Source organism: Grammomys surdaster, unplaced genomic scaffold, assembly GCF_004785775.1.
Source record: "Grammomys surdaster isolate TR1022 unplaced genomic scaffold, NIH_TR_1.0 126198, whole genome shotgun sequence".
Lineage (NCBI taxonomy): Eukaryota > Metazoa > Chordata > Mammalia > Rodentia > Muridae > Grammomys > Grammomys surdaster.
The window spans coordinates 228,902-290,049 of record NW_021621003.1 but is presented as its reverse complement, the minus strand read 5'-3'; the positions used below and the strand labels follow the sequence as shown (position 1 = coordinate 290,049).

Genomic DNA, 61,148 nt, shown 5'->3' with positions numbered 1-61,148 from the left:
GGAAAGGGAGGAACAGAGGAAAGGAGGGAGGGAGGGAGAGAGGGAGAGAGGGAGGGAGGGCGGGAGGGAGGGAAGAAACAGCATTATTAGGAAAACAGGCTGTGTGTTCTGCAAGCACGCAGAGAAACAGGTGGTGAAAATACATGGACAAAACCAGAAGAGTCAGGCTGGAGAGATGGCTCAGAGGTTAAGAGCACTGACTGCTCTTCCATAGGTCCTGAGTTCAATTCCCAGCAACCACATGGTGGCTCACAACCATCTGTAATGGGATCTGATGGATTCTTCTGGTGTGTGTCTGAAGATAGCTACAGTGTACTTGTATAAATAATAAGTAATATTTTTTAAAAACCAGAAGAGTCATGAAGTTGGGAGTAGGACGTGTTAGGAGAGACTCAGAGGAGGGGAATAAGGAGTAGTTGTGGTCACGTTTCATTGTATACACATGAAATTTTCAAGAATTAAAAAAATATATATAATAAAAACCCCAGAAAAGTGGGATTTGGGGTGGTAATTTAAATTTAACTTTATTTGAATTTGAATTTTTGTTGTTGTTGCTGTTGTTGCTTTTGGTTTTTGTTTTTCAAAACAAGGTCTCTGTGTAACAGAGCCCTGGCTGTCCTGGACTCACTTTGTAAAGCAGGCTGGCCTCAAACTCACAGAGATCTGCCTGCCTCTGGAGTACTGGGCTTAAAGGTTTGTATCACCACAGCCAGCACTTTATTTGAATGTAACAAGGGGGAAGGAAACGGACATTAATAGGAATGCTGGATTCACATATTTCCTTTTTAAAAAAGATTTTTTTAAAATTTATGTCTGTGTGAGTTGATATGTCCATTAGTTGTGAGCTGCCTGTTGGTACGGGGTCAAAACCCAGATCCTCTGCAAGCACAGCAAATGCTCTTAAGTACTGAGTCATTTCTCCAGCCCCTTAGTATTTCTTCTATACAAAAGTTTCCCCCAAAACATCCTTTTAAGTTCAAGAAAGCGAGCTCCAGGCATGTCCAGGATGAAGTCATCAGAGCTTTCGTAAAGGAGGCATCCTGGTGTTTGCACACACTGACATCTTGCCATGAGAGACAAGTCAACTGGTTTTGCTGGCCAGCACTGCCCTAAGGGCCTTGCCCTTACACACAGTTCCTCTGCTGCAGAAACAGAAACCCTTGCCAGCTGCCCAAGCTCCCTCCATTTTGCTACTCACCCCATCCCACCCCACCTCTGTCTCTCTACTATGTACAACTATGGAGCAAATAAGGTTCTGATCCCATTTCCAGGTTCCCTTAGACTCCGGCTTCAATCAAAGCCGCTCAGCTCTTATCTGCTTTACATATTGGGTGTTTTTGTAAGGCAAAGAACTCAGCAAGCAAGCAGTAGTTTGACAACCACTGCTGCAGGCTGACCCCCAGGCCCTTCACCTTGAAAAGCCACGACTCCAGGCTAGCCCTCAGGCCTTTGATTCTATGTGAGAACATAGCTTCCCTTTCTGCCTAAGCAGGCTTAGAACATCAGCAGTTGGCTGGGTTCTGGAATTGCAGGGTAATTACCTGCTCTCCTAATTGGCAGCTGAATGCAGGCCTTTGGGCATGGAAAGTTCCTGGTGAGCTGGCTCCAAACTGGATTAGGTAGAAAGTGTCAGATGAGTCCATGCTGAGGGCTGGAAGAGAATGAGCTTCTCTCAGGTTCTACCTGTGCTCTGTCTGGTGCCCAGGGCCTCAGTCCCATGAGGGTCATGGACCTTCTTTCAGAAGAAGAAATTTGGGGAGCCCCATCTCATAGTGAAGGAGTTGTCTAGCATGTTACTGCCTGCACTCCAGTCCCCAGCACTGCCAAAGAAATAATATAAGAGGAACCCAGGACTAGATGTATGTGCTTGCCAGTCATCCCCACAGCACAGACTCACAGGACAACCTGGCTGTGTCTTGTTGCTCTACCCGAGGCTTCTGAATGCTTCCCCATGAGGAGAGACAATAGTCACACTGGAGCTGATACAGTGTGAACTGCCTGTGGAGACACTCCCCAAGAACCAGGCTGTGCCCTCAGAGACAGGTTCTGGAAGTCCTGGAACCCCTTCATTGGTGTGGAAACAGACGGGGTTGGGATCTGAGGGAAGGTTCGGGGTCAGAATGATTTAGGTTCAAATCTCCGTTCTGCTCCTTATTCCCGAGGCCTCGGGCAGATCATTGCCTTTTAGAATCTCGGTCTCTTCCTCTCGAAATATGTTATCAGATTCAGTACTTCCAGTAGGGATCAATGAGGATCCTAACTGGAGCTCAGCCAGTGTGAGAGAAAGAACGGCACAAGCTGGCCTCTTTCCAACTTCTTTGATTTCACAGATCTTGCCTGTGTGCGTACATATGCATATAGGAGTGATGTCAGACTCCACCGGACTCCAACCATGTTTGGGGGGTGGGGGCCGGCATGAGGCTGTCCTTTCCGCTGTGGAGTGTGTCTCTCCTCTTCACACAGGGACAGCAACTATTGGACACAGGACACCAGAATCCAGGGTGGTCTCAGCTTAACTCAGCTGAAAAGTCTCTAGTTCCAAAGAAGGTCATGTTCCAAGGTCACAAGTAGACATGATTTCTCTCTCTCTTCCTTCCTTCCTTCCTTCCTTCCTTCCTTCCTTCCTTCCTTCCTTCCTTCCTTTCTTTCTTTCTTTCTTCCTTTCTTTCTTTCTTTCTTCTTGGTTTTTCGAGACAGGGTTTCTCAGTGTAGTCCTAGCTGTCCTGGTACTCACTCTGTAGACCAGGGTGGCCTTGAACTCAGAAATCTACCTGCCTCTGCCTCCCAAGTGCTGGGATTAAAGGCGTGCGCCACCACTGCCCGGCTTCTTTCTTTCTTTATTGGATATTTTATTTATTTACAATACAGATGTCATCCCCTTTCCCCATTTCCCCTCCCTAGAACCCCCTATCTCATCCTCCCTCCTCCTTTATGCTTTTATACCATTTTGATTACATGCATGGATTCTTATTTTATTTTCAATATTATAATATTATTATATAATTTCTAATTTCTGTTTCTTCCTCCAAACCACTCCATATACCCTTTCTAATTCTCTTTCAAATTCATTGCATATTTTCCAGTTAATTGTTGTTGCATGTATTTATGTATGTATATGTACATGTATATTCCTTATATACTTTCCAAATGTAACCTGCATAGTCTAATTTTTTTAATATATTCTGGGTATCAATCCTGTATTAAATGTATAGCTGCCAAAAATTCTGTCTGATTCTGTGTTATTTCTCTTCACCAAGTTATTTCTTTAGCTCCACAGAATCATTTAAATTCTATGAAACCTCAGTTGTCAATTGACCATAATTCTTGGGGCAAGGGAGGCTTATTCAGAAAGACCTCTCCTATACCTGTATCATGTAGGGTACTTCCTATGATTTCTTCTAAAATTTTAGTATTTAAGATTTCTGATTTAGGTATTTACTCTATTTGGAGTTAGTTTTTATGGAAGGTAATAGATACAAGTGTAATTTCATTCTGCTGTGTATTGGACATCCAATTTCCCCAGAAATATTTGTTGAAGATGTTGTCTTAACTGTTTTAGCACTTTCTTCAGTATCATGGTTGAGATTACATGTACACATTTTTAGAGGTCTTCAATTTTGTTCCACTGGTTTACATGTCTGTTTTTGTGCCGGCATCATACTGTTTTTATTGCTACAAGCTCTAGAATGGTAATCACTTAGCATTATAATTTTTGTTTAGGATCATATTGGTTATCTGCAATCTTTCCTGGCTCTGTATGAATTGTATAACAGATTTTCTCTGTGTGGAGAATGAAATGAGTTTTTTGAGAGATATTGTATTCAACATGTAAATAGATTTTTATTGAGTGTCACTTTCATCATATTATTATATGTACTCACCGATAAACATGGGATACCCTTTCTAGTCTCTTTCTCTCTCTCTCTTTTCTCATATATTTACAGTTTTCATTGTAAAGTTCTTGGTTAGGTTTATTCCTATGTTTATTAAGGTTTAGTAGATTTAATATAATAAAAACTGTTTCTATTATATAATTATTATATATTTCATTATGGTACAGTATTTTATAATATATTAATTATATCATCTATTATACTATATGACATATTTTAATATTTGACTATATTTTATATAACAGTACATTATTTATAAATTGTTATGTAAGTTATCCCTAGATATTTTATTTTCCCTCAAGTTATAATAAATGAGTATCTTTTCTGAAAACCTTCCCTGTAATTTTTGATTGGTGTTAATTTGTGCAAGTTGAGTCTGTTTCCTGCCACACTGCTGAATCTATAGATCGTTTCTACATGATTTCTCACAGAATATTTGGGATCTGTAATATATAGCAACATGGTTTTTAAAAATAGATATAGTTTGACTTCTTCTTTTTTCATTTGTATCCATTTTATTTCATTTTCTTGTCTTATTACTCCATCTACAATTTGGAGCACCATATTGAAAAGAAATGGAGACAGCAGATATCTGTGTTCTTTCTTGACTAAAATGGATATTGGCAAAAGATTTTTTTTCATTTAGGATGATGATAGATGTTGGCTTCTCAGAGTTTTTATTATGTTGAAGTATGCTCCCTCTGCTGCTATATTATTTAGGATTTTAATGAAACAGCACATTGGATTTGGACAAAGGCATTTTCAGCATCTGTTGAGATGATCATATAATTTTTGTGTTTAAGTTTTTATTACATTTACTGACTTGTATATATTTAAACTTCTCTTTATTTCAGGTATAAAGTCAACTTGGTCATGGTGGATAATCTTTTTGATGCATGTCTGCATATCTGCATTCTGTTGGAAAATATTTTATTAACTTTTTATTTTTGTCAATTGGAGATATAGACCTGTAGTTTTCTCTTTTGTTATTCCTTTACATGGTTTGATATTAGAGCAATACTGGTTTCACAGAAGGAGTTTGGGGATCTTCTTTCTGTTTCTGTTTTCATTTGTTGTGGTGGTGGTGGGTTTTTGTTGCTTTTTTGCAAATGGAGTCAATCATTGTATTTACAGAGATTGTAACCCATACTTACAGATGTTTACATTGTGCTATTATGTTGAATGAGGGATATGAGTATTCCAAGTGACATCTATGGAGTTTTATTGACGTTGTAAATTTAGTATTGTTATACTGACAAAGCTCCCATTTAATGGTAGTAAATTTTGCTTTTGAAAGATTGTAACCCTACAGACAATGTCAAATTCATATCATTTGGTTTGAGATGAGCTATTAGTTTTTAATGTGACACACCCAAATGATGCTCTCCCTATATTATGACTTACTTTTCAATATATTACTTTATAATTAAATACAAGTATGCTTATTTTATACATTATTTGTGCATATTCAATGATATATATGTAACATTGGGATGTTATTAATAAACATCTTTCTATCTCTGCAAAGAATTAAGTTGGAATTTTGATGGTGGTTTCATTAAATATGTAGATTGCTCTTGTCAAGATAGCCATTTTTAATATATTAATCCTGCCAATCCATGAGCATGGGAGATCTTTCCATCTTCTAAGATATTCTTTGATTTCTTTCTTCAGGGACTTGAAATTCTTGTCATACAGATGTGTCACTTTCTTGATTAGATTCACACCGAGGTACTTTATATTATTTGTGACTATTGTGAAGGATATTGTTTCACTAATTTCTTTTTCAGCATGCTTATCCTTTAAGTACAGGAAGGCTACTGATTTGTTTGAGTTAATTTTATATCCAGCCACTTTGCTGAAGTTGTTTACCGGGTTTAGGAGTTCTCTAGTGGAAGTTTTAGGATCGCTTAAGTATACTATCATATCATCTGCAAATAGTGATATTTTGACTTCTTCCTTTCCAATTTGTATCCCTTTGATCTTCTTTTGTTGTCTAGTTGCTCTGGCTAAGACTTTGAGTACTGTATTCAATAGGTAGGAAGAGAGTGGGCAGCCTTGTCTAGTCCCTGATTTTAGTGGGATTGCTTCAAGTTTCTTTCCATTTAGTTTGATATTGTCTACTGGTTTGCTATGTATTGATTTTACAATGTTTAGGTATGGGCTTTGGATTCCTGTTCTTTCCAAGGCTTTAACCATGAAGGAATGTTGAATTTTGTCAAATGCTTTCTCAGCATCTAGTGATATGATCATGTGCTTTTTTTTCTTTGCATTTGTTTATATAGTGGATTAAGTTGATGTATTTCTGTATATTGAGCCATCCCTGCATTCCTGGGATAAAGCCTACATGATCGTCATGGATAATTATCTGCCTTCATATGTTAATTGACATTTTTCCCTTACTGCTTTTAATATGCTTTGGTTTTTTGCTTTTGCTGTTTTGATTATTATGTGATGAGAGGAATTTCTTTTCTTGTCTAGTCTATTTGGAGTTCTGTAGGCTTCTTGTATGTTCATAGGTATTTCTTTCTTTAGGTTAGGGAAGTTTTCTTCTATCATTTTGTTGAATTTATTTACTGGGTTTTTAAGATGGGAATCTTTGCTCTCTTCTATACCTTTTACCTTTAGGTTTGTTCTTATTGTGTCCTGGATTTCCTGGATGTTCTGGGTTAGGAGCTATTTGTATTTTGCATTTTCTTTGACAGTTGTGTCAATGTTTTATATGGTATCTTCTGCATCTGAGATTCTCTTTTCTATTTCTTGTATTCTATTGGTGATGTTTGCATCTATGACTCCTGATCTCTTTCCCAGGTTTTCTATCTCCAGGGTAGTCTCCGTTTGTGATTTCTTTATTGTTTCTACTTCCATTTTTATGACCTGGATGGTTTTGTTCAATTCTTTCACCCGTTTGGTTGTCTTTTCTTTTAATTCTTTAAGGAATGTTTGTGTTTCCTCTTTAAGGGCTTATACCTGTTTACCTATGTTCTCCTGTAATTCTTTGAGGGAGTTATTTATGTCCTTCTTAACGTCCTCTATCATCAACATGAGAAGTGATTTTAAATCTGAATCTTGCTTTCTCAATGTCATGGGGTATTCAAGACTTGCTATGGTGGGAGAACTAGGTTCTGATGATGCCAAGTAACCTTGATTTCTGTTGCTTGTCTTCTTGTGCTTGCCTTTTGCCATAGGGTTATCTCTAGTGCTAGCTGCACTCACTGTCTTTGACTAGATCCTCTCTCTCCTGTTATCTTGGTTGTGTCAGAACTCCTCAGATTCCAACTGTCTCTGTGATCCTGTGATCATGAGATCCTGGATGTAAGAGCTCCTGGGATTCAGTTGATTCTGGGATCCTGAAATCCTGGTGTGACCTGAGATCTTGTCATCCTATGATCCTATGTTCCTGGGTGTGTTAGAACTCCTTTGAGTCCAGCCTCTTCTGGGTGTTCTGAGGTTAGTTGCAGTGCTGGTAACCTAGACCTAGTGCCCTAGGTCTGCTTAGGGCACTGTCTCAGACCAGAAGGTGCTTCTGTTTTCTTAAGGAGTTGTATATCTTTTAAGTTAGATAGAATTTTTCTGTAAGTCTGTCTGGCCTTGACCCTTTTGATCTGGAAGTCTTTTTAACTACTAGTTTAATCTCTTCATTTGATATATATCTGCTTAGGTTGGTGTCTTCTTCCTGGTTTAATTTTGACTGAATCTTGAATCTCAGCATTTCATATTCATGAAGTACAAGTTTTTAAACTATCTTCTAATAATATTTTGAATTTCTTTTTTTTGTTGTACTATTTTCTTCAATTATGATTATTTTATTTTAGATGCTTTCTTTATTTTATCTTTTTTTCTTTTTTCTTATTAATTGGGCTGAGGGTTCATAGAAATAGAAAGGAAAAAGAGAAGAAAGAGACCTTAGTGGAGGTAGTTTGCTATACAGATGTGCTGTGAACATTTGGGAAATAATACTGGAGACGGAATGGTATGAGCACACCAGGGAGGGAAGGATGGGAGAAGAGATAACAAAACTAAGGTGTATGGAAAAGCCCTGAGGAAACCTACACTTTTGTGAGTCTACTAAAAAGACTATGTGACTATTTTTGGTGATCAACTATATCTAGAATTAAATAAAATAATTGGGCATACTTATGAGAGGTTTTTCTTAGTTAAATCATTTAAAGGAGAAGAGCTACCTTTAATCCACATCTTTGGAGATGTGAAGATAGAAAATCTACCTTTAAGCTGGGCCACAAGTTGTGGTAACAGACTGTATAAAGGAGATGGAAAAGGAAGTACTTTCTCTTTGCCTGCTTGTGTTTGCTCTAAATAGCAAGTTCATTCCCTCACTGACATTAGAGCCTTTTTTGGGTTTTCAAAGTACACTGAAGATTAGATATTAAGTCTTCTAGGCTGATCTACTGTTTTCTAGACTTTCTGTTGGTAGGCAGCAATTGTTGGACTACTTGGACCACAACCTGTAAGACACTCTACTAAATTCCATATATATGTTCATTCTATCAGTTCTGTTTCTCTAGAGAAGCCTGAGTAATACAGATTTCAGTACCAGGAGGAGTAAGAGCAATGATGTATAAGGATGACTTTTGCAAATATCTAAAATAGGCATTTGAATTTGATGATAACTACAGTTAACAAAGCCTTTCTAGATACTGAACCCTTTCCTGGGAGCTGAGAGGGTACAGAAAAGCCATGGTGTGACATGCTACACAAACTTACTAAAACAAATGCATTTGATAATCCTGATTCAACAATTATGAGAGGCAAGTAATTTGGCTATTCGCTCTACAAAACTTTTGACAACTTTTAGAAAAAAATGAGAAAAATAAAGATGCTGTTTGGTTGTTCCTACATCTCTGGATGAATTGACAAAGGAAAGGAGTGATAAAAAGAACCAACTTCTAGTATCTCAGAATGCAGGAGAGGACCACAATAAAATCATCAATAAAATTGACTGGGATTCAGATACACATAAACAGTCTAAATGTTTCTAAGTGTATTCTGGAAAAGACTCTTTTTCCAATAAACCAAAGATATCAAGTTGTAGACAATCAGACCAAAGCACTCATTAAAAGACTGGCTGAAATACAATGAAAATTCAAGCTCTGCCCTGAAAAATGTGTCAGGAGATAAAGTAAGGACATCTTGGGATGGTGATGCATGGGAATATCCTACTGATGATGAAAACTTTGAACACTTAGACTGACAACAGTTTATTTTGCCCAAGAAAATAGTCTCTCCACACTCAGCAGAAGATGTACTCTTACCCTGACTCCTGAAATATTGCCTTTTCCACCTTTAAGTGAGGAAATTAACTTTTCTTTGTCTGCTAAACTAGCTATGACTTTCTCTAAAGGAGACATCAGGCATAGCAATAGTGATATTGCACAGGGCACATCAATATTTGCCTCTAGACCAGTAACCAGACTTGAGGCAAAACAGGTTCCTAGATGGAAGTGCAGTCACACAGAAGTTCACTACACTACTAAAAACTTAATGAATTTGTTAATGCATTCAAGTAGAAGTCTAGGAAATACTTGTGTGAATGGATTTTAACAGTGTAATATAATGGTGGAAGGAACATAAAACTGGATCAGACTGAGATTATTGAAATGGGTCCTCTGAGTAGAGATACAGATTTAATATGGAAGCTTGCACAGGTAAAGAAAAAGTGTCAAAAGTTTGTTTGAATGGTTGGCTGAAGTATTTGTCAACAGATGGCCTCCTGAATAGGAATTGGAGATGCTTGGTATTCCTTCACTTAGTGTTAATGAAGGAACTATAAAGCTCAAGAAAATTGAAATACTAGACTGTGTACACTGTATAAAATCTAGTCTTCCACAATGGGAAGGCCCAGGGGACATGCCCTTCACTAATTCTATGAAACTAAAAATGGTGGGAAGGACACCAGCACATTTGGCAAGTTTCATTTTGCTGGACCTTAGAGTCAGAGATTCTGCTATTCAGTTAAATTTTAAAAGGGTTTAATTAGGCCCTCAAGTAGCAGGGACAAAGTGGCAACACTGAATCAGCAAAGGAAAAGTGATTGCAGTTATCATAATGGGCAGCAGAGGCTAATTGAGTTTTATCGTGGAATTCCTCAAATGGACCTTTGGTACTGGCTGACCACACATAGAATTTCCAGGCATGGCATAGATAAGAAGCCTACTGCTTTTTTGTTTGATTTTTATAAATAGAAAATTTCTTGGACAAATGAAAGAAAGGCTACATTGGATCATGGCCAAAAGGTAATCTCACTCATGAACCAATTTCTTGACTTGAGCCAGTTTGTAGACCCAGAACCCCTTGGAGTGAAGGCTAGATTCCTCTAAGGAAGTACTTTGGTAAATTACCTAAGATTTTTATCATTACCCATTCTCTAGTCCTTCCCCAGATGGACCTAAGGCCTTTTACAAGGATTGCAGATCACCCCGCGTAAGGATCAGAATTCCTGGGATCTATTAGACACTTGTTCTGAATTGCTGTTGATACCAGAAGACTCCAAGAAACACTAGCTATCCAGTTAAGGTAGGAGCTTATGGGCTCAGTCACCAGAGTTCAGTTTCCTGAACTAAGTAAATTCCTCTGCCCACCCAGAGCAACTGATTCTAAGGCCTGGATCCAGCAAGAGCCTTCTCAAATCTGAGCAAAGTACTTATCAATGACAGCCTGGACTCCTACTGCAGGAAGATCCTGCAAGATGGAGGGCTGCAGGTGGTAGAGAAGCAAAACTTGAGCAAGGAGGAGTTGATAGCCAAGCTGCAGGACGTTGAAGGCCTTATTGAAGGCTGTTGTTATCAATGCAGCAGAGAAGTTCCAGGTGGTGGGCAGGGCTGCTATAGGCATGGACAATGTGGATCTGGAGGCGGCCACGAGGAAGGGCATCCTACCAACGGAAACACCAACCAACGGAAACAGCCATTGCAAAACTCACCTATGGGATGATCATGTGCCTGGCTAGGCAGATTCCCCAGGCAATGGCTTCGATGAAAGATGGTAAATGGGACGGGAAGTTCATGGGGATAGAACTGAACGGGAAGACACTGGGTATTCTAGGCCTAGGCAGAATTGGAGGAGAGGTGGCCACCTGAATGCAGTTCCTTGGAATGAAGACTGTAGGCTATGACCCCATCATTTCTCCTGAAGTCGAGGCCTCCTTGGTGTTCAGCAGCTGCCACTGGAGAAGATCTGGCCTCTCTATGATTTCATACCTGACTCCTGTCCTCCACCACAAGATTGCTGAATGACAGCACCTTTGCCCAGTGCAAGTAAAGCGTGAGAGTGGTGAACTGTGCTCAAGGAGGCATTGTGGATGAAGGTGCCCTGCTCCATGCCCTGCAGTCTGGTCAGTGTGCTGGGGCTGCACTGAATGTGTTTACAGAAGAACCACCATGGGACTGGGCCTTAGTGGACCACAAGAATGTCATCAGCTGTTCCCACCTGGGGTAGGAGGGAGGGCATGGTGAAGGGGAAATCTCTAACAGAGGTGGTAAATGGCCAGGCCTTTACTAGTGTCTTCTCTCCACACATCAAGCCTTGGATTGGTCTAGCAGAAGCATTGGGCACGCTGATGCATGTCAGGGCTGGCTCCTCTAAAGGAACCATCCAAGTGGTTACACAAGGGACATCTCTGAAGAGTGCTGGGACCTGCCTGAGCCCTGCAGTCATTGTCAGACTTCTGAGAGAAGTAGCCAAGCAAGCAGATGTGAACTTGATGAATGCTAAGCTGCTGGTGAAAGAGGCTGGCCTCAATGTCAACATTTCCCACAGTCCTGCGGTCCCAGGGGAGCAGGGCTGTGGGAAATGCCAGGACTATGGCCCTGGAAGGTGCTCCCTACCAAGCTGTGGGCCTGGTCCAGGGCACCATACCAATGTTGCAGGTGCTCAGCAGAGCTGTCTTCAGGCCAGAGGTGCCCCTACACAGCTTCTGCTCATATTCTGGGCTCAGACCTGCAACCCTGTAATGTCCACTATGATTGGCCTCCTGGCAGAGGTGGGTGTAGTGCCTCTTAATAACTTCTAGTAAGGCCTTACCGTCACCCGAAGGCAAACATGCTTTCCTTGAGTAACAAGATTTACCCTCCTATTAAGCATTAGTGGTAATTGACCACTGATGTGCCACCTATTAATTATTTAGCCTGAACTGTACATCACATACTGGGTATTATCTGATCCATAAATCGACCAAGTTGGAATGCAACACCACAGTCCATTATCAAGTAAAAGGCTATTATACATGATTAAACCGAAAAAGATTCAGAAAACACAAGTAAATTACATGAAGACACAGCCCAAATGCCTTCCATGCCTATATATGTTATAACATTTTCTATATGCACGTTTTTTATTATTATTATCTCATGAGATAGCCTCTATGATTAACAGGTAGAAGGACAACTTGACTGAGGCCAGGTGATAATTTTTATACAGTTCTGTATGGTGTGTAGGCAGCACAAACACCATGCAGCTGAAGTATAATAGTTCATCATTTTATCAATCTTGAATGGCAGTGGTGAAAAAAATAATCACAATGGAAAGAATTTCAGACAGTGAACATGATCATACATTTTGCTTCATGAGAACCAAAGTTGCAGATATGAATTTATAATCTGATTCATTTTGCAGTAGCCAATAGTTGGAGTGGATAAATGGGAATATAAATGGAGACATGTTTGAAACATATGTGAAGAAAATGGGTAGAGAAGGGGTATGTGCATATCCTTACTGGAATAGATAAGTATTCTGAGAGTGGATTTGCCTTTTCTCCGCATAATGCTTCTGCCAAAACACATCTGTGGACTTATAGAATGTCTCATCCATCATTACTGTAACAATTTAATTCAAAGCCAAAAAAGGGTGACAATGGCTTCATATAATTTACTGGCCTTAAGTCTAACTACTATTTTTAAACAGCTGACCTGATAGAATGGAATCACAACTATCATTCTCTATGATCCATATGTTTTCTGCACAGACAAGATACAGGATTCTGGTAGTTGGAATAACAATGGCTCCCATAGACTCATGTATTTGAATACCCAGTCACCAGAAATTAGAATGCTTTGAAAAAGTACAAGGTTTAAGAAACATGGCCTTGTTAGATTAGGTATGGCCTTTTTGGAGGAAGTGTGTCAGGGGGGACAGTTTTGAAATGTCACAAACCCATTCCAGGATGAATCCCCCATCCTCCCCTGTGAAACAGGATTTAGCTCTCATCTACTACCCTAGTGTGGTATTCCCCACCATTATGTTGATAGATTTAGCTTATGAAACTGTAAGCAAGCCCACATTAAATGCCTTCTTTTGTAAGGGTTTCTTTGGTCATTATATCTCTTCCCTTCAATAGAACACTGTCTAAGACAAGGAGTTAAAGAAAGATGTAAGTAGAACACCTACCTCTGCATCCTGTAAGTCCTTAATAGTGGCATTAATTTCTACAGTTACTTCAAGAATGTGATACTGACTTTGGTTCATCAGTCTGCCCAGCTACTTGGGTTTAAATATTTCCATATGTAGTCAAGTTGAAAATCAAGATTAGGCTTTTGGGCTGGAGCAAACACAGAGTTGGTCTGCTCCTGTCCTGTGGAGAAACTGAATCCTGGGTCATCCAGGAGCCACTGCACTCAGAGCAGCTGGTAAGAACTCCATCTCTCTCCCTGAGCCCCAGAGATACATCTGGGAGCCAGGGACATTCAGGGAACAGCAGCTACCCAAACCCCGCCCCTCCGGAATTCCACTTCCCTTCGGCCCCTGCCTGGTCCTTTGGGCTGGAGCAAACACAGAGTTGGTCTGCTCCTGTCCTGTGGAGAAACTGAATCCTGAGTCATCGAGAAGCCACTACACTCAGAGCAGCTTAAACTGAATCCTGAGTCATCGGGGACCCACTGCACTCAGAGCAGCTGGAGCCACTGCACTCAGAGCAGCTGACACAGAGTTGGTCTGCTCCTGTCCTGTGGAGAAACTGAATCCTGAGTCATCTAGGAGCCACTGCACTCAGAGCAGCTGAAACTGAATCCTGAGTCATCGAGGACCCACTGCACTCAGAGCAGCCGAGGAGCCACTGCACTCAGAGCAGAAGGATTTCCAGATCCAAGAGGTGGCCTGAGTCCCAGGAGTTCTTCCACCCAGGAGATTAGGGGCATAAGACCACAGAGACCTCTGGACTACGAGGAGCTCTGCAATAAGCAAGATAACTGGAATACAGACTCCAGTCTTACACAGTGAGGGCAGGTACCACTAGAGTTAACCAGATGGCGAAAGGCAAGCACAAGAACATAAGCAATAGAAACCAAAGTTTCTTGGCATCATCAGTGCCCAGTTCTCCCAATATAGCAAGCCCTGAACACACCATCACACCTGAAAAGCAGGATTCAGAATTAAAATCACTTCTCATGATGATGATAGAGGATTATAAGAAGGAATTAAGTAACTCCCTTAAAGAAATACAGGAGAGTACAAGTAAACAGATAGAAGCCCTTAAAGAGGAATCACAGAAATCCCTTAAAGAAATGGAAGAAAACACAAAGAAGGAATTAAACAAAAACATTCAGGATCTGAAACTGGAAATAGAAACAATAAAGAAAGTTCAAAGGGAGACAACCATGGAGATAGAAAACCTAAGAAAGAGATCAGGAGTCGCAGACGCAAGCATCACCAACCGAATACAAGAGATAGAAGAGAGAATCTCAAATGCAGAAGATACGGTGGAAAATATTGACACAGTTGTCAAAGAAAATGCAAAACGCAAAAAACTCCTAACTCAAAACATCCAGGAAATCCAGGACACAATGAGAAGACCAAACCTAAGGATAATAGGTATAGATGAGAATGAAGATTCCCAACTTAAAGGGCCAGTGAATATCTTCAACAAAATTATTGAGGAAAACTTCCCTAACCTTAAGAACAAGATGCCCATAAACATACAAGAAGCCTACAGAACACCAAATAGACTAGACCAGAAAAGAAATACCTCCCATCACATAATAATCAAAACATCAGATGCACAAAACAAAGAAAAAATACTAAAAGCAGTAAGGGAAAAAGGTCAAGTAACATATAAAGGCAGACCTATAAGAATTACACCAGACTTCTCACCAGAGACTATAAAAGCCAGAAGAGCCTGGACAGACATCATACAGACCTAAGAGAACACAAATGCCAGCCCAGACTACTATACCCAGCAAAACTCTCAATCAATATAGATAGTGAAACCAAGATATTCCATGACAAAACCAAATTTGCACAATATCTTCCCACAAACCCAGCACTTCAAAGGATAATTGATGGAAAACGCCAACACAGGAGGGAAACTACAACCTAGAAAAAGCAAGGAAGTAATCTTCCAACAACCCCAAAAGAAGATAACTATACAAACATAACTTTACCTCTAATAACAAAAATAACAGGAAGCCACAATCATTTTTCCTTAATATCTCTTAACATCAATGGTCTCATTTCCCCAATAAAAAGACGCAGACTAGCAGACTGGATACACAAACAAGACCCAGAATTTTGCTGCATACAAGAAACGCACCTCAGTGACAAAGACAGGCACTACCTCAGAATAAAGGGTGGAAAACAATTTTCCAAGCCAATGGTCCCAAGAAACAAGCTGGAGTAGCCATTCTAATATCAAATAAAATCTACTTTCATCCAAAATTAATCAAAAAAGATAAGGAAGGACACTTCATACTCATCAAAGGAAAATCTACCAAGGTGAACTCTCAATTCTGAACATCTATGCTCCAAATGCAAGGGCACCTACATACATAAAAGAAACTTTACTAAAGCTCAAAACACACATTACACCTCACACAATAATAGTGGGGGATTTCAACACCCCACTCTCAGCAAAGGACAGATCATGGAAACAGAAACCAAACCGAGACACTTTGACATTAACAGAAGTTATGAACCAAATGGACTTAACAGACATCTATAGAACATTTCATCCTAAAACAAAAGAATATAGCTTTTTCTCAGCACCTCATGGTACCTTCTCCAAAATAGACCATATAATTGGTCACAAAACAAGCCTCTACAGATACAAAAAGATTGAAATAATCCCTTGCATCTTATCAGATCACCACGGAATAAGACTGGTCTTTAATAATGACAAAACCAATGGAAAACCCATGTGCACATGGAAACTGAACAACTCTCTACTCAATGATGACTTGCTCAAGGAAGAAATAAAGAAAGAAATTAAAGACTTTTTACAATTCAGTGAAAATGAGGACACATCATACCAAAACTTGTGGGACTCCATGAAGGCAGTGCTAAGAGGAAAACTCATAGCTCTAAGTGCCTACAAAAAGAAACTGGAAAGAGCACACACTAACAAGTTGACTGCACAACTAAAAGCTCTAGAACAAAAAGAAGCAAATACACCCAGGAGGAGTAGAAGGCAGGAAATAATCAAACTCAGGGCTGAAATCAAACAAATAGAAACAGAAAGAACAATACAAAATATCAATAAAACCAGGAGTTGGTTCTTTGAGAAAATCAACAAGATAGATAAACCCTTAGCCAGATTAACAAGAGGGCACAGAGACAGTATCCAAATTAATAAAATCAGAACTGAAAAGGGAGACATAACAACAGAAACGGAAGAAATTTAAAAAATCATCAGATCCTACTACAAAGGCCTATACACAACAAAACTGGAAAACCTGGATGAAATGGACAATTTCCTAGACAGATACCAGGTACCGAAGTTAAACCAGGAGCAGATAAACCATCTAAATAGTCCCATAACCCCTCAGGAAATAGCAGCAGTCATTAAAAGTCTCCCCACGAAAAAAAGCCCAGGACCAGGTGGTTTTAGTGCTGAATTCTATCAGACCTTCAAGGAAGACCTAATACCAATTCTCTTCAAACTATTCCACAAAATAGAAACAGAAGGAACACTACCCAATTCGTTCTATGAAGCTACAATTACACTCATACCCAAACCCCACAAGGTCCCGACAAAGAAAGAGAACTTCAGACCAATCTCCCTTATGAACATCGATGCAAAAATACTCAATAAAATTCTAGCAAACCGAATCCAAGACCACATCAAAACAATCATCCATCATGATCAAGTAGGTTTTATCCCAGGAATGCAGGGATGGTTCAATATTCGGAAATCCATCAATGTAATCCACTATATAAACAAACTTAAAGAAAAAAACCATATGATTATCTCACTAGATGCTGAGAAAGCATTTGACAAAATTCAACATCCCTTCATGATAAAAGTCTTGGAAAGATCAGGAATTCAAGGCCCCTACCTAAACATAGTAAAAGCAATTTACAGCAAACCAGTAGCTAACATCAAGCTAAATGGAGAGAAACTTGAAGCAATCCAACTAAGATCAGGGACTAGACATGGCTGCCCACTCTCCCCCTATCTATTCAATATAGTACTGGAAGTCTTAGCCAGAGCAATTAGACAACAAAAAGAAGTCAAAGGGATACAAATAGGAAAGGAAGAAGTCAAAATATCACTATTTGCAGATGATATGATAGTATACTTAAGTGACCCCCAAACTTCCACCAGAGAACTCCTAAACCTGATAAACAACTTCAGCAAAGTGGCTGGTTATAAAGTCAACTCAAACAAATCAGTAGCCTTCCTCTACATGAAAGATAAACAGACTGAAAAAGAAATTAGGGAAATGACACCCTTCACAATAATTGCAAATAATATAAAATACCTTGGTGTGAATCTAACCAAGCAAGTGAAAGACCTGTATGACAAGAACTTCAAGTCTCTGAAGAAAGAAATTGAAGAAGATCTCAGAAGATGGAAAGATCTCCCATGGATTGGCAGGATTAATATAATAAAAATGGCCATCTTGCCAAAAGCAATCTACAGATTCAATGCAATCCCCATTAAAACCCCAACTCAATTCTTCACAGAGTTAGAAAAGGAAATTCTCAAATTCATATGGAATAACAAAAAACCCAGGATAGCGAAAACTATTCTCAACAATAAAAAAACTTCGGGAGGAATCACCATCCCTGACCTCAAGCTGTACTACAGAGCAATAGTGATAAGAACTACCTGGTATTGGTACAGAGACAGGCAGGAAGATCAATGGAATAGAATTGAAGACCCAGAAATGAACACACACTCCTATGGTCACTTGATCTTTGACAAAGGAGCTAAAACTGTCCAGTGGAAAAAGGACAGCATTTTCAACAAATGGTGCTGGTTCAACTGGAGGACAACATGTAGAAGAATGAAAATTGATCCATTCTTATCCCCTTGTACAAAGCTCAAATCTAAGTGGATAAAGGACCTCCACATAAAACCAGATACACTGAAACTAATAGAAGAGAAGGTGGGGAAAAGCCTCGAATACTTGGGCACAGGGGAAAAGTTCCTGAACAGAACTCCAATGGCATATGCTCTAAGATCGAGAATTGACAAATGGGACTTCATAAAATTGCAAAGTTTCTGTAAGGCAAAGGACACTGTCAATAGGACAAAACGACAACCAACAAATTGGGAAAAGATCTTTACCAATCCTTCATCTGATAGAGGGCTAATATCCAATATATACAAAGAACTCAAGAAATTAGATTCCAGACAACCAAATTACCCTATTAAAAAATGGGGTATAGAGCTTAACAAAGAATTTTCAATGGAAGAAACTCGAATGGCCGAGAAGCATCTAAAGAAATGTTCAGCATCCTTAGTCGTCAGGGAAATGCAAATCAAAACAACCCTGAGACTCCATCTCACACCAGTCAGAATGGCTAAGATTAAAAACTCAGGTGATAGTAGATGCTGGCGAGGGTGTGGAGAAAGAGGAACACTCCTCCATTGTTGGTGGGACTGCAAGATGGTGCAACCACTTTGGAAATCAGTCTGGAGGTTCCTCAGAAAATTGGACATAGCATTACCCGAGGATCCAACTATACCACTCTTAGGCATATACCCAGAAGATGCTCGAACATATAACAAGGACATATGCTCAACTATGTTCATAGCAGCTTTATTTATAATAGCCAGGAGCTGTAAAGAACCCAGATGTCCTTCAACTGAGGAATGGATTCAAAAAATGTGGTATATTTACACAATGGAGTATTACTCAGCTATTAAAAACAATGAATTAGAGAGGTTCCTAGGTAAATGGATGGAACTAGAAATTATCATCCTGAGTGAGGTAAGCCAATCACAAAAGAACACACATGGTATTCACTCACTGATTATTGGATAGTAGCCCAGAACCTTGAAATGCCCAAGATGCAACTCACAGGCCACATGAAGCCCATAAAGAAGGAAGACCAAGTGGGGTTGATTCAGTTCTTCTTAGAAGGAGCAACAAAATACTCAAGGGAGCAAATATGGAGACAAAGCAAGGGACAAAAACTGAAGGAGGGGCTGTCTGAAGACCTTTCCACCTGAGTATCCATCCCATGTGCAGTCACCAAAGGCAGATGCTGATGTGGAAGTCAGGAAGTGCATGCTGATAAGAGCCTGTTATGGATGTCTCCTCAGAGGTCTTCAAGAGTCTGACATATTCAGAGGCAGATGCTCACAACTAGCCATTGAACTTATCATGGGTTTCTCAATAGAGGAGTTAGAGTGAAGACTGAAGGAGCTGAAAGGATTTGCAGCACCATGAGAACAATAATACCAACCAACCACAGCTCCCAGGGTCTAAACCACCAGCCTGGGAGCACTTAGGGGGGGGATCCAGGGCTTCAGCTGAATATGTAAGAGTGGAGGGCCCTGCTGGGCATAGATGGAAGAAGAGAACCTTGACCTCATGAAGGCTGGATGCCCCAGGGGGTGGGAATTTTGAGGGTGGGGAGGTGGGAGTGGGGGGGAGTAGATAGAGGTTACATCCACAGAGAAGAAGGAGGAGGGGTGAGGGGATTGGGGGTTCCAGGGTGGGTGGGGGATGGGGTAAGGGGACAACATAGGAAATGTAAATAAAACATCCAATAAAAAAAAAGAAAAAAAATATCAAGGAAAAAAAAAAGAAAATCAAGATTAGCCATCACAATCATGAAAATTAAACAACTAATTGTCAAATGATGAACTGATCAAAGAAAAAATCAATAAATAAAAAATTCTCCTGGAACTGAATGAAAATGAGTATACCACACAACAAACTCCCTGGGATACATTAAAAACAGTCCTACTAGGGAAATTTATAACTCTGAATGCTATATTTAAAAAATTAAGAAAAATTACAAATTAGTGACTTTGTGATCTAAGAAAAACAAAAACAAACCATATCTAAATCCACTCACTAGCAAAGTATAATAAAAACTCAGAGCAGAAATTAATATATTAAAAATAAGAAAAACAATATGAAGAACCTATGAATAAAGGAACTTGTTCTTTGATAAGATAAACAAAATTGACAGTCCCTTGGCTCAATTAAACGCAGGAAAGAAAATGAGAACCCAAATTATAGAATCTGAAATGAGCATGCTGGCCTTTAACTCATGACGTAGCTAGTACTGGCTTTGAAATCCTGACACTCTGGCTTCCACTGACCTCTATGAGTATAAGCATCTACCCCTATCTGAAATGAGTATCTGCTAAACAATACATTCTCTTAAGATATATCTTTATTATTCACATTCTATTATTTGTTTGTTTATGGGAGTGCTTGTGCATACATGTGCCATATGATACACACAGAAGTTAGAGGGCACATTTTGAGAGTGAATTCTTTTCTTCTACATTATGAGAAGCACTTTTTCTCTATCAAGAAGGTGAAATTATTTTCTCTGTTTTATATGTCTAAACTATTATTGTGAGTTTATTTTCCCATAATTTAATGATGTTAGTTATACTCTGGCTTCTTTTTTTTATTATTAAATCAATCATAATTTTTACTTATTCACACAGGGATTATAAACACAAAAATGCAGGACATGGGGAAGGGGATGACACCGGAACGTGAGTGTTCAGGGGGAGTACAGATATCATTCAGAACAGGGTATTGGCTGGGTGAAGGTTCATGGGACAGGTCACTATGATGCTACCTATGACTCACTTGTCCTTATCTAGTTGGTATTATCTGCCAAGGCTACCTATTTACAAGGTCTATGACTACTCAGGCTGGTAAATTTTATACTCTGGCTTCTATTAAAGAACTCCAAAACATTTTGCTTATGGATTTTCTGATAATGATGAATTCCCTAAATTTTTGCACTTCACAAAACCTTGTGAAAATTTATACTTCCAGAATACTGTTTCCTATAGCAATCTGTTTTATCAATTAAATTTGTACTTAATTTTATTTGTGCATAAATTCATGAATAGTTCTCTCTCTCTCTCTCTCTCTCTGTCTCTCTCTCTCTCTCTCTCTCTCTCTCTCTCTCACATGTTTATATTGGCTTCTTACCTTGAGTGATGACCCACACTTTCATTTCTAATGTGTCTGGGACATTTATTATTCTGTTTGGATTTGGTTCTCATAGATTTGTATTTATCAACTTTAATTGTTATTTAATTGATATGGCTACACTATGAAGCACCACAAAGTATCTTTTGCATTTCAGAGATGCTCTTTGTTTCCTCCATTGTGGAACACTAGTCGATTTTCTCCTACCCCTAATAGTCTAGATAATTCCTCCTTCCTAACACTGTGAGTGAGTCTTTTCTTAGACTTCAAGTTAATCATGAGCTCAAAATGGGCAGGAGAACCTCTAAGCTTCTGACTCATTTTCCCTGTAGGTCCAAGAGTTCTGGGCCAGCAGAGCAAAAGGCCACAGAGATCATGATGTGTGGTACAAGTCTGATTTTTATCCTTTGATACTGAACTCATAAAATATGACTATGAGAGAAACATTACCATATATTTGATACTGAACCAGAGCACATACAATATTCTAGAAACTAGGCTTCAATTATCCACTATATTACTGTCTAAGTGGCAGCATAACTTCATTTTAAGAAGTTAATACTAACAGCCTTGGGCAATAGCCTATGATGTTTGAGGGTTTTCTGAGACCTCTTTTTTCAATGACTCAGCAAGTTATAACTCATTCCTAGCACTGGGATTTTTTATTGGGTATCTGGGTGGCATAATGTGTCTACTTGGGGAAGTGTGTGTGTGTGTGTGTGTGTGTGTGTGTGTGTGTGTGTGTGTGTCTGTGTGTGTGTGTGTCTGTGTGTGTGTGTGTCTGTGTGTGTGTGTGTGTGGTGTGTGTGTGTATGTGTGTGTGTATGTGTGTGTATGTGTGTGTGTATGTATGTGTGTGTGTGTGTTTGTACAGAGAGAGTAAAAGAGAAAGAGAGAGAAAGATTCTATATGTTTTTTAGAAAGTTCTTTCACATTAATTTTCCTTTCCCACTTTCCAATCATTGCCTTCTATTTCATTGTGCTTTCCTTAACACAAGTCTGCTAAATAACAAAGTTTGTCTATCACAAACTTAACTAAATATTGACTTCTATTGTAGCTGCTGTACTAGATATTGTGTCCTTACATGAGCAGATTAACACATCTCCTGATGCACAATATGCAGCTATTGATCTAGTAATTGCCTTTATCTCAGTACTTGTCTAGAAGAACCATCAAAAGCAATTTGCTTTCAGTTGTCAAGGCCAACAGTATACTTACATAAGTATGTCTCAGAGGTATACTAACAATTTAACCCTATGTCATAAGTTATTTAGCAGTGATCTTGATTGTCTCTTCCACAAAATATTACAGTGGCCCAGTACATTGATGACATCATCCTGATTAGACTAAGTAAACTGGAGCTATCAACCACTTTGAACCTGTTGGTAACACATGTGTGCATGAGAGGATATAAAACACATCCAACAAAAACTCAAGACCCTATTTCCTCAGTAAAATTTTAAGGAATCCAGTGGTATGAGTTATACAAAGATATTACTTCTAAGATGAAAAATAAGCTATTGAACCTGGTTCTTCCCACCCCTCAGAAAGAAACACATTTAGTGCCCCTTCTTGGATTCCTCAATTGTGTATGTTATGCTAGCCAATATGCCAAGTAACCTGGAATGCTGCTAGCACTGAGTAGGGCCTAGAACAAGACAAAGCCTTTCAGCAAGTGCAGGCTGATGTGCAGTATACTCTTCCACTTGGACCATAGGCTCCAGCAGAATCGGTGGTATTTGTGGTAGGAGTGGCAGATTGAAGATGCTGCTTGGAGCCTTTGGCAGACCATTATAGTAAAGCACAGAAGAGGTCCTTGGGATTTTGGACCAAAGCTCTACCATAATCTGTAGAAATCTATTGTCTGTTTGAAAGAACGATCTTGGCCTGCTACTGGGCCTTAGTGGAAACTGATCATTTCAAAAGGGGTCTACCAAGTTAGCATGAGACCTGGGCTGCTCATTATCAGATGGGTGTTATCTGACTGACAAAGTTATAAAATATGTTCACAGTGGTATATTCATTATCAATCCTGACCAAGTACTGAAATCATGAAAAAGTTAAGGAAGTTTTCTAACTGATTATGGTTCCTCCTGCCATTAAAAGACACGACATACCTTAGTTGTAGAATGCAGAGAAAAAAATCTGAAACTGATTTGGAAGCTTCCTTTCTATTAATTAGCCTTGTTCAGCCAGCTGGAGAAAAATATAGCAATATATTTGTATTCAGGCTGTAATGTAAAATATAACGGGTTAGTGCCTAAAAGGGGGAAGGCTCATGCCCACACTGTACATCCATGACTGGCAGGACATGGACACCAGGGTTGACCTACTATTTTTGTTTCACTAAATGGGCATGTTGTCAAGTTTCATGTTAAATATTTATATTTATACCTATAAGCGACAACACTTCTCAGTCTTAATCAAATGAGTGCTTTCATTTTAGTGAATGGCATTTACTGAAGAAACTTATGAATGATCAAGGTATTGATAACAAGTGACTGTTGAGTACTCAGCTAGAGTTCCTATATCACCTTTTCTGAGGATCAGGGACCTTTGTGAAACAGTGAACAAAACTAACATAAGAACCAAACAGTAGGAAAGAAGACCTGACATGCTGTCTTTTGAACATCACATGGCCATAGCACTCATGAACTCACACATTTTTGTTCCCTGCACAGTGTTTGCATAAGATATTCAGTCATAGACAAAGAGGAGGAGGTGGTCATAGGACAGCACTCCTCCAAGGAAGTTAATGGCAGTGGAGAGCTGCTAGAAACTAGGGAGCTGTCTTCAGTTATGTAGCCATTGATAAGTCACTTATAATGCAGTCAGGAGTTTCATGAGTGGCCTTGGTTAATCTCACTTTGTCACTAAAAAAAATAAAGAAACAAAATAGTCATAGATGTGATAGAAGTGGGGACTTGGCAAGAATTGACTAGGGTATTAGGAAGCAAAGTAAGGGTGAAGAAATGAGTAACGTGTGTGTGTGTGTGTGTGTGTGTGTGTGTGTGTGTGTATGTGTGTGTGTGTCTGTGTGTGAGCTAAACCCTAGAAAAAGTTGATTTTCCATCTTTCTTGAGCCGTTGTCTACAGTTCTTCATCTAGGGTAGGGCCCTGTAGATTTTCTCCAAACATTTTGATATGCCAACTGGTCTTGTCATTATGCTTGTCTTGTTTAGGCAGCAATATTATTTAAATTTCATGGATACAGCTCCATTGTCATTGTTGTAAACAGTATACTGGTTCTCTGGCTCTTACAACCTTTACAACCCCACTTCTAAGTTGTCCTCTGATCTTTATGTATAATACAATGTTGTGGATGTATAGGATAAAGTGGCACACCCTGAGGCTAGTTGTTCCCTGCCTTTAGACCAGTGGTAGAGTTCTGTGATAGCCTTTCTCTGCTATAAAAAATATGTCTCTTCAATGAGGGATAGGAATTATGATTATTGTGTGTATAAAGTTAAGTATTTAAAATGCAGTTAAAATTACAAAAGTGGTAGTAGTAGGTTGTCCTCTAGGGTTTGAATTAGTGTTAGGTATGTGCTTATACATACACACACACACACACACACACACACACACACACACATATATATATATATATATATATATATTTATATATACATCATTCAAATTTCCTCAATGAGACTTAGTATTAAATACAATAAACATACACAAACAGACAAAAGTGAAAAAGAAATTTAAAGGTCTTTTTTAGGAATTATAAAGGGTAGTGAATGAGAATAAAATATAGAACAAGCCTGTGAACATTTTTATTAACTATATTATAAATCTATTTTTATCTTCAATGCATATCTTCTAATTATGATGCACCTTCATTGTTCAACAACAGATATTTTATAATGGGTTGAAGAGAAAATCAAGGATAATAAATGATTCATATATGTGAATATGTGACGTGTTATGAAATGGCTGCTCTGATACATCATATGAGTTCAGGACAATGACCAGTCTGTGCAGTTCTGGGGTAATGCTTAAAACAGAAATTGTTACCCAGAAATAAGCTACATACCTACTCACTCATTCTCTAGATTGAGAGACTTATAATTCAGAGGAAATACTCACTTGGAATTTCTCCTATGAAGTACTTTCTACCACATCCTTTAACTACTTTTTCATACTCTTGGAAATTGAAACTCTCCATGCCTAAATCATCATTTATTCACAGTTAATATTTTAAATGAATCATATTATATAAAACTTAAAACACCTACATTACTGTCTTTGAATGTGTGAACAGAGACAAAATATAGAAATCATATTTTAAACTTTCTCAGTATGGTTACTTTTATTTGAACTCTTTTCCTCCTACTAGCTTGCCTCATCAAGCCTTGATATGAGGCTTTGTGCCTAGTCTTACTGTAACTTGTTATGCCATTTTCACTTGATATTTCTTGAAGGCATGCTCTTTCCTCAAGGGAAAAGGAGATGGAGTGGATATGGGAGATGGGTTAGGTCAGGGACAGAGGCGGGGAGAAGTGGAGGGAGTGAAATTACAGTCAGAATGTAATATAATACACACATTTAAGTTGAAACAAACAGTAACAATAAAAAAGAATTCTATTTCCCCTTCCCATGAAGATCTTTACATCCCCCCCCCCTTAAGCCCTCCTTGTTACTTAGCCTCTTTGAATCTGTGGGTTGTACCATGGTTGTCTTTTACTTTATAGCTAATATCCATTTATACCTGAGTACATACCATGTTTGTCATTCTGGGTCTGGGTTATCTCACTCAGAAACAATTTTTCTAGTTCCATCTATTTGCCTGCAAATTTCATGATGTCATGATTTTAAACAGATGAATAATACTCCATTGTGCAATTGTGCCACATTTTTATTTACTCTTTAGTTGAGGGACATCTATATTGTTTCTAGTTTCATCCTAGTACAAATAAAGTTGCTGTGAAAATAGTTGAGCAAGTATACTTGTGATAGGATGAGTGTCCTTTAGGTATATATGTCTATGAGTGGTATAGCTGGGTCTTGAGGGAGACTGATTTCCAGTTTTCTGAGAAACTGCCATATTGTCTTCCAAAGTGCCAAGTTTTCACTCCTACTAACAGTAGAGGAGTGTTTCCCAGTTCCTTATCCTCTCCAGTGTGAGTTGTCTCTTGTGTTTTTAATCATTTCTTCAAGTGCATCTCATCCATTAGAGACTCCTCTTGTAAGAATTCTGTGTTATGGCTGAGTAGCTTGTAGGAATTTCAATAGTGGGAACAGGTACTGCCCCTAACTCTTTTGGCTACTTGATGAACATGTTTCCTCCTACTGGGTTGCCTTGTCAAATTCTGATGTGGGGTATATGCCTGGTTTTATTGTAGCTTGCTATATTTTACTTGGTTGATATTCCTATGAGGCCTATTCTTTTCTGAGGAAAGCCGGTGGAAGGGGTAGATTTTGGGAAAAGCAGAGATTGCAGGGAGAGACTAGGTGGAGAGAAATTGAAGGGGCAATATAATAATATATGAGAAAAGAACAGGAAAGAGAAAAGAAACAGACAAAGAAACAAAGAAAAAACAAAGAAAGGAAAGAAACGGAAACAAAGAAAATGCTGTAAAGATACTGACCTGTCAGACACAGTATACTTATTTGACCTTTTCCGTACAGTTATGGAATGTGTTTCAATTTAAAGTTGCAAAATATAGTATTTGTTTAGAAAAACACAGCTGTACAATATAACAATAAATGTACAAATGAACATAGACAAAAGTAATTGGCATATATATAATATTACAGAAAATAATATACTCTTACTAATATAGTACTATGTCAGGTAAATTCAAGTAAGACTCTTCTATTTCAGTTCCTGCAGTTTTATCCTTTTTTAACACAACAGAAAAAGTAACAATATTATTACTTAGTATTTATTACTGCTAAATACCCTACACAAATTTTTGTTTAGTTTCAGCATCAATAGTTGTTACATACAATTACTACAAATTTATAGGTGAAGAAACCAAGGCTAAAGAAAATTTTAAAACATTGCTCAAAGTTTTAGAAATAGGCCAAACTTCTGGAGTTTCAATTCAAATTTACAACAGACATATCTAATTACTGAATAGACATCTCTCTGTAACAAAGAAAAAGATCCTGCACTTGAATGGTCCTGTAGCACCCAGGAAGGACTTGAAGTACAATAGGTGCTTAACAATGAATTATCGAACTAAGCAAGGGTTATTTAGAGCTAGACTTCACATTTTAAATGAAGATATTTTGCATAATAATAGAAATGATGCAAAAGTATACTAATATTTTTGTAAGTTTTGCTTACCTGAGGCAACAAAATAACTACATATTTGCTCTAGTTCTCAAATTAAATATTTAGCTTTATATCTGATCTTAACACTGCATTTCTTTATAAACTTATATATATATATATATCCAAATAAACTTTAGATATTAAAAATGTATCTTTGAAGTTGTTGCTTCTTTGAGGCAAGAGCTTATGTTTTTACAGGATTCTTAGTCTCTGGTGACAGTTTGCTTTCATAACTCTTTTTATATCCGTTAAATCAGGGAGTAACAATCTCATGGTGCATCAAAACATTAGGCATTCTAACATAGCTTTATCACACATTCTAGATTATAAATGAAAACCAGAGTGTTTTATCATCTGTTTTAACAGACCATAGTTTAAAAATAGAACGAAATTAGAGCATTAAGTGTTATTTTGCTACTGCTTTTCCCAGAATAAAGCTACTTCCGGAAGTACCTTGATTAAAATTAAAACATAGTTGAGGTAATTCAAGAAAATAGAAATCACATGTCTACTTTACATAAAATATTATCATAAACATTTTAATCTACTTTTCATAATTCCCATACTAGAGATAAAAAAGGGTTAAAAAGGTAAAATGAGTCTTCCAGGATCTAACTCAGGAGCCTTGCTGGTCTCCATAATGTGCTTTGCTTGTTATCATGAATAGCCTTGGATTAGGAAAAATTCTTTGTGCCTTTGGTTCTTCAGTAGTTTAGAAGATGGATAATCTATTTGAAATTCAAAGATCATGTTAGATAAAAAAAGAATCTACTTAACGTTATTGGTAATAAACCAAGTTGGGTAGAAATGAACCATGTATTTTAGAAATTAATTTCAGTTTTTCTGACTAAACATATGATATTGAAAACTAAATGTAAGCTTTATAAAAATTTAAGAATAGTTTGAACTAATTTACTTAAAAAATAAAGTGTATCATGAATTCAGCAGTTAATAGTGTTCTCACACAAAAAATTAAGAGTAAATGGGTCTGTTATACCTATTATTCACAGATAAGTTCTAAAAGCCAGTCTATTTCAGTAGTCTACTTTCTATTATTTAACTATCACAGACCCTCAATTAATTCATTATTTGCTATATCACTCATCTGATAGTAGTAATCTTCATACTTACTGAGAATATAGATTGCTAAAGTATTAATTTATTAGGTTCAAATTTGTATCAGGACTCAAAATTGTTTAGTTTTATTTAAAATAATTATTTCATGATATCAAATTTCCAAATATATTTTCTAATGTTATGAATAAAGCCTGTTAATGTTTCAAAATCCTAATCAAAGTTTTAAATTAAAATGGACACCATAAAATGTCACAAGATAGTCAAAGAGAAGTGCTCTGGATAAGCAAACAAGAATAGTTTATATTAAACTTCTTACAGAGTATTAACCCTGGTATGTATGTGTATATATTTCATGTATACAAGAAAATGAATCAGTGTTCAAAATTATGGCAACATAACTTTTCTATGAAAATACATTATAAACTTCAACACATTGTCAAATGTATCCATAATCACAAAATCTAACAAAAACAGCACTAGTTTTTAAGCAAACTGTTGCATCTCTCAACCCTGACTCCTTAGTATCATAAATTTAGATGAAATGTTTAGAGAGGCAGATCATAGGTTAATTATCTCTTATTCTGTTATAAAACCTTACTCTCTGGATCTTTCCAGTGTTCTCACTGTGTAATTTGGATTTATCTTCCCAAAAGAGAAATATTGGTTACTTATTTTCTTCTTCACTGCTATTCTCACTTCTTGATTTCTCAAAGTATAGATAAGTGGATTCAGAAAAGGGGTGAAGATGGTGTAGAAAACAGATAGAATTTTATCCATCAGAAAGTTTGTGAAAGGCCATACGTAAATGAAAATGCATGGTCCAAAAAACATGAGCACAACTATGAAATGTGATGTGCATGTGGAAAGAGCCTTAGACGATCCAATTGAGGAGTGGTCCCTGATGGTGACAAGCACCACAATGTAGGAAATGAGCAAAATCAGAAAACTTATAAGAGCAATAACACCACTGGTTGAGACCATGAAGATACCAAGAACATATGTATCTATACAAGCCAGTTGGATTACCAAAGGAAGGTCACAGAAGAAGCTGTCTACTACATTTGGACCACAGAAGGGTAAATAGAGGATAAAAACTAGCTGACTCATTGTATGTAGGAAGCCTACCATCCAAGAAGTTACCACAAGTCCAACACAAACTTTTTGACTCATAATTGTTGAATAGTAGAGTGGTTTGCATATGGCAATATACCTGTCAAAAGACATGGAAATCAGCAGTACAATTTCAGTTCCTGTGAAAAGATGCAAAAGAAAGATTTGAGAAATGCATCCCTCAAAAGAAATGGTCTTGTGGTGAGCAAAGAAGTCCATGATCATCTTCGGTGTTGCAAAGGAGGAGAGGCATATGTCAATCAGAGAAAGGTTGCTGAGAAGGAAGAACATGGGGGAGTGGAGATGTGAAGTGGACAGGACAGTGAACAGAATTAAGCTATTCCCAAGCATTGTCATTAAGTAGAAAATGGAAAATGCCACAAAGAAGAATATCTGAAGCTCAGGAGAATCAGTGAGTCCAAGTAACACAAACTCCGGTACTCTGGAATGGTTAAGCCTCTCCATCTATCCATAGACTCTGCTCTGTAGTCATAAAAGACAAAAATATTACAGTCCTGGGAATGCATAATATGTCTAAAACTACACGTGAGGAACTTAAAACATTACTTAGTAGTTATCTAACTCACTTGTTACCTAGAACCCATTGAAAAATGCTCTTAGGTACAAGATACTTGTTCTTCTTTGGGACCACTTAAACAATTGATGCTGGGCAACACATCAGAGGCACAGCCTCTTGGATCCTTCCAGCAGGCAAACACAGTACGTGTCAGGTTGAGCATCATAGCCCTCATAACACACCTGTCTGACTATACCCATGTTTAGGGTGCACAACTATAAAAACATGTGTTAAGTTCATGGGAAGTGCTAAACAATACATGTACAAAAACATAAGAGCTGAGCTCTCGAAGCTTTTTCTGATACAGAAGAAGTGGAATTATTTTTGAATCAACCATTTTAACAGTGTGTTTAACAACTTAAAGAATATGATGACATAAAAAAAATCACTTAATCTCTATGAAAGTGATAAATTATTTAATTTAAAATTTTAAGCTCATGAAATCATTAGTGATCAAAACTATACTTGCAAATGCTACAAAAGTAATCTCAATTTATATGATATTATAATCCCGAAAACTTTTTAAAGTTAAAAAATAAAAATATATCACTCTTGCTCTTTTGGTACAGCTTATACAATACAAAGTTAGAGTGTTAAATTGAGATAAGATGCTTAGAAACATATGTTCAGAACTCAGATAATTTTAAAGTTCATTTTTCCATTTTTAGTTCTAAGTTTTAAAAACTTTATTGTTTACTAATGTCTATCAAATTGTCAAAAAAAAACATGATGAAAATAAAATAAAAATTGTTCCTGGTTGACAAAAGCTAATGTGAGAAATGAGGCAAACTCCTCCAGTCATCTACATAGTGCACTGTAGACTTCTGACTACAGAAAGTCATCTACATAGTGCACTGTAGACTTCTGACTACAGAAAGTCATCTACATAGTGCACTGTAGACTTCTGACTACAGAAAGTGTAACTGACCTGTTAGTAAAGTACATATTTATTAGAAAAATTTATCAAGTACACAATGATATAATGTTATTTCAACTCAGTTAGTTATAAAAAATCTATATGGCACTAATATAACTTCCTTCCTCACTTTTAGTTAAACCAATATGTTTACAGGTAAAATCATGAGTCATTTGCTACATTGACTCATTGTAGAAATACCAGTATGTTTTATTTATAGTTTTCATGATAAAATTGTCTATTAATAGGTACATTAGTATATATAACTTTATATATTATCCATCTTCAAAAATGTGATTTTTTTTGTTTATTTTATATATAAATTTTCTAAGTTCACCTAAAGTGATTAAAATTTAAATATGTATATGAAACAAGGTGGATCTGTGCCAAGAAATTTAAACTGTCTTTCTATAATAACATTTAAATTATTCTTGATATTATTAAGTTTCGAAAAGAATGAAGTCTTTGTCATAAATTCAGAGGATGCTCAAATGGAAATAGAATCAATAAACTCTGCTTTTTCTCCACTATTTATTTTTCTTTCATTAATTTACTTCTAATGATGCTCAAAATGTGTTTAAAATAGCAATGGAAACACATATTACAAAAGCATCACATGAAAATCAGACTAAGATTAAAATTGCTTTTAACTGAAGATTAACATACAGAGAGACAGAGATTAAGACAGAGACAGAGACAGATAGATAGACAGACAGACAGACAGAGACAGACAGAGAGAAACTTAACCCTTCTGCCAATACCAACGTATAATTTCAATGAACGTTGAGCATGATTTCCATCTGAATTAACATTTCAGCCATGTGTCTACAGTTAAAATGACATTATGATTCCTAGCCAGAAAATAAATCTTAGTAAAAATTAAAGCAAATCTTCCAAAATAACTTGTCATCTCTTTTGAACACTTAACACAAAATTCCCATTCATTGCATCTTCTGCCTTTGGAGAAGAAATAATATGTCCAGTGTAGTTGTGGCTTACTCTGTAGCCCATTCAGAAGCAGGAAGATGACAAAAGGGAATAAAACCACAAGTTCACATCTTAAGTGCTGTATAAAAGAACTGCACTATCCAAACTACAATCTTCCTCACTGTTTTGTCTTTAAATGTTACTGGACAGTCAATGCCCAAATTTAAACCATTACTATTGATACTAATTTTTGTGTAAGTAGCTTCCTCTTTTCTCAAGAAAAAGAAAGTATATTTATAATCTGTTTAAATGCACATATTCAAATTGTCTTTTCATGATTAATAAACACTGTTATTTTTTTTTTTTTTAGTTAACAAAATTGGAGAATTCTTAAAATGAAACCATCACTCAGTAGTTAAGAGTGGCAATAATGTTTTTGACCAAGATCATATCCCAGCATCCTTTTGACCTGTCGACCTCTTTAATTGTGAGAGTTAAATTAGATGATTTATTTAAGGCTCTTAACATAACTTCTGAGTAATAAACCAAAGACATTTCTGGAATTGAAAATAAAATGTTGTTCAGAAATGATCCTTTGTTTAATTTTATTAGCAATATTTGCTATAATATTGTGCAACAAAATATTCTAATCTTGCTTCACTTTAGTGATTCAATAAAATGCTATGCTACCAAGGTAATTGTATTTTCTTTCATCTAAAATTATTTAATTTATTCTTAAAAAGCTTGGCTTACACATTTCTCTCTTTCTCATACTTCCCTGACAATGATTTAATTATGATAGAAACTACGCTAAAAATCACCATAAGTGAGGGTTTTTATCCACATCTCTAGACATGCAACTCTAACCACTCTGCAGTAGAATAGTCTGACTTCTTTTTTCTTCGAGTTAAAATATATTTTTTTATTTATTGTATATCTATTGACACTTTATACAGTTGATAAACACAAGTGGCCACTTTAGTTACCAGAATACACAAACTGCAATTTGCTCTCAACATTTTTACCATAATATCTGATTTTTAACCTACATACCAGCTATGGAGTCAAAATATGATTCACCACATCTTAAAAATGTATAAGTCTTCTGAAATCATGATGGTCTTAGCAAGCATTATCAGCCAGAAACTTGGATATATATTTGGATATGGAAGCTTCCAGAAGGCAATGACACTTGGAGGTGAGTGATTCAGACCTGCAGTCTACCTGCAGTGGGAGTTATTAACATGCTAAGCTGTCTTCTCAGAGTTGCCAGGAGAACTTTGGGTGTGTCGCCTTTATTTAAAGTAGGAAGCACTTTTATGATGAAGTGGTGTTCCTCAGAGAAAATGGTATGACTAGACCTTCTTGAGAGAGGAAGACAAAGAACAAATTCACAGAGATATTTCCATTTACACTCCAGTGTTCAAAACATCAAAGTTGGAAACTATTCCTTAAGGCATACCAATTTATCTCCAAAGATACATGGTTCCTGTAAGACCAGTGAATTCAAGTATCAGACAAGACAGTAAGCACTTAGTAAAACCAAATAAATATAAAGGTGGCTGTTTCTGTGAATAGGTGAAATCTACACAAAAGATATCACAAAGCTCAAAGTACCTTGGGTACAATAATTTTAATTAAAAATTTTATGTAATTTATATATGTGTATGTGCATCATGTATATGTATTTGAAGCTTGTAAAAAACTTTCCATGGGCCTTCTCTTTTTTTAAATTAAAAAAAATTTAAATATGTTTCATATTTTATTTTATTTGATACACATGCCTGTGTGTATGTACTCCATGTGGTTGTCAGAGACCAGAAGAGGGCAATGAATTATCTGGAACTCCAGTTTGATTGATAGAGACCACAGTGGTGCGAGAAGAGGTCCTCTGCAAGAACAGCAGGGGCTCTTAATTGCAGAAACATCTCTCCATCCATTATGTGGTCTTTTAAAACATTGTTAGTGTTGTCTATCTCTCCCCTTATAAACTATTCTACTCTATGTTCTCGTATTCCTCTCCACTTAAACTGTCCTTCATTATTCCTCCTTTACCCCTTTTTATTGAAATAATTGATATGAGAGCATTACAGATCACCAATCTTTATTAGGAGTATAGCGAGTTCTCTACTCAGCTGACAAAGAGCAGGCTCGCACTTGGGAAAGGACTCTTTTTTGTTTGTTTTGTTTCATTGGTTGTTAAGTCTGAACGCTGCAACTATATCAGACCATATGCAGGCTGAGGAGATTTTTACAATGAAGTGTGTCTTGTAAAACATCAGATAAAGGCCATTTAGAAGAACAGTTTGTGTTCATTAGGACCCTTTCTCAGCCAAAAGGGAGCCATTTTTGGTGTTATAAAAACACTATCAAAAGGACTGAGAAATTGTTTAAAGGAAAATGTGACTCCAGAGTGGAAGAGGTCAGGGTAACATAGCCTTGCCTAATCCATTTCGATATCACCTGTGTTCTATAGTTCCCCTCCCTTATGAACCCCTTATCGACCCCTACCTAGTTCCCTAGTAGCTACAAGTACTCAGAACTAAACACAAAAAGATAAAGACTCAATGCTAGGATCCTCATATGAGAGACTTGCATTGTGTGTGTGTGCGTGCGTGTGTGTGTGTGTGTGTGTGTGTGTGTGTTAGCATTGTCTTTTGTAATGTACTTTCTCCAGTTCCTTCAATTTATCTGGAAATTACATTGGATCTGTAGATTGCTTTTGGGAAAATGGCCATTTTACAACTAATCTTACTAACCCTTGTTTATGGGAGGTTTCTCTGTCTTTCAGTGTCTTATTAGATGTCTTTATTCATTGTTTAACATTTTTCATTGTAGATTATGCAGGCCTTTCAACTTCTTTGTTAGGTTTGTTTGGGAATTTTGTTTCATTTTTCTATTGTCAATAGGACTGTTTCCATGATTCTTTTCTCAGTGTCCATTTATCCTGAGCATGTGAGAAGGCTACTGGTTCGTAACCTAACATTTTGAAGTGTTTATCAGCTCTAGGAGTTTCCAGGTTAGTCTTTGGGGTCTCTCATGTACAGAATCACACCATCTTTACATAGAGATGTTTTAACTTCTTTTCCTATTTGTAACCGTTTTATCTCCTTCTCTTATTGCTGTAGCTATTGCTTCAAGCACTGTACCAAATAAGAACAGAGAGAGTGGGCACCCATGTTATGATCCTGATCTTAGTGGTAATAATTTTTATTTTTCTCCACTTAATATGATAGTGGCTATAGGTTTGTCAAATACAACCTTCATTATGTTGAGATATGTTTCCCTGATCCCTCTCTCTCTGGGTTTTTGCCATGAAGGGATGTTGGATTTTGTCAAGTCTATTTCTCCATCAATAGAAGTGATTGTAACAGCCGTTTCTTTTGTAACGGCTGTCAGGTTCTGCTACTTTGTAAAGGCCAGCTGGTTCTGCTGCTCCAGTCCAGGTCAGGGTCTAGCAAGAGAGAGAGTGGGGATGGAGGAAGGGGGAAAAAGGGGCGAGAGACGCAAAAGATAGATACAAGACAGAGTCCAGTGGAGTCTCTTCAAGTCTCTTCTTTATTCTTCTCTCTTCTTCTATATTTTCCTCACTCCTTCTGTCTCCTGACACCTCCCACCTTCTCACTCCTTCCACCTTCTACCTTCTACCTTCTACCTTCTACCTTCTACCTTCTACCTTCTACCTTCTACCTTCTACCTTCTACCTTCTACCTTCTACCTTCTACCTTCTACCTTCTACCTCCTCAATAGAAAGGAAATCCTGGGTATTTATACCCTTTACCACATGACTTGCCCTCGTGGACAAGCTCAACTGAAGCCACTACGTCACGTGCCTTGTAGCCATGGATACCAGGAGCACCTTGCAGCTGGGGGCACTAAACAGTGTAACAAGATGTTTATCAGAGTGTGCTGAGCTATTGTAGGCTGTTGAAACAAGTCTCTTGTCAGGGTATATGGCTCGAGATGGCTGTAAAGATGATAGCCACTTTCGGCTAAGAATCGGCTCCCAACAAGTGATCATGGGATCTATGTCTTGAGTCTATTTGGTGAATTACTTTTATTGATATAAGTATGTTGAATCAACATTCTGTATACCCGAAATAAGTGAAATTAACCATGCTACATGATCTTCAGGATGGGACCTTGAATTTAGTTTCCAACTTCTGTATTGATAATTTTTGCAAACTCTTTAGCTGGAACTACAGACAATGGTAAGCCACCCAAGATGTTTTCAAGAAAAAGTATTCTCGGCTACTGAGCCATCACTCCAGCTCCCTTCCTTATCTATTTGTAGACTAACTAAGGAATATTTATATTAATTCTTCTTGGAATATCTGGTAGAATTGTGGGTTATTCACATAGTTTTTGTAGTTTCTCTGGCTGGTGCTTTCTAGCTATTCCATTGTAGTCAGATATAATATGAAACATTGTTTCAATATTGCCTTATCTGTTGAGTCTTCTTTGTGTCCTAATACGGGTTCTATTTTAGAGAAGGTCCCATGGGCCGATGAAAATATTCATTGTTCTATTTGGAATGAAAATTCCGTATTGTCTGCCAGGTTCATCCATTAGATTTATGAATCCATTTAATTACAGTGGTATTTTTTTATCTTTGTTTTTTTTTCTTTGTTTTTTTTATTTCTTCTTGTTAATTGTGAGAGCAGTATATATAAATCACATTCCATTACTGTTTGAGTAAGTCTGATTTTCAGACTAGAAGTACTTGATTTATGAAAATCTATAAGGCAGTGCTTGGTGTAGGTCTCTTCTGCACTGTTAATTTCCTCTTGATGGATTGTTCCTTTCATTAGTATATACTAGACTCTAATTTTTTTTTTTTTGAAAAGTTTGGTTTGAGTTCTGTTTTGTCAGATGCCTGTTCATTTCCTAACTGGATTTGCTTGAGATACTCTTTCCCATGCTTTTGCCCTAATAATGTTTATCCTTGATTGCACACGTTTCTTGGGAGGCTTCAAATAGGGTATTCCGATTTCTAATTCAATCTGCTAGTCTGTGTGTTTTTATTATTTACTTGTCAAGCTTTCACTATGTAGCTCTAGTTAGTATGGAGCTTACTATACAGACCTGACTGGCTTTGAATTCACAGAGATCTGTAGAAAGCTGGTGTGGTGCTGCTATGTATTCAAATGCTAAATACTGGCCCCCTAAGACCTGGTTTCCTCAAGACTTGTGAATTCTTAAGCATACCAGCTTTTGTTGTGCAAACGTTGTGCACTAATCCCTGACTGGGCTATAAAGATGCCTACAGTCTGGGCTGGACAGAAGAGCCGGAAGCAGAGCAAAGGTTCCTGGGGTCTGAGGTAGGGACCAGGAGGAAAGAGGAGAGGAAAAAGAACAGGTCACAGTGGAGAAACATGGATCTTGAACACATGGCCATGAGACCTAACGGAGTGGGAGCACCCGAGGTGGAATCTTGGGGATCAATACAGTGAAGTAGATAAATCAGCATAGAGAGTTGATATCTGCCCAGTTTCAGTGTTTGTTTGGTTTTTATTTATTTAATTTTCACTTTACATCCTGCTCAGAGCCCATCTTCTGGTGTCTGGCCCCTCATCTCCTCTGAGTGGGTAGGGGCCTTCTGGATACCCCCCCAACCCTCGCACTACAAGTCTCTATGAGGCTAGGCACTTCCTCTCACACTGAGGCCAGACAAGGCACCCATCTAAAACAAACCACACGCAGGCAACACCTTTTGGGATAGCCTCCGTTTCAATTGTTTTGGATGCACATGAAGACCAAACGACACATCTGTTACATATGTTCGGGAGGCCTAAGTCCAGCACATGTATGTTCTTTGGTTAGTGGTTCAGTCTCTGAGAGCACCAAGAATCCAGGTTTTTGATTCTGTTGACCTTTCTGTGGAGTTCCGATCCCCTCTGGGGCTGCAATCCTTCCTCACATTCTTCCATAAGAGTCTCCAAGCTCCATCCACTGTTTGGCTGTAGATATCTTTATCTGTCTGGGTTAGCTGCTGGTTGGAGTCTCTTAGAGAACAGCCATGCTAGGCTCCTCTCCGTAAGCATAACAGAATATCATTAATAATGTCAGGGATTGGTGGCCACAGGACGGGTTTCAAGTTAGGCCTGTTATTAGTTGGTCATTCTCTCAGTCGCTGCCCCTTCTCTAATTCCTGCCTTTCTTGTAGACAGGATACGTTTTTGATCAAACATTTTGTGGGTGGATTGGTGTCCCTATTGCTCCACCGGGATTCCTGCCTGGCCACAAGAAGCAGCCTCCCCAGGTTTCATACCCCAGTGCTGTGAGTCACAGCTAAGGACATCCCTATTGAGTCTTGGGCACCTCCCCATCCCAGGTCTTTGTCTCTTCCTGGAGATGCCCCTTGCCTCCACCCACCCTAGTTGGTTGCAGATTTCCATTCATTATCACGGTCATCTGGCCATCCCCCATATACCCGACCCTGAACCTCCTATTTCCCCTTCTATCTCCTCTCCCACCCAGTTCCGTCTCTCCATTTGCCTTCCATGACTATTCCATTTTCTCCCTTCAAGCATCCTTGCTTGTGCCCTTGACCCTGTCCAGCCTCCTTGGGTGTGTGGAATGTAGCATGGACATCCTGTATTTATGGATTATATCCACTTATAAGTGAATACATATCCTGCATGTCCTTTTGGGCCTCAATTAAAGCTTACTATAAATCTAAATGTCTCTGTATTTTATTTGGAACAATTGTGGTGATATTTAATGTTTTACTGATGTTCTAAGAACCAAACTCTGTTGCTAATCCATCCCTGTGGCTTGATTCCTGTCTGCAGCAATAATCACACTCTAGAAGCTAACCTACGATGATAATAGAGTAACAGACACTTTGCAAATACCAGTTGGTTTAGAGAACATAGGGACTCTGATCATACTGTGTATATTAATATTTTTAGCAATTGTAGGCATTAGGGGAAAGAAAATATAGGTAAACAGTCATGGGAAGATTAATAATCAATATGAAGTTTTTGGATGTAAGTAGAGGAGAATAATATATATCAGAATGGGAATACTAAAAGCAAATGCAAAAGCTGGAGTGGAAATGTGGGGTTTTAGGTTAATGGTAGACTAAAAAGGTGGGGGTAAAGTTCTATAAACAGATATCATAAACTAGTTGGGCTTCTATGCTTTGGAGACATAGCAATTAGAGCAATGGATATAGAAAAAACAAACGATTGTAGGGGAGAAAAAAAGAGCCAAAAAAATTAAAGTCATGAAGAATAGAGGACTATGGTGAAATAATACACTGACATACTGTACTATATATGAAAGGTTGTCGCGAGTAGCTTGGACAGATAACACCAGACCAGACGGTTCCATGAGGGAGAGTTTATTAAGAGAGAGGGAGAGCGAGAGGACAGAGAGAGCAGAGGTAGAGGAGTAGAGGCCAGCCATGACCATGTGGAGAGAGGGGGAAGTGAAGGAAGGAGGGGAGACAGCAACCTGCAGGCACTGGGTCGAGGGGAACAAGAGAGAGAGGAGGGGGCAAGCAGCCCCTTTTATAGTGGGCAGGCCTACCTGGCTATTGCCAGGTAACTGTGGGGAGGAGCATACCTGGCTATTGCCAGGTAACTGTGGAGGTGGAGTTTAGACAGAATACTAACATTCCCATGTTTTGGTTTAATTAAAAAGAAAAATTAGAAAGAGGTGACAGTGAAGCAGGAATAGGGTTGTCGTGAAATCTGGCTACTTCCTGCTGGCATTGGGGGCAACGTGTCTTTAGGGGGAACCTAGAAGAATGGGAATGGGGGATGTTTGTCAAGTCTTAGGAGAGCTGGCTGTTTTCTGCTGTCCAGGGTCTATGGAATGAGCCATCAAGGATAGGCCAGAAGGAACAGGTCCAGTAGAAGCAACTGTGTGTGACAGGAGATGGAGCATCTGGAGGTTGTTTCTCTGGAGCTGTTCTGGATGTGCCTGGACTTGACAAGATCTGGATGGCATCTATTTGGTCCATGAGAGGTAGATCTAAGTGGGTTTCCTGTAGCTTATAAGTTTACAAAAGAGATAACAGCATTAGTTAACAACACAAGCAGTCTTTAAGATGAACTTTTGTTGGATCGTATAGTGGGATGTTTTATTAGTTAGGCAAGTTTATAGGAACTCAGATAATTTAGGACAGTGGCATAGTAAGAAAAGGAAATATGAAGCATTTAATTGGCAGCAACTCAGTTTAGGTAATGAGGTAACAGATAATATCTCTGAAAGCTTAGCTGTCAATATAGTCAGAAGTCTGATAAAGAGTAAACAATAATCTACCAGTTATATACTATTTTAAAAAATGAGAGAGTCCACTAGCCAACAGTTCCTGTGGTTTCTATACTCTCTTGGGTGAAGTCAGTTTGGCTTCCAAGCACAGAAAATACAGGGCTTTTTTCTGTGGAATGGATACGCGTGACATGAGAAATGACTTACCTTGATTTAGCCAAGTCATTTGACTCAAGGTGTCCCATTGCATTTGTTTGTATACAATCCAGGCTGTATGTTCTAGGAGTCTGGCGTCTGAGTCTTCTGAAAGCATCTTGGGTAACTGTTAGAGGCTTTGGGCATTCTGTCAGCCAGAAACTTAAAATATACCATTAGCAGACTTCTGACAAGATTGACAGCCATAAGGATTGGTTGTAACTGAATAAAAATCTATCGAGGCAGGTTAGGAAAGAGTCTTAAGTAACTTTGGCGGGTTGCGTAGGAAGAGAAAAACACATTTTTGTACTAGCACAGAAACATTTTCGCTAAGAAAGCTGGACTGTATGGCTGGCAGGTTAGAGCTGTGAGCCACAGGTGCCACGGGCGGGTCAGGTCTGTGGGCAGCAGTGACAGGGCAGGACTTCCTGCTAGCATTCGGAAGTCACTGCCCAGTGACTCTGGCTGCTGCAGTTAGGAAAAGTAAGCATGTCCCGTATCACCACAATGTTAGTCTTTGTGGAGGAAGGCATTGACACTCACTTTACAGGTCCCAGGCAGCAGGATGTAAGGGGAAGACCCAGAGCAGAGCTAAGAACCACAGAGGGAAAGGAGCAGGCAAACCAGCAGACAGGCCCCAGAGGAGGCAAAGGGGAAGGGAGCTAGCCAGGTACTGAACCGGCTGGCTTTCCAGGCAAACAGATGGAACTAAGTGTGTCCAGGCAGCTGCACTTGATGAAGGAGGTGAAGGGGAGAGGTTTTGAAAGACTGGCCCTTGGAAGAGACACCTGGGGACTACAGTCGAGCCGGTGCTCCTGAGAGAAAACAGTCTGCCCAGGCCTGGCCTGGGGTGCTCAGCAGAGGGAAACTGAGAGGAGAGGGGAAGTGTCCCATCCAAGGAGAGCCGTCATAGAACAAGGTTCAGGGAAGGACAAGGTTTGCTCTAGCTCAAGAAATCTTTCCTGGGACCATGTGGACCGTTACTCTGGTCAGTGGGGGATGGAGAAGCTTACCAGTTCTAGGCTAGGCTAGTGTGCATGGAACCTGCAGACATCCGCTAGAGTCACAACAATCCCCCCATTTTGGTTTAATTAAAAAAGAAAGATTAGAAAGAGGTGTGGGACAGAACCTTGGGTGGGGAGCAGGAGAGAACACATGGAAATGGGTATAGGGAATTTCTTTTCCAAAGGAGAGGGGGTTTATTCAGGGCAGAGGGCAAAGGTAGGGAGAGAAATGGGAGAAGATGGTGGAGAAAGAAGAGAGACAAGTGGAGGTCGGCCATGACCACGTGGAGAGAGGAGGAAGGGAAGGGGGGAAGGGAGAGGGGACAGTAAACCTGCAGGCGCGGGGTCAAGGGCCCAAGAGAGAGAGGAGGGGCCAAGCAGCCCCTTTTATAGTGGGCAGGCCTACCTGGCTACCGCCAGGTAACTGTGGAGGTGGAGTTTAGACAAAATACTAACAATATAGAAAAAAATATAGCTGAATTGGGGCAGAGTTGGGTGGGGATACAATATAACAAAACCACCAGAAGATAATAGCTGCAATGAATAAGGAGACCTAGGTGGAGATATAGGAAATTAAGATCACTGGGGTAAAAGTTACTTTTGTCTCCTTAGAAAATTTGCTGCTTCCTCTCCCTTTTTTTTTCAGTCTCGGATAGACTCTGTGTTTATTTTTATCAGTTTAATTATTTTGTGGATTTTCCATTCCCCTTCTGTGGAGTTTTCTTGTCTCTCTTTTGTGAGCTTCAAAAAGCCAAGTCAAACTCCACCCAGCTGTGGTTGCTTCATTCCAAAAGGCTGACAACTGTGGTTGGCTGTTTTGTGAGCCAAGCATACTTTGGAGACTCTGATCAGCTTCCACAACCAGCTTCTATTTTTCCTGTTAAGGTGCTAACAGTGGTCCCAGCAGATGGTCCTGGGAACTCCTTTTGTAAACTTCATCTTGACACAGCTTTGTCAGATTCTTAGCGAAAGTAGATTTCTTTTAACCCAGGTTGCTGTCATCTCCTTAAATTCTCAGCTATCTCAAGTTATATTTTACTATTAATAAATTTAATAAATAAAATATAAAACTGAATAATAAAATAATTTTCACTGAATAATCTAGGCACAAATTAAACAATGAAGCAAGTAAGAACAACTAGAGTGATGTGTATCCTTAAATGTACTTTATGTAATAAAACATATACTACAGTTTACAAGTATAAACTACAAGTATAAATTTATGTTTTATCATATCTACATTTAACCTTTTATTTTGCTGTGTATCACAGTTTGGTATTATAATCCCTGCCTTATAATCCCTGACTTAGCCTCCCAACTGCTTGGATTATAGGTACGCATCACCACATCTAATCTATAAGCACATTTTTATAAGAGACAAAGAGCTGTTGAAATTAACACTAGATTTATTCATCCAATAAAACAAACATACATAATAAACAAAATCCAAACTATTATTTTGATATCTGGCAAATTTCCCCTTTCTTACTCAGTCTTTGAAATCAGTTATACATGTATTAAGCCATGTTTCAAATCAGTGGAGACAGAATTTGCATGTCCTAAAGCCACATGTGACAAGTATCCACAATTGTCCAAATAGATGAAAAGATTATATTTAATAAAATTTCCTCTCAGCTGTGACTGGGGAAGCTTTTTCCCCCAGTGAACAAAGTAAATACAGAAACTCAGAGTTGTTCAAGGTATTGAGAATAAGTAAGAGTTGAGTCCTCAGTCAGGGCATTTATGTCACCTCTTCTAAGGCTAAGATTCTATCTTGGAAGGTGCAGTGGAAAGAATATAGAAGCTGGAAGACAAAGAGAGGTGCAGTGTAATGCTTTCCTCTGACATGACAGGTCTAACACAGCATAATCATGACAGGTTTAACACAAGCATAATCATGAAGGCCTAACACAGGCATAATCTTACAGTAGCTGAGACTGCTATGAGCTTTCAGAAGACTGAATTTAAAGACAATCAATCATGGACCAGGCAGGAGCCCTACCTGTCTTTGCTGTATAATATCTGAGGGAGAGATAAAGATTGTCTGCCTACTGGAGCTCACCAGGCTCAAAAGAAAAGCTCCACAGTCATCCAGATGGCACTGCTGGGTAAACCCAGTGGGTCACAAAACAAAGCAAAGAGACTTGTATGTGAGAAGGGGCTAAGAGGGAAGATAATAGGAGTGGGAAGGAAATAAGAGAGGGTAGGGGGGAGACTAAACAGAAAAATTCCATGTGCTTGAAGTCATTAGAGAACAAATGTAAATAAAGATTTTTAATCTATGGTTTCACATCTTTTTTTTTCCTTCTTTTGTGTTGTTCAATCAGAAAGAGTAAATTAAGTTCTTCCTACTCTACCAGGATCACAAGCATAAAGGAAGAGGGGGTAAGGGACAGGGATTTCTTGGGGGGAGGGGAAAGGGGATGACATCTGAAATGTAAATAAATAAAATATCCAATAAAAAAATTTTAAAAAGAAATAGTTATCAAAGTTAATTTACTTTGTGTGTCTACAGTTGTTACTGCTAAGTGAGAAAAATTAAAATATCCATTTTTAAAATAAAAACCGTACAACCAAACTGAATATACAAAATTAATTTAATCAACGGAATTAGTAAGGACAGATAATTTCAATTATTTTTGGTAAAAGATTAAATTGACAGAACACGTTAATTTGCACAACTGTGGCAGGGTAGAGTAGGGCTTAAAGTTTAGCTTGGATTCAGAATTAGAAGAGATAATGGTGGTTTGGACCAAGGTGAAGGAATTATCGCATATGGTAGTTGGATGATGGCAGAACACAGTTTGACTTGTTTATAGACTGTAGACTATGAGAAATATGTCCTCAAAATATTATAAGTCCAAGTCCTGGAGAAGATACCAAACAGACAGAATTCAATCAACTGTGCTTAGCTGGTATGGTGAAGAATAGAGGATGCTGGAGAGTCCAAAGAGTCTAGGATTTTTTGGAGGAGACAGGAAGTGATGACAGGAAATAGGCAGATGCATAGTATCACAAAGTCTCAAACAGGAATGAAGGATTAGGTAAAATGAAGGTGGGAGGGAAGAGAATCCTATTGGAAGAGACTCTGTAACAAATGATAATTAGAAGTCAAGTATTACTTAACAGAGAGGGAGAACAGGGAATTTTTAGGACATTCAAACTATTCTTAACGTGATTGTGACAAGCAAAATCTTTAACATCTGTAAAACTGTACAACACAAATAGTGACTCCTAATAAAAATTATGAGCTTTCATAACACAGATTGACTCTCTTCTCTACCTTTTCTCAGTGAAACAGAAAGCAAGATGTTTAGATTAGAGTCACAATGGGGAAGTTTACTTAGAGACTAAGACCATTTCATCTACTGGACTTCTTGATATCCACAGTCTTTATAACAATGAATGTCTTAATTCTTAACTATTAGTAACACTATATTTCTAAATTAATGCTAGACTACCTGAGTTTGTTTTAAATGACATATATTAGACATAATCATGTAAGATTTAGACTTATATTAAGTTTTAAAAGGAGGAAATGCTTCTGTTTTGTTCAGGGAGACTTAGTAGATATGTAATGATTCTGAATCTTCTTGATCCCAGACATTAAGGAGTATTTAAAATTGCAGATGGTAAGAAAATGACGACTTTTCCACAATGAACCCTGAGCCTTTGGAGGAGATAAAGCTTCAGTTTAGTGATTGAACAATATGCGTCTTCCTCTCAACTCTTCAGATAATTGTGGGTCTCTCTGTTGATCATGTACTCCAAACTCAGATTCCTTGATGAGTGTTGAGAGATGCCTTAATCTACAGAAATAGTAATAGGTCATTAGGGGATAGTTTAATACTATGTCCGTTTAGTAGAATAAAAGCAGTAGTTTGAGGTGTAGGTTACATTTCTTGTGATCAATAATATATCTAGCCATAGGTTCTTGTCTAATAATGGTCAATAGTGGGGTTCATCTTATAAAACAGGACTTAAAATCATTCATACAGTAGTTGGTTACTTTCATGACATTCATGTCATTATTTCACTACTGGACAGTGTCTTCACAGGCCAGTAATTATTATCACCCTCAGGTCTCACAGATGGACATGATAGATGATTGTTCTTCTCTTTCAGTAATATGCGTAGAACCTTCTACCACTGTGATAACTAGTCAATAGGGATGAAATTCCAGGACAGTGCCAACTTTATTTCTTCATGTGCTATGACTCAAGTGTGTGCTATCTTGAGCAACAGGTACTTAGTGACAAGTTTTAGGTGATAACCACATCTCACTGACCTTGACAAACCTCTTCCCTTCTGTAGATATTTTAGATGGAACATACATTTCCAAAGATTCAGAGATAATACCTACAAATGAGAAAAACATACAACAGTTCTCTTTGGGGGTCTAGTTACATTACATAGAAAGATCACTTCTTTATCCATTTACCTGATAAATAAATCATTTTTATAATAACTGTATACAATATTATTGTTTATATATATACCAGATGTGAATTATTTCATCAGTTTGATGGAAATATAGGCTGTTTCCAGTACCTGAGCATTGTTATAGCAAAGCAGAAATGTACATGAAAGAATGATCATCTCTGTAATAGGATATTTAATTCTCAGTGTATATGCCCAAGTAGTATATCTAAATTATAAGATATATCTATTTTAACTTTTAACTCCACCCTGATTTCTATACTGACTGCACTACTTTGATCTCCTATTCACACATAAGAAGTGTCCTCTTTCTCCTTCATCCATATTAGATTTTTGTCCTCATTTGGGTTTTGGAACTTAAACATTTTGACCAGTGTAACGTGAAATCTTAGAGTAATTTGAATTTGTGTTTGCCTAATGGCTAAGTATGCTGAACCTTTTAAAGACATTTCTTGGCAGTTTGTATTTCATTGTTTAAGAACTCTCTTTAGTTCAATGACTCATTTTTAATTGGTATCTTAGGGTTTCCATTGTTGTAAAGAGATATCATGGTAATGCTAATAAAAGAAAATATTTAATTGGGGCTGATTTAATATTTATTTGATTTAATATTTAATTTAATTATCATCATGGTGGGAAGCACAGTTGCATGCAGGCAGACATTATGCTGGAGGAGCTGATAGTTCTACATCTTGATCCATAGGTAGCAGAAGGATACTATGTCACACTGGCCAGACTTGAGCATATGTATGAGACCTCAAAGTCTACCCACACAGTGATGAACTTCTTCCAACAAAGCCGCACCTGCTCCAAAAAGGCCACATCTACTATTTGTGCCCCTCCCTATGGGCCAAGCAGTCAAACACATGAGTCCATGGGAGCCATACATATTCAGCCACTATAGTTGGGATGTTTGTATATTTTGGGGGTTTCTTTATTCTACATGCTAACCAACTACATAATACATTGTTGGTAAAGATTATCTAGGCTTCTTCACATGAGCTATAGAAATGTTTGCTGTACAGAATGTGTTTTTTATTTTTTAATTCATGAGGTTCCATTTATTTATTATTGGTCTTAATAGCTATATGACCAGGGAATTTCAATAAATCCTTTTTCTGTGTATATAAGCTCAGATGTATTCTCTACATTTTAATCTGTCAGATTCAGACATCTTATGCTAATGGCCTTGATTCATTTTGGAGGTAAGTTTTGTTCAGAGCAAGAGATAAATATCCAATTTTATTCTTCTTTATGTATCCAGTTTGATCAGCAGCATTTGTTGAATATTCTGTCTTCTTTCCAATGAATATTTTCTTGTTTGAAAAAAAAGATACATAGTTGTAGGAATGTGAATGTATTTATGGGTCCTCAATTATATGCCATTGATTGATGAATCTTTTCTTTCCACCAATATCATGCATCTTATTACTCTAGATTTGTTGTATGTATTAACTGTACTATGTATTTTCAAGTCTTGTATCTTGAGTATATCCAAGATTCCTGGAAATTTCATTCATGTTCCTTTTTATCCGTATATGTGTCAGTTTGTACATTTAACTCAACTTAGACTTCCACTCCTAAAATGTATTATTTCTTGTGGTATAGTCTATTAATGGTGGCATCACCAGTGTTTTTAATTTGATTGACAATCATCCTCATTTAAAATATTTTTTGTTTGGATATTTATTATTTTTTAAACATCTTTGCTTAATGTTTCCTCTATATATTGCACTGTCACAACTTTCGTCTACTTTGAAAACTTATTAATTATTTAATTAATTCATTAATTTCTTTCAGCACATAGATTATTAGGTTCATGCTTTGTTTAGAGTCAATAAACATATCTGTAATGAGCTATAATGATACTTTAATTTGTGAATTGATTTTTGTTACTTTTTTCCTTTTTCAGACAACAATATAATATTTTCCCTTTTCTCTTTTTTTTTATTGTCTAAACTATCATATATATTCTTTTTCTCTTTCAAGTTCATGGTCTTGTATTGCATTCATTGCTGTTCCATGTGTATCTCTACTTGTACATATTTAACATATACCTTCTCAGTCTATATAATGTTACTTCTATGTATGTTTTCTATGTATGTATGAACCATTTGTACCAAGGTTCAGACTCAGCTTGAGGAGGGTCTTGGGAAAGGTGGGGATGTGAGCAGCATGAATTCAATAAAGATTCGGCGTCAGCAGTAGATGCAAGCTGTCAGTTCAAGTGCTCTCTCTTTGCCCAAGGATTCTCATTATTTTTTGTTCTTCTCCTTTCTTCCTTCTCCCTTCTCATTGTTTATATTTCCCTTCTCATTCTTTTGCCTTCCCCTGGTCAGAGAACCTTAATCCAGTCTTTTATTTACTAAAGCTACATCATCAAGGCTTTAATCATTATTAATATTTTTATAAATTCTTAAATTTACATAAATTCTATGAGAAGTCGATCATTAGTCCCAATCTCTGCTTCCTTAAAACAGAAACCAAATACAAAGCAAAAGCACACTTCCTTATGGTTTTTACACAGCCTGTTCTTCACAGGTAGCAGGGCGCAGCTCTTGCAGGTTCCTAGTACAACAGACAGCAATCTTTAATTTTGTCCTCACATAAGAACAGAAAGGTGACAGACTACTAGGGTTAACATGATTTCTTACACAGTTTAAAATTTATGCAAGTAAAGCAACTTGCTCTCTCAAGGCATTCTATCTATCTATCTATCTATCCATCTATCCATCTATCCATCATCTATCCATCTATCCATCTATCTATCTATCTATCTATCTATCTATCTACCTAGGCATTATCATCTCCAATTCTCTAAGGAGCTAGGAGAACAAAGCACTATTTTTTACATGCTTACACATCATCTCTTAATCCTCTAATTTTTGTTTCCTTATCCTCGCAATTCCAAGGCTTCATGTTCTCTCTAATCCTATTTGTTTCTAGATCATATGCAAACCTTTCTCCTATAAAATAAACTCATCTATCATTTGCTTGTATTTTGTATATTCCTTCTTTTCCGATCATGCCTTTTCTTTTAGATACCATTTTAACTCTCTATCCTTGTCCCCAGGTTCACCCTGGCTAATTAATGCAGCAGTCATTGGACTGGAGAGTACATGTATCTTCTCATAACTCTAACCTCAAGGCCAAGTCTGGCAATGAACAATTTCTACAAAGGACCAACTAAGCTTTTATAATCTCTGTGGTTATGTTGTCTAGAACTTTTCCCATGACCCCAAAGACTAAGTAAAAGACCTGTTCCTCATTTTCCGCAGCCTCATGATCACAACCATTCCTCATTCCCAAGAATTGCATCTGTTTCATTTACTATGGCCTGATTTGCTCAGAGTAATGGGAGAAGTGTATTCTTCAGAAGAAGAGATTGAAAGTACAATAGAAGAGAGGGTAAATCAGTGTCAGGTCATCTGTAGTCATCACCATACATGGGGATCGTGGGGATCAATGGCCTGGTGATGATCCAGAGGCAGGGACTGTGTCACACCTCCCTTTACACAGTCATACTGTGTTGTTTGTTCCGTGTACTCCCACACCCTCTCCCCAACCCTACTTGCCCTTGGAGGTTGGAGGTGAGATGGCAAGGAATCAACAGCACAGAGGAGCTGTGAGAAATGCTGCAGCAAGCTGATCTGAATGCTGCTACAAGCTCCTTTAATAACCTCAACCCATGCCAAATTGATCCCAAGAAAGCATTCTTCTAAACAGCAGTTCCTAACTGGCTGGCATTGGTTAGCAATTCTTAATTCTTGGTCTCTTAGGTGATCCTCTGTTAGTTCCTTCTACATAAGACGCCTTTGCAGCTGGGTGGCCCCCTGGTGCTTATGCAGAGACAATGCTGGATCAGGTACATTTGATCTCTGGTAACCAATTAGTGTGCTATCCTGCTACCAAGACTATTTATCCTAGTTGCAGCATTCCTTGGTTGACTTTAGTCAGGTATTTGTAAACTTTTTAACCTCTTGTTTAATTTTTTCTTCCATATACTGAATTGTCACTTCCAATTTACATTATTCTACTTTTGAGACTTTCTTGTTTATTTATTTTTTTCATTTATTTATTTATTTATTTATTTATTTATCAGTTAATATAATGTATATCAATAAAACATCTGTAATGGACTGTGATGATAGTTAAACATGTAGGTGTATGTATATATGTATATGTTGAAGAACGCATATATTATCCCACACTCCTCCAAACATCTATCTTTAAAAAAAAAAAAAACAAGAAAATATTCATTGGAGAAAAGACAGAAGTCTCAACAAATGCTGCTGGTCAAACTTGGTAAATACATAAAGAAGAATAAAAATGGATTTCTATCTCTCACACTGCACAAAACTCACCTCCAAAATGTACCACTGCCCTTAACAAAAGATCAGATACCATGGATCTGACAGAGTAAAAAATAGAAAATTGTCCTGAACTCATGCACACAGAAAAGGATTTATTGAACAGGATGCTAATCACACAGGTATTAAGACCAACAATTAATAAATGGGATTTCATAAATTATAAAAAGAACATATCCTGTTGAGCAATTAGGAATAGGTATGAAGCACCACAAACTTTCCCCCATCCATATCGCCATGTCTAATATGTCATCACTTTTTAGGTCTTGTATATGCAGCAATGTTTGTGAAACTTTATGGGCGTAGCTTTGTAGATCACTAAGAGATAAAATCTCACATCAAATTCCTTGATCTTCTCCCTCTTACAGTCTTTCAGTGCACTTTTCCACAGTGATTTTTTTTCCAGTCGTTGACGGAGAAGTTGTTTTGTAGATGTGTCTATTATGACTGGGTTTCACAATGATTCATTTTAAAGGGTAAGAATTTCTGTAATGGCTTCCATATATTGCAAACAGTAGTTTTCTTGATGGACGGTAAGAACTACTTTTTTTTCTGTGGGTGTTAGTACAAACATGATGTAGTTAGGAATTATAATGGTTCAGTAAAGTAGTATTTGTAGGTTTTTCTTTGTTGGTTTTTCTTTTCATACCATTATTAAGTATGATTTCCCTCTTGTCAAGTTGGCCTTAAGTCCAATAGACAGCTGTTAGCTACCACCAAGATATATATACTACTCCTGCTCACTTATGCTGATTATACAATGCTGGTCATTGAGATGGTTCTTAAGTACCATAGCTAAGTAGGGCAGTTGGTTGACTCTGTTCTTTGTAAGTTTGCATGGTGCCTTCTGGTACCATGAACGCTAGTCCTCAGTGAGGTCTCAGTCCTCATTCATGTCTATTTTAGCTCAGAGGCCTCTGAATCTTGAATCTGATGTTTACGATGTATTCATCAATAGGGACTTATGGCTTACATCTCTGAAGGTCAAAGAAAGTTAAGAGCAGTCTGTAATGCTTTGGGAGTCTCTTAGACAACCTTGACTAACATCACAGGGAAGTGTTTCTCATGCTTGGTACTTGGGTATTTGTTACATTGTTTTTGGCTTTCAAAGGGAGTGTTGTCAGCCCAGATATATTTAAATGTATATATGTGTCTGTATTCATCTATACATAGACTTACATGTACTATAGGCTTTTTAGGTATGTAGGTAATAGTATTCCATATGGATTTTTCAGATGTCCTTACTCTTATTTCCTGTTCTCCTTCCATCTGTATTTAACTCACACCTCACCCCCATTTGGAGCTCACAATTTTACAGTTTTTCAGCTCATGTGTACCTGGAAATTTCTATCCCTATTTCATCCACAATCCCCACCATGGTAAGGATCGCTTTTGAATTTCTGTGTTTCTGAAGTTACTCCAGCATATGTGCTCCTATCTAAAGATTTGAAGCAAGGAGGCTGACGGGAGACAACATACATTTGTCTTTTCTGAGTCTGAGTTATTAAATTCAGTATTATCTTTATTGAATTCATCCATTTGCTGCAAAGCTGATGATTTTATTTATTTGGATATATATATATATATATATACACATACATACATATTTGGCTGAGCAGCAATAATGTTTACATACACACATCACTATTCATTCATATTTGATGGCCATTTAGGTTGCTTCTAGTCCTTAACAGCAGAAATGATCATAAATGAATAAATATCATATACATAGAATGTTGAGGCCTTTTAGCATGTGTAAAAGGAGTAGTATAGCCAAGTCAAATGATCAATTCATTATTAGCTCTTCAAAGCCTTTTGATGCTGGTTTTCTTAGTGACTGTATCTGTTTACAATCTCTCCAACAGTGAATAAGAATTTCCTTTTCTCCACATCCTCTCCAGCATTTATTTTTGCTGTTTTCTTGAATTTTGCCATTCTGGCAGATGTAAAAATGAAATCTCAGAGTTGTTTTAATTTGAATTTTTCTAATTGCTAGGGAGCCTGAACACTTTTTAAGATATTTCTTAGCATATTTTTCTCCTTTTGAAAAGTTTCTCTTCAGATTCTAGGCACTTTTTTCTGAATGAATCATTTATTCTTTTGAAACATTATTTTTTAATTTTCTAGATATTCTAGATATTAGTCCTCTGTCAGATGGATAGGTCGCAAAGATTATTTCTCATCCTATGGGCTTCTGATTCAGCCAGGTGGTTGTTTCTTCAGTTGTTCAGAAGCATTTTAGTTGTATATATTCTCATTTCGTAGTTGTTGGCCTCAATTCTTGGCAAGTGGAGCCCTATTCAGAAAGTCTTGTCATATACCTATATCATGTAAGGTACTGTAAAAGTTTTCCTCTAGTAGTTTTTATTATTTCAGATTTCCTGCTGAGAACTTTGATCCATTTGGTGTGTACATTAGGGTAAGGTAACAGATATGAGTCTAATTGCATTTGCTAGCATACAGATATCTTGTTTTCCCAGCATAATTTGTTAAAGATACTTTATTTTCTCAAGCTTATATTTTTTTGGTTTCTTTTCAAATATTAGCTGCCTAAAACTAAATGATGTTATGTATACTCATGTATGGATTTTTAATTTTGTTCCACTGATCTACATATCTCTTTTAGTACAGGAATCATTTTGTACTTTTATTTTTGAATTTATATATAACTGCAACATTTTGTCCTTCACTTTCCTCCTGACAAAGCCTCCCACATACACCTTTTTTATGGTATCTTGTGATACAATAAAAGCTAGTGCTTGGGGAAGATACCTTCAAGGCAGCTCCAGCTCTGGTGCAATCTAGGCCTTGTTTCTGACGTGCCTGGTGTCTTTAGTAATAAGAATTTACAACCATCCTCTAGGGAGAAACAGAGGGCAATAATTGTATGCTGTATGATCATATGCTGTACGTTTTGGGAGTTTCTTGTGTAGCACTAAACAACAACTCAAATGAGTTCCATTTCTGGTGTCGCATTTTTTACTAGACCACTTTTGGCTCTTAGAAGGAACATTATCAGTCCTGATTACAAAAGTTTATTAAAGCTATATATGGACATATACATATAGTGAAGTGCATTATACATTTTTTAAAAATACATATTTTTATTATTTATTTACATTATTTATTTAATATGAGTACCTATGTGTTTTGTTTTAAGAATTCTTATTGTCATTTTGTCCTTCCCTCTTTTTCTGAATTTATCTAATTCCTCTCTCCTAAAGAGCCACCATTTTTGGTTTGCCCACATAGTTCACCTGTATCCCATTATCACCCTCTCTATTGGTCCCAAACTCCCTTATGCTGGCAATGGTCCTATCTTACTTTTTTGAAGTCTTTGGTTACTCCTGGCTATGTAGTTATATCTGAAGATTTGGAGTGATCAACCCCCAATGAGACTGAAAATGTGACATTTGTTTTCAAGGTCTGGGTTAGCTCACTCAATATGATTTTTTCCAGTTCCATTCATTTACCTAATATTTCATGATTTCATTTATTTATTATATATGAATAGTTTTCAGTAGCGTATATGTACCACCTTCTTATTATCTATTCATTGGTTGAAGAACTTTAGGATTGTTCCCATTCACAAGATATTGTGAATAAAGCAGCAATGAAAATACTTGAGCCATTAATCTAGGATAGGATGATAAGTCCTTTTGTCAATACAAAGGAATGTTATAGCTGGGTCATATGATTTATTTATTTTCAACCGTTAGAGAAATCTCACATACTGCGCATGCGCACGTGACTCCGGTCTTTTCCCCCTAGCACGGCCGACTCAGTAGGTCTGCGTGGAGCCACGGTTGCAGGTCTCTGTTCCACAGGATGAGGTTCGTGAAAATTGTCAAGAATAAGGTCTACTTTAAAAGATATCAAGTGAGATTTAGAAGGCGATGAGAGGGTAAAACTGACTACTATGCACGGAAACGATTGGTGATCCAGGACAAGAATAAGTACAACACACCCAAATACAGGATGAGAGTTCGTATAACTAACAGAGATACCATCTGCCAGATTGCATATGCCTGTATAGAAGGGGATATGATCGTCTGTGCAGCATATGCACATGAACTTCCAAAATACGGTTTGAAAGTTGGCCTGACAAATTATGCTGCAGCCTATTGCACTGGCCTGCTGTTGGCTCGCAGGCTTCTGAATAGGTTTGGCATGGACAAGATCTATGAAGGCCAGGTGGAGGTGAATGGAAATGAATACAATGTGGAAAGCATTGATGGTCAGCCTGGTGCCTTCACTTGCTGTTTGGATGCAGGTCTTGCCCAAACTACAACTGGCAATAAAGTTTTCGGGGCCCTGAAGGGAGCTGTGGATGGAGGCTTGTCTATCCCTCATAGTACCAAACGATTCCCTGGTTATGACTCTGAAAGCAAGGAGTTCCATGCAGAGGTACATCGGAAACACATCATGGGTCAGAATGTGGCAAACTACATTGCGCTACCTAATGGAGGAAGATGAAGATGCGTATAAGAAACAGTTCTCGTAGTACATCAAGGACAACGTAACTCCAGACATGATGGAGGAGATGTATAAGAAAGCTCATGCTGCTATCTGAGAGAATCCAGTCTATGAGAAGAAGCCCAAGCAAGAGAGAAGTGAAGAAGAAGAGGTGGAATCGTCCTAAAATGTCTCTTGCCCAGAAGAAAGACCCGGTTGCTCAAAAGAAGGCAAGCTTCCTCAGAGCTCAGGAACGGGCTGCTGAAAGCTACATCAATTTTCTATGAAGATTTTTTCATAAAGACAATAAACAGATTGATCAAGCAAAAAAAAAAAAAAAAGAGAGAGAGAGAGAGAGAGAATTCTCAGTATTGATTTCCATAGTAGCTACACATGTTTGTTTTCTCACCAACAGTGAATGAAGGTTTCCTTCACACACATGTCCTCCTGCATTAGTTTAATAGTTTAAATTATTTTATTTGTTTTTAATATTCTCACTGAGATAAGATAAAAATCCCAAAGTTGTTTTGATTCACATTTCCCTAATTGCCAAAGAAATATATTTTCTTCTTCACAAAACTGCAGTTTTATAAAATTGCATTTAAAAATATAACTCTCAGTTGTATTTTTTCAAATAAATCTTTTTTTCTTTGTTTTTTGAGTTATTTGTATATTCTGGATATTAATCCTATGTTATATGTAGAACTCACAAAGATTTTCTCCCATACTGTGGACTTCCTTTTCATCCTGACTTTTCTCTCTTTATCTATGCAGAAGCTTTTTAGCTTTATGAAGTCTAACTTTTTAATAGTTGGCCTTAACTACTAAGTGAGTAAGTTCTATTGTGAAAGTTCTTCCTTACACTTATATCATGTAGGGAAGATACAGACTCCTGAAAATGTCTATGTCCTAGTCTAGCTGTTTTAAGGTTTTACATTTAGGTGGTTAATTCATTTGGAACTAGTTTTTGTGCAGATAGATAGATAGATAGATAGATAGATAGATAGATAGATAGATAGATAGATAGGATTCTAATTTTGCTCTGATTTTGTTCTGCTACATGTGGATATCCAGTTTTCCTAGTATCATTGGTTGAAGACACTTGCTTTTTTTCAGTTATAGTTCTGGTGTCCTTGTCAACTATTAAGTGGCTGAAATTGTTTTCATGTTTTGTTTTTTTTATTTTGTTCCATTGATTTACATGTCTGTTTTTGTGAATATGATATTGTTTTATTAATATATCTCTGTAATACACCTTAACATCTGAAAGTGGAATCCATACAGCATTGTTTATTTTATTCAGGAGTGTTTTCGCTATCTGCTAACTTTGTATTCCTTGTGAATTTTAAAATATTCTTTTCTATTTTTCAGAAGAATGAATTAGAATTTTGGTTGGGATTGCACTGATTCTGTAAATAGATTTTGGTAGAATGGTCATTTTGACAATATTAATTCTAACAACCCATAAGCATGTGATGTTGCTGCATTTTCTAGTGGTTTCATCTCTTTCTTCAGAGGTTTAATGTATGTTTTGTAGAGCTCCTTTACTATTTAATTAGGTGTATTCTGAGATATTTTATTTTCTTTCAATCTATTGTGAGAGTGCATCAATAACTTCCTTCTCTGTATATTTGTTGTTGTATCAAAATGCTATTTATTTGTGCAAATACTGTATTCTTCTAGTTGCTATATTTGTTAATTTTTCTACAAGTTTTATAATAGATTTTTGTATCATATCATCTGTGAATACATACAGTCTGACTCTTTCATTCCCTATTTATATTCCTTTAATTCTCTTCTATTGACTTATTGCTTTAGCCAGTACTGCAACATAATATTGAAAGGAAGTGTAGACAGTAGACAGCTCTGTCTCATTCTTGGCATTAGTTGGATTGCTTCAATCATTTCTCCTTTTTGAATCATGTTGGCTAGGGTATCCTGCATCTAGCTTTTCTTCTGTGAAGGCATATTCTCTCTAACCTTACATTCCTTTGGAATTTTATTATGAAGGCATGATTCATTTTGTTATAGACCTTTTCTACAAATGATCATGTTATTCTTATATATAAGTCTGTTTATGTAGTTTATGTTTGTTGACTTGTATATATTGAACAATCTGTGCATTTCTAAGACAAAGACAAGTTTGTCATGCATGGCATAAAATCTTTGTGGTGTATATCTAAATTCTGCTTGCCATATTTTATTAATCATTTTTAATTCTGTTTATCAATATTTGGGGCATTTAGTTTTCTTTGTTGCTGTTATCTTTACCTGGTTTTTGTCTTACAGTGATACTAGCATCATAGAATGAGTTTGGGTGTGCTTGTTCTGTGTCTATTTAAAAAAAAAAGACTCAGAAGGATTAACTTCACTGAAAATCTGATAAATTCTGCTGTGAGTCCTTCTGGTCCTAGGCTTTTCTTTACCGTGTGTGTGTGTGTGTGTGTGTGTGTGTGTGTGTAAAGAGTGTGTGCTGTTTCTCGTAAATACTTTCTTACCATCAAAAACTTGGCCTTTGCTACCGTGGATAAAAATGATGATTAGTTTATAAGGAAGTAATTTTTCTGGAAAGTAGCAATATGGGTGTTAGAAGTGTCTAAGCCATCTACCAGAATAGGGTGAAAATCAAGAAAACCATTTCAGAGGCAGTCATCAGTAAGGCACTATACTCAAGGAAATAGTAAAGCAAAACTGGAATAACTAGTTGGACAAATGTGTCCATGATGATGGGAAAGAACTACATTTATCTATGGCTAAAACGGCGAATGTTCACAGATTGTTACTAGGGATTATGCTGCTCCAATGGATACATCTACAAAACATTCCCACAGCTAGGGTTTAGGGAACATTGAGGAAGAGGTGGCAGAAAGATTTTAAGAGCCATAGCATCATGGAGATTGCTGTGATATCGTCTCCTTAGTAACATCAGAAGCTAAACAGGCAAAGCCTCACCAACATGATTACTGAAACATAAACTGAACAAAGATGACACCAACAAGCATGACAAACTGGAAGAGGAAATTTCTATGAGACCTCAGCCCAACAACAAGAATAAAAGATCACTGTGAGTAGGAGAGGTGGCCCTTCCTATGGAAGAATACACTGATTGTCCAGTTGCAAATAATAAACTCTGAAGACTTACAAAAAGTAACATTATATGGACTCAATAGGTTATGTTTAGTTTTATATATATACAAATATGTCTATGTGTCTAATAATAGCTAATGAAAAAAGAAGCCATGAATTTGAAAGAATGTGAGGAGGGAAATATATAGGCTTAGATTTTCAAACAACAACAACAACTTTAAATAAAAGTTTCCAAATGCTTTGACTCCCCTTTTAGCCCAACGATTAAAGGTAGGGGAAAAAATATGGTAAATAGAACAAGGGGAAGTGGACCTGTTTAGAAGTAGTTCTTTAGAGCAGTTTTCATTTTAATCAGAAGCCTAGTTCAGTAGTGTCCGGATAACAAACACAAATCAGAAGTGATAGGATGGTCTACTAGAAACCGCCAGTCTTCTGCCAAATTGGCATGAGTCAGTAGCAGGAACCAGGATTATCTGGGATGTCAGAAGTTCTCTGCCATGCTTCTCCCAATGAAGCAAAGATCAGCAAAGATGATGACACAAGACCAATGAAGCATTGTAAAGCTAGCTATACAAGCATGCCTTCAGTGTTCATTGACTCCTACTTATACTTCCTCCAAACATCACACATCCTCCCATGAGTCTTGCCTCAGCAAAACACCACATAAGTCTGTCTTAGCAAAACACCACAGGAGCCTCCATCACCTGCCGTATCATATAGGAGGGTTTAGAGGAAGAAAGGGAAGGGAGAATTGTAATTTAAATACAATCTCAAAAATAAAATACTTAGATGGTATTCTATTTTTCCTCAGTCTTCATTGAAAATAAGCATTTAAAATGATATGATATAAATATGTATCATAAAACCCCCACAATTGTTTATTTACTTGGTTAATCAAAGTAGAGAGAGAGATTTATCAACTTGTTAGAAAATTACATGGAATAAAACTGTGAAAAATGATAAATGCTTCATATACAGGACACATAAAAGGGAGTATCAACAGGCAGTGTCTTTCTTGACTTTCCCTGTATGTAAATATTTTCAAAAGAAAGTTGAACAGAGACTAAAACACATGGAAAGTAAAATCAAGAGCCATCCTTTGTCCAGTAACCACTTACTAGCACCTATGTCCAAGTAAGCAGGGCAGATACTGATATGGATGAAAAATGTTGACTAGGATCCAGAGTGATGTCTCAGTGGTTAAGAGCATCTTCTATCCTTGCAGAGGACCTGGATTCACACTTGGTAGACTACAAGCACTATAACTGCAATTCCATTTGATTCAACACCCTCTTCTGAATTCTGTAGGTAACAGGCAGAGGTATAGTGCACAGACTAAAATGAAGGCAAAACATTATATACATGATATCAATCTTAACTTTTAAAATACATATTACTAACTGCAAAATTCAACCAGTTATTATTAGACATACCACAGAGAACTGGCTACGTGGAGAGATAGTCCAATTTTGGCCTATAAGTTAAAGAAAGATACACTCCAATAACTTCCTCTTGGTTCTCAGTGTGGTCATCATGTATCTGTCCACTGGTTACTAACTTTTAAATTTGCTCCATTGTGAAAATTTCTTTTTGATATCTTTCACAATAGTTTAAGACAGAGGTATTTGAAATGGAAATATACCATTTTACAAGTGCTTAAAAATGTAAATGCAATGGATTTCTGATAGAAATATCATTATACTTTGGTTGGTAAATGTAAAAGAAAATGAGAAAGGAAAGCTAAGAAGATTATATAGACAAACTGGTCAAATTAGGAGGCGGGCAAAAAGAAATTCCATGAAGCAGCTGAATTAACTGGAGATAATACCTTTGCATGGATAATACTGAAGGTAAATAATATAGATAAAGTCACTTAAGTACGACATTAGCGAGTCTCACTTCTATACAGAAGAAAAGGGAGGCATCAGTAAGTTTGACTATGAGAGAATGAAATATTTTAAAAATGACTTTGGGGAGATTCATCTTGCAATACAATGAGATGCTGAAAGTGAGATGATTTCCTGTGGTCTAGATGATTAGAAAGGCAAAGGATCAAATGAAGTTGTATCTCAACTCTGGGAACAGTCGGGAGAGAAAACAAATGTCAAAAAAACTCACTTGTGTTTATATCAGGTGATGTCGAGAACAAGGAAAGACCTCAGAAAGCAGCAGAAGAAAGACCTCTGCCATTTTGCCGTTGATGCTTTCTAACCTACTAGTCCACAAATCACAATAAATCAATGTATTTATAGAATCTTGTGGTCATGAACCATTACACAACAAATAGAATACTAGGTTTTTCTTATGTTTAAAATACATAGGGGGTACTGAAACTGTTTGTTTTAGCCTAAAGCCTATCCTAGTTGGGGATACTATTGCTATGATGAAAAAACCATGGACAAATGCAGGTTGGGGAAGAGATGGTTTATTTCACCTAGAGTTCCATGTCTCAATCCTTCAATCAATGAAGTTAGACTAGGATCTCAAACAGGTCAGGAATCTGAAAGCAAGAGAAAAATCCATGTAAGGGTGCTGCTTACTGACTTCTCCAGCCTTATTACTTACAGAACCTAGGACTACCAGCCTAAGAGTGCCACATTCCACAGTGTGCTGGGATGTCTGGTATCAGTCATCAGTTTAAAAATAATGCCATATAGCTAGACCTTATGGAATATTCTGCAATTGAGGTTCCCTCTTTTCAGATGACTTGAGCTTGTATCAGGTTGACTTACAACAAGCCAACACAAGGACCTTAAGGAATTTTCACTCATACATCTTATAAGTTTTGCCCTTTACATTTATCACACTCATCCAATATACTTCAACAACTCTTGTTACTCCTTTCAACCATTAAAACATACAAAGTATTTGCTCAATATATAAATCTGTCAAATTCCTATGTACTACCTGAAAAAGGAGATATAATCAAGAAGAACAACATTTCTTTTATAACAATAAATGTCGTGCAAAATTATCATATTGATTGCTCATTTAAAACACAATTAACAAATAGTATGTCGGATGATTAACTTTTTCATGGAAGTTTTTACTTCCTGGTTCCGAAGGGTATAAATCACAGGATTCATCAAAGGAAATATTACTGTATGAAAGAAAGAAACCACTTTGTCAGCTGGTAAGGCTGTGAATGGACGTGTATAAATAAAAATTGCAGGCCCAAACATAAGAAATATAATTATAACATGAGTGGTACACGTAGATAT

At 37.4% G+C, this 61,148-nt stretch overlaps 1 protein-coding gene and 2 pseudogenes across 1 annotated transcript; 2 read left to right on the top strand and 1 right to left on the bottom strand.

Annotated features, from left to right (window-relative positions):
* The first annotated feature begins 9,543 nt into the window (after positions 1 to 9,543).
* LOC114613249 lies at positions 9,544 to 11,922 on the top strand (annotated as a pseudogene).
* A 17,295-nt stretch (positions 11,923 to 29,217) lies between these two features.
* Positions 29,218 to 30,198, bottom strand: LOC114613272 (olfactory receptor 4K2-like). The gene has a single exon (XM_028758522.1). It carries the CDS (start codon positions 30,196 to 30,198, stop codon positions 29,218 to 29,220), a length of 981 nt encoding a protein of 326 aa, XP_028614355.1.
* A 24,015-nt stretch (positions 30,199 to 54,213) lies between these two features.
* Positions 54,214 to 55,142, top strand: LOC114613275 (annotated as a pseudogene).
* Positions 55,143 to 61,148: the final 6,006 nt, after the last annotated feature.

Excerpts from the sequence above, each read along its gene's own strand:
- LOC114613272 (XM_028758522.1), bottom strand. The coding sequence starts at position 30,198 with ATGGAGAGGCTTAACCATTCCAGAGTACCGGAGTTTGTGTTACTTGGA.